The sequence below is a fragment of the Lolium rigidum genome, chromosome 2 (genome assembly GCF_022539505.1).
Source record: "Lolium rigidum isolate FL_2022 chromosome 2, APGP_CSIRO_Lrig_0.1, whole genome shotgun sequence".
NCBI classification, from domain to species: Eukaryota; Viridiplantae; Streptophyta; class Magnoliopsida; order Poales; family Poaceae; genus Lolium; species Lolium rigidum.
In genome coordinates this window covers 16,593,679-16,665,476 of record NC_061509.1, presented here as the reverse complement: position 1 = coordinate 16,665,476, position 71,798 = coordinate 16,593,679, and the positions used below count along the sequence as shown (strand labels likewise).

Genomic DNA, 71,798 nt, shown 5'->3' with positions numbered 1-71,798 from the left:
CCATTCAGTCCTGACAATTTTTTCACGCAAGAGCATCTTCTCTCCGTTGCTGCTTGTTTTAAGGTAATTTTGAGTAATTGAAAGTTTCAGGAGGACTTTCATTAATATTTTAACATGTTTTATATATCTGAGTTAATCACTGTATGTACCTTATGGTCTTGAAATGCCATACATTTTGTGCCATTTTTCTGGATGATTCTTTGATTGTTCTGCTGCAACTCTATATGCAGGAATCTGCATTTTGTCTTCCACGTATCCATAGTATATGGCATGTGATCACAGACATGCTCATCCAGGACGAAGCTTCTCAGAATGATAATAACGCAAGTTCTGGTAAAAAGCACAAAAAAAGTAAGAAAAGCAGTTCCTCTGAGGATTCAAAAAAGAACCTGCGGAATTTCTGTGAGGTCATTATTGAGAGTTCGTTGCTGCTCTCATCTCATGACCGGAAGCATCTGGCATTTAATATTGTTATTGATCTCCTTCCAAGACTGTCGCCATCATCTATACAAGTAATTCTATCCAGCAAAGTTGTTCTTGGTTTGATGGATATTCTGTCAAATTCTTCATCGTGGTTGTACAATGCTGGACAACATTTTCTGAAAGAATTAGTGAGCATAGTAAGTAATGATAATGATCGCTGTGTTGCTGTCATTATCAACTTGCAGAAGTACAGCTGTGGAAGATTTGACAGCCTGACAAAAACAAAAACTGTTAAAGGGTTGATAGCCAAGTTCCACAATGGTCAAGATTGTTTGTATCTTGTGCAGAATTTGATGGCACTCTTTGTGGACGAAGGTTCTGTTACAGATGAACCATCTGACCAAAGTCAGACAACTGATGAGAATTCAGAAGTTGGCTTAATTGAAGATAAGGAACTTATTGGCGAAGGGAATGCCGACCTTCTGAAGAGCTGGGTGGTGAATACAATTCCTTTCGTCTTGAAAAATTTAAGGCTTAAGCCTGATGAACACTCAGATTCTGAAATGGTCAAGTGTATTGAAGAGAAGTTTCAAGTGCAGACTGAGATACTGAAATTCTTTGCAGTCCAAGGTCTATTCTCAGCCTCCTTAGGAAATGAGGTGACATCATTTGAGTTGCAAGAGAAGTTCAAATGGCCAAAGGCAGCTATATCAACGTCACTTCGTAACGAGTGCATTGAAAAACTTCAATCATTACTAGAAGATGCACAAAAGGATGAGGCTTTAGATGTTGGTGGAGATATTAAGTCTAATGACTTGGGCTTCTACTTCATGCGTTTCATTAACACCGTATGCAATATTCCTTCAGTTTCCCTCTTCAGAACCTTGAGCAGCAATGATGATAATGCATTCAAGAAAACACTGGCTACGGAATCTGCACTTTTCCAAGAGGTTCTGTACCTTACTGCTATTCTACTTGGCTAATTCATAGCTTATATGCTTTTTTATGTTTGACCTGATGACAATAGTTTACCTGATGACAATGGTTGTGGATACCATCGGTATGGTGAGAAATATTGGTACAAATGACCAGTATAAGTTTCTGTTAATATCGTCTCTAGATGAGAAGGCTGTCTTTTTACCACTGTAAATGCCCTAATGTCAGAGTTAGGCCATTCAGATAATGTTGATATATACTTTCTTGTTGCTTATGTGAGGGCAGTGAAAAAAATGTAGGGTTATAGGTTGAATTAACAATTCTCTGTACTATCATGGATGATTCATATATTTCCTTGTGGGTTTCTCCTCTGATTTCTGTGGTTCCTTTCTGTTTGACCAGGAAAGAAAAGCCGAGTCTGGATTGGATTCAACTAAAATGCACGTGATACGTTATCTTCTTATTCAGTTGGTGCTGCAACTTCTTCTCCATCCAGAGGAGTATTGGGAGGCTGCAATTGATGTTATTATATGTTGCAAGAAAACATTTCCTTCCATTGCTCAGTGTGACAGTTCCAGTTTGCGAAAGCCTCTTGAGGACAGTGTAGAGGACTCAGATGAGGATGGGTCAGAGGAGCCTAATGAGGATGGGTCATTAGAGTTTATGGATGTACTTGTGCAGACTTTTCTCTCTCTTCTGCCTCATGTATCTGGCCCTGTGTGTTTCACCATTGAACAGGCAAGTATACATGCCCCAAGCATTTGCAAGTTTTGTAATTTTGAGAAATCTGAGACGACGATACTAAGAAATAAACAGAACACAGTTATGCTAATTGTGCAAGCCCTTCTCTCTTCCTGGTTTCCCTAATATATTATTGTTGTTCATAGACATTTTCTGTATTTGTACTAGTGTTAATTGAAACGTAGAAATGTCAGATTTGTACATACTGGCCCCTCACCCTTTTGTGGATATATAATTTTCTTGTCTTATCACTAATGTCTTTCCTCTGAAACAACAGGTTTTCCGTGTGTTCTCGGACGAGATCACAGAAACAGGACTCCTTGATATGTTGAGAGTTGTAAAGATAGATATGAAGGGCTCTCGTCGTCAAACAGATAGCGATGATGATGAAGATGACCCTCGTGTTGGTATCGAAGATGATGATGATGATGAAATGGAAGATGCAGATGTCGGGAATGTTGATGACGCTACAGATGAATTGGATGAGGAAATGGATGATGATTCAGCTGATGAAGTAGATCAGGATCAGGATGGTTCGGAAAAAACAGTTGACAATAAAGCAAAAGATGGAGATGATACAGAAGCTGCCAAAGGTGGGGAAGATTCAGATGATTCAGATGGTATGGACGATGATGCTATGTTCCGTATTGATCCTTACATTGCGAGGATTTTCAAGGAGCGCAACAACCTTCCTGGTAGTGAAACTCAGCAATCTCAACTTATGCGTTTCAAGCTTCGCGTGCTTACTTTACTGGAGATATATCTTCAGAGGAACCCAGGTATTTTTCAACTCTTTTACTGTTCACCCTATGCAGGTAAAATGGCACCCGTAACTCTGTAGGTCGTTAGTATCTGTTTGCCATTCTGATGAAATTTTTAGTATGTTATTGTTATGAATTTAATCAAAATGTCTGACGCCTAGTTCATTGTACCGACATTTTCTTTAGCCTGCACGTTCTAGTTAGAAAGCTATTTGAATACCAAACTATATTTTTGTATGTTTTCTGTTGGAACATATCCTGCAGAAGTTGAACATGGAATGGTTTCAGAAGTTGACGTTTCTTCTATTTTGCTTGTCTTGCTGTTTTCTGTATTAATTGTTGGCTTCTGTGTGATCTACTTATGGTATGTAACTTTTTTTATATTAATTGTTTAACATTCTGGATGACTTTTAAAAAAGTTGGTTTGTGTTTCACATTTTCTCTAGCTTGCACTTTCTAGCTAGAAAGATATCTGACGTCTATTATTATGAAATAAGAAACGATCTTTGCATTTTTTTTTGGAGTATGACCTGAAAAACTTGACCATCCAATGGGAAACAGCATCAGACGTAAACATTTATTTTACGCATCTTACTGTTTTCTTATATTGATTGTTTTCTTCTAGTTTTACTTGTGTTATGCAGCTTTTCTTCTATTTTTCTTGTAACCTTCTATCTCCCAACTCTGCAGGGAAAAACCTGGTCCTGGAGGTGTATGCTTTCTTAATGCAAGCTTTTGTGAAATCACATAGCTCTGATGGCAGTGAGCAGTTCAGGCAACGTATTGGTGGCATATTGCAGAAAAGGATATTCAAAGCAAAAGAGTGTCCAAAAGGCAGTGATGTTGAACTTAGTAGGCTTGAAATTTTGTTACAGAAGGCTCTACATTTGGCATCGCGGTCACGGCACAAGGCAGTTGCTTCCGCAGCCCAAAATGCTACATTTTGGATCCTGAAGATCATCAATTCGAAGAGCTGCTCCAAGCAGGAACTCGCAAGCGTGGTTGAGAAGTTCCATTACATGCTGACTGACTACTTCAACAACAAGAAATCACGGCTGCAGATCTGGTTCGTGAAGGAGGTCGTCCGCAGGAACCCCTGGTTAGGTCGGGAACTATTCGGCTTTGCTCTGCAGAAGGTCGGGAGCGCGAAAGCTGAGTATCGTAGAGTTCAAACATTAGAGTTGGTGGATTGCATATTGAAATCCTGGGTTGGCGATGATGTCTCGAGTGCATCAAAGGTTCTGAAGAAGAATCTGGCTCTGCTGTGCGAGTTGATGCAGGAGATTCTTACGAAGATGCCCGAAAACAAGTCTCGTCGCCAGGAAGTGCGGAGATTTTGCACGCGAGCTTTGCAAACCGTGACGAAGCTCAATTTGAAGGAGAAGTTTCAGAAGAAACTGAGTTCGGAAGCGTACTCCCTGTGCGAGGCACAACTGGGAGCTGCTTTCGTTCCCTTCAAAGAGTGATATATGTGAATCCGTTCCTGAAGCTGTTAAACCCGCTAGAAATGCTTTGAGCTGGACTAATTTTGCTTGTAATCTCAGCTCCATGGTGTAGGTTCAGTTAAGTTAAACCGTATTTTTTTTGCCTTGACAATACCAGGAACAGATAAGAGTAGTTAGCTTGAGTGTACAACGGTTGTATGAATGGCTGCGAATCGTCCAGCGAATATATTTTTTTGCAACGCTTTCTAATAGCAATTTGTCTATTTGTTGCTGTGTCCATGATACTGACACAATAGTACTACTAGAAGTATTCAGTGCTGTGGAAATTGGAGTATGCCTGCTCCCGGTCCTGAAGAAGTGGAAAGCCATATTAATACGTTACGCGATTTCCCATGTTCTTAACAATAATCACATTATTCCTGACATTTATTTTCTGTTTCTTATCAAATGATTAAAATAGGATGGCATACATCGGATAACAAAAACCACTTTACTTCATAACCCTTCTTGAAATCAATCTTTAAGATTATCTCATTCAACTATTCTCGAATGAAGCTCGTGGATTACTACCTCATTGAGGATATTTCTACTTGCATAAATACAAGGAGTCTAATAGTTGCGTAATATTTTGAAGCTGACATTAAGAAGCCGGATTGATCTATATTATGAAATTCTTTATGCTCCATTAACTTTTGGCAACAAAACTACCTCACCAAAATTTAACCGAAATTAGTCTAGCTGTCTACCATGAAGAATGCTGAACAATTCTAGCAAATCCACTTTAATGACATCTTAAAAGTTCTGATAGAACTTAGATAGGAATCTATCCGGTCCCGAGTCTTGTGTTTAGTTTGGAAAATCACATTTTTAACTTCATCCTCAGTATAAGGAGACTTAAGAGTGTTTTCCTGAGTGGAAACTTGAGGAATATCATTTGTTGGGCACTCGTCCATTGGGAGATTACTTTCTTCGGAATTCCCAAACAAATTTTTATAATAATTTGTTACATAAGATTCGAGTTGTTCATGTTCTTCGATCATTCCTTCATCCTGGGTAAGAGTGAATATGTTTCTTCCGATGTCTACCATTCGCAACACCATAGAAGTATCGTGTATTCGAATCCCCTTCCAAATTAAATTGATATTTGGTACCACTTGAGTTCCTCTTCTCACAGGAGACATGCCATCTGCGCGTTGGATCATTTTTTTTTTTTGTTCAATCTCTTGTGTGGACAAAGGGCGCACTTCCATGATAACTTCAAGCCCATCAATGACATTTGATAAACAAAGCTTTTCTCTTTTAAGCTGCCTTAACATGTGCCTTGCCCATCCACAAAGGTATATTTGCACATGGCGCATATTTTATTATTCTACCTTTAGATATAATTTTGACCCGCTAAGGTCATCCCATACTTTTTTTAACCAATTCCAAAAGGCCCTCATGATGCAACTATCCTAGCCCAATTTTGAATTGATGTTCACATAGCGGTCTAGGCGTTCTAGTAGTTAGCAGAATACAACATGATCCAACAAAGTCTCTATACAAGGTAGGGCTCGTACCGTGACTAATGGAAATTTTGATTCCCATTATGTGTCAACTTTGCATATGTCGGCTCTGGATGTCTATTCGCCCACGTGATTGCCTTCCAATCATCGGAACATCTCTTAAGTCTAAATTATCTATGACAACGTTGAATAAGAAAGATCAATAGTTGTTGAATGAATCTACCTTTACTCCTTTTATGTGGGAATTTTAGCAAATTAAAATCCCCTTCTATAAAAATAAGGTACGAATTATATTTCGCTAAATTCACGATTTTTTTTTAGCTTTAAACTCTTCATGGACAACACCATATACGGCGACAAGAATCCGTGTGAAGTTATCAGCTTTGTTGCGAATGTGGAATTCGATATGAAAATCTTCATCCAAACTAGCTAATATATCCTAAGAGCAAGTATAATAAGTCCTAGTCAGCTGACTATAAGGATTAAAATAGTATATTCTTGCTTAGTTGGAGGAGAGAGAGGAGGAGAAAGAAGAAGAGTGGGCTCTTATGCAAGAGCCAGCTCTAGCACGTGCTCCTAGGCACTTTGTGAGAGTGAAATGTGGGCCATATATTAATAAAGTACTACATTTTTATAGCCCACTATTGTATGTGTTGGCTCTAAGTTGGCTATAGATGATATGGCACTTGGCTTATAGCCAGCAGCTGACTACACTATTAGAATTGCTCTAAGTGTCCGATCTAACGCCAAGTAGTAGTCCTCGAGATCTTCCACGTGGAGGATGTAAAATCCAAGCAAAGTCTATACCACTAGATAAGCTATCTAGCAGACTTGCTGAATCACGTCTTCCAATTTTCGAGATAGCCACAAAATCTAATTTAGGATCCCAAACACATTCGGCAATATATAAATGTTTATCCAATTCACGGAGACCTCTCTGTTCGTAAACATGTTGTTCATTGAAAAACATGGTGATTTTAAGACTTTCACCTTCTTCCAAGCGACCCATCCAAAGGGGATCGATTTTCATTACCTTTTGGATAACGAAAATACATGCCAGAGTTTTTTGTTCAAACTAAACGAAAAAAGGAACATAGCTAAGCCTTTCTATCCAAACGACTATATACAAACTTCAGGGCAACTACTGGAGAACAGCAGTCTCACAGTATTGCAAAGCCAGCAGACACCAAACACAAGTTTTTACAACTGCCAAAAGCTGAAAGCCTTTCCCAGGAGGCCAAGAACAAACGACACCAGCAGCAAAAGCATGAAGAGTATCTTTTCATCCGCATCCGAACAGCACTTCTAATCATCCAGATTGCCCGCATCATCGTCTTCTTTGTCTCCATCCACATCCATATCATCATCTTGTCGATTCAGCAGGCGAGGAACATTGCTCGCATCAGTATCTCCACTCCTTCTGTTCACCATCCCAGCAGCCAGAGAAAGGAGAGCATCGGCGCCGCGATTCAGCTGCGTAGCTTCCTCTGTAGAGTGAGCAGCCCAGTATTTCATAAACACCACAGCGTGATATATTAGATCAACATGATTTTTTGGATAAATTTTCTCAAAACAAGCCTTATTACGTGCTTTCCATATAGCCCAGCAAATATCTGCTAGGCCAGCAATTTGAACATTGCGGCTAACATTGGAATGATTTGGCATCCACCAAAAGTATTGTGCAAAGGACCCAGGTCGGTTGTGGGCTTCAACAGCTGTCCCCACCATGCTCCACAGGAATTTTGCTGCAGTACAAGTAAAGAAAAGATGCAGAATAGTTTCATGTGTAAAACAGAACAAACATGATGGACTGCCTGTCCAGTTCCTTTTCAAAAGGTTATCTTTAGTTGCTATGGCATTGTGCCAAATGAGCCATAACCAGATTTTTATTTTTTCAGAGGGATTTTACTCTTCCAGAGATGCTTGAAGGATCTGTCCATGCCATTGCTGCAAAGTTTCTTGTATACACTTTTGACAGAGAATTGACCATTTTTTGTCCATTTCCAGCTGGGTCTGTCATGTGTATCAGTCAGGTTAATCTGCTGCAGAATACTGACAAGGCCACACCATATTTCCATCAACCCAGTAGGTAGCCATCGTCTAAAAGAGAGTCTCCAACCCATATCTGAAGCAGCTGCCACTGTGATTTTCTGCTCATTACATATATCAAACAGTTCTGGAAATTTGTCTTTCAGAGGAGTATGACCACACCAGGCATCACCCCAGAAGCTGGTCCTACAGCCATTTCCAACAATCATCCTCCTTCCACATAAGTAGATCTCTCTGATGTAAAGCATGTCTGACCACAGTGGAGAGTCACCTTTTCTGTGCTTGGTGAAATAGATGCCAGTATTCCCCAGATATTTTTTCCTCATGAAATCTTGCCAAGGTCCTTCATCCCTTTCCAATTTCCACCACCATTTGCACATCAAGCTGATATTAAATTTGTATAGATCTTTCACTCCCAGTCCACCTTTGCACCTGGGTTTGCAAATCCATCTCCACTTGACAAAGTGGTACTTCTTCTTGTTTGCAGCTCCAGCCCAAAAGAAAGTCCTGATTGGCCTTGAAATATTTTCAATATTGGTTCTGTGTAATAATCTCATGGACATCTGATATACAGCAATGTTGGATAAACAGGCATCAATCTTGATTAATCTTCCACCAATAGACAGAGTGCTACCCATCCAACCTCCCATGCTTTTCTTCACCTTATCTTCTATGAATTGCAACTCTGCAACTGACAGTCTCCTGGCACAGACAGGGGTACCCAAGTACTTGATAGGCCATTTGCCCTTCTGACAATTGAATAAATCAACATAATCTTGTAGCTTGTCAGAATCATCAAGCACCATCATGACTTCACTTTTATCAAAATTAATTTTCAGACCAGACATTACTTCAAAAATGTACAAAAGCAGCTTCAAGTTTCTGGCTCCACCAAGGTCATCTTGGATCAGCAAAATGGTGTCATCTGCATATTGCAGAATGGCAATGCCATGTTCCACAAAATTCTCAGCCAAACCTTTAAATAAGACATTTTTCTGTGCATTCTCAATCATTTTGGACAAACCATTAGCTGCCATGTTAAACAAAAAGGGAGCAAAAGGATCCCCTTGTCTAACCCCTTTGAAACTGCCAAAATAAGGGCCCAGCACATCATTGATTTTAACACTGTGTAATATCCCAGGTTTAGAGGCAACAAAATGAGAGAACACCAAAGTGTGCATTGCATTCATGCATAGAAAATCCGGGGGATTTTTGCGCTTTCAAATAAAACTTACCACAGTCACTGAAGTTTCACTTGACTTGCTGGAATTGAAGTAGATCATCAAGTCAAGCGCTATAAACTTCACTGTAATCTTTGCGAAACCCTTATTTTGGGTAGACATAATTTGATCCATAGGTTGGATCAAAAAGGAACTAGAACTATTACACAACACTTAAAAGTTAGCAACTACCTTTGTGTGTAATTTAACTCACTTATAAATAAGGTAAACCACAGGGTCTAAAGTGCATAAAAGCCACACATTCTTATTTAAATCATAACTTATTAAATACATGGAATATCATAAAAGTGAATCCATTTACATTACAAATTATAGTTCAAACTATTTGAATAAAACTAACTAGGAGTATTTTGAAACTCATATGATCATGCCTTGGTGAAATCAAACCCAACTATCCAAAATTGAGAAGTAACCTTCAACCTTAACCTTTTTACCAATATTATAATGTAAATCCAATCAAAGATGGTATGATGACTCATCCACAATAATAAAACCATCCACATGATATTTAGTAGCAAATGCCACATGGGATAATCTCTATGCCACATGGGATGAAAATATCTACATGACTTGCTTTCCAAGCTATGCCACCTCATGCTCAAAGGATTGCTATGGATGAGGGCATGACAACCAAGCACCTTACTCATCTCACCAAAACAAGAGTCACCCACCTAGGTGTCATGATACTAGAGCTTGCCCAAGCCTATGAATAGAGCCACACCCTTCATCCATTTGATCATCAAGTACCATCATACATGGGAACAAACACTTAGAGCCACTCCATGTGAATTAGCTAGAATCAAGATGAAGAAGCTAGGAGGTGGAGGCATACCACAAGATGCAGGTTTATCAGATTTCCTGAAGAACAAGCTACAGAAGATACCAAGGTAGAATTCCTAGGAAATCATATATTTAGAGGATCATATCATCATCTCTTGAGTAGGACCTTAGGCTATTCCAAGACATTGAGAAGTGAGAGAAATATTAAAGAAGGATTAGTGAGGAATGAGTGGATCTTGTCTAATGCATGATCATATCTTGTAGACCTAGATGATAAGTTAAACCATATGATTACTAGATCTCATCTATCACATAAAATAATAAGTATATCACTAGTAGTTAACCCCAGACCAATCCTCATGCCTTGTGTGGAGGAGTAACCCTAGCTAGCCAATAAAACATAATCAAAGCTTATGCTTATATCCAATTCTAGCTTGTGTATTACATGAGTAATCCCAAATAAAACCCTAGACCACATTTGAATCCAAGTACCAATTGGGATCATGAAAAGAACCCTGCCATACCTCATGCCTATTTAATACTTCAATTGGTGAAGCATCACCAAAACCCTAAACCTTTCACCTAGGAATTACTTCACATAAAATATTGAACTCTACCCTTCCATCCTAGTAGACCAAATGAAGTAGTGTTCTATAAATTAAACCATCATTAGCAAATGCATTGCTAATTATAAACATAGGATCCATCTTAATTAGTTCAAGCTAAAGTTTACTACAACCAGATTAGTGATTATAGAATTTTCTTAGCCATCTTATTAAAACCATAGGAATAATTCTTCACATACAATTTTAACACAATTCCAACCTCATTACCAATAATAGGAAACTCTAGCCATAATTAAATTATATGTGAGTAATCACTATGAATAAGCACTAGCACAATAGAATATGTTCACCTTCACATGTTCTCAATTTCAAATCCTTTAAAACAGAATTGATTCCTAAATTTAAAAAGCAATTGAGATGAACCCTAAATCTATAACTATTTTAAATTTTGAGTTGTGTCTCATGAGAACATAAAATTAATCAATTATAAAATGGTTGTTTGAAAACAAAACAATACAGTGAGTAACATTATCAAATTGTTATGATATTCAAATAAGTTAGAATCGGTAAAACAAAACAGAATTCAAATATGAATTCAAACAAGAAAAATAGAAAACAAAACATAAATTTAAAAGAGAAAAGAGAGGGAAAGCTCACCTGGCTTACCTGGCCGTGCAGCCCATCACCACCACGTTGACCAAGCCCAGCACCATCCCACTGAAGAAAACGACCCAAACCACCTTACCGATTCGTCGAGGAAGAAAAGGAGCATCGTCGTCTTCCTCAACGGCGACAGCGCACAGGGGCACCCCGGCCACCTCACCGTGATGGATAGGGACGCCCTGGACTTCGTCAGAAATCTCAGAACCGCGCCCAAATCCTCTCGCGTCCGAGCCTATCTAATTGCGTCCCGATTCGTGCTCATTTGCAGTAACAATGACACCGCCACATCTCGGCCGTCGTCGACGGTGAACTTCCTAATTTGACCTTGCCGAGCTCTATAAATAGGTCAAGAACTTCTCCAGGAAACCCTAGTACCTCGCCGCCCATCCATTCTCTCTCAGTAGCCCTCTATCTCTCGCAATCAACAAAACTCACCGACGGCTGTTCTCCGGCTAGCCGCCGATTTAGACCACCTCAGCATCCGGCACGTGGTCGAGGAGAAGCGCCGTGTCTCAGGGAGCATCCTCGTGGAAGGAATCGAGAAGAGGAGGTCTCAACTGCCGCCAATCGACCGTTCCCTTTGATCGGCATCCCGCCGAAATTCAAAGCTTGTCGTCATCCTCGTCTCCGGCAGACTCCGTCGAGCATCTGGGAAGCATCAAGGTGAGCAGGCGCGTCGAATGAGCTATCCCTTGCTTCCTATAGTGCATCCTAGCGTGAGTTCGTATGTTGGCCGGATTTCGCCGCCGCAGACGAGTTCACCGGAGTAGCTCCGGCGACCTTTTGGTGGAGGCGTTCATACTCGTTTGCTCAGTATCGTGCACTGGTTCGAACGCGATAGTTTAGGTAGTCTCTGGAGGTCTCTAGCCGTCGTTTTGTTGCTCGCCGGAGCATCGCCGACGTTCTCTCCGGCGAGAGCGACGTGTCCTGCCTCGTCAGCGTTGGTTGACTGGTCTTTGCCCGCGTGGCAAATGACCCAGTCAACGGCCCCACCAGTCGATCTCGCGGTATAAGTGAACGGGTAAGTTTAGTGTTTTAGATTTATTTCAAATTCCGAGAAAATCACCGAAACTTTGCAAAATTGTATAAAATCCATTTCAACTCAGAACAATATAAATAATATATAAAAATGTTCACAAAAGTAAACTCTATTCAAATAAAATATAAAATAAAAATGTGTGTCAAAATAAAAATTCACTTATTTCTAATTTTGTTAATTATGCCGTTTCAATTATTTGAAATCCAATTTGAAATCAATAAATTAGATAAGTTTAAAAATTAAATTTAACTATTCAGTAACTAAGTAAAATGTTTAGATTAATTTTATTTATCATATTTGCATTAACTTAATTATTAGTGGTAATTCATAAACCCTAATTTGCAAATTACTATTTTCTATTTTCTTTAAATAGTAATAACTCAAGAAAATATTATAAGTCAATATTATTTTGGTAAATCAAAACTTATTTACTTAAACATATTTAGTTAACAAGTTAATTATTTTAAACCCTAATAACAATTATTAAACCTCGATTCTTAATTAAACCAAAATAGGAGTACTCTAATTATTAAATCTTGTGAAGATTAATAAAATATCAAACCATCACTAATTTTGATTCAAAGTAATTAGTAACCACAACTCTATTACCAAATATCATTTTAGGAGATATACCATAGCTTAGAAACCCTAGTTTCAATTTGAGTAAGACATTGATCCCATTATTTCATGTGATCATCCTAAATTAGTGCAACCACGAAACCCTAGGGGTTTGGCCCATACAATTATATCCACCTCAGCTTTAGATGTAGAACCTTAATAAACAACCAATGAGTGCATACCCATGATCCACTAAATTAAAACTAGGTACAATTCACAGGGAGACTATCATCTCATGTGTTTATTTTTAGTTAACACTTGTATAATCCACTAGTACCACATAATTACAAACCCTAGCTTGCTAGCCTCACATTGACACCATCCATCACCATACCACACCATTAAAATCAACCTCAATCATCAAACCCTAGTAGAACCATAAGGATAAACCCTAGTACCCACCTTGTGTAGCAATTCACATCACATGCTCCTATTCCACTAAACCCTACTTGGGAAATGATAAGCCACTTAGCTTAGAAACCATTAGAGATTACTTAGTAAAGCAATTGTGAAGTTATAGTAAACCCTAACTCATAGCAACACCTTGACCATCATTCTTTGATATGCTAACCATAATCAACCATAGTAATAAACCTGATAATACTTGTTACATATAGACCAATTCTATTTAAGAACCCAACTAGTTCCTATTAAAGAACTAAATGAATCCAATAGTAAACCCTAGAAAGCCATAGCTCCTATGTATAGTAGTTCATATTCTTATTTAACCTGTTCTTCAAAAGTTATTCTTTTGAAGTACAAATGTCAATCAAACCATAGAAGCCATAGTTCTTATTTGAAATACTTCTTATTTCTTAGACAACATGTTCTTCAAAAGTTATTCTTTTGAAGTATAGTATAAGTAATAATCAACCATGTTACTGTAGAACTTAAAAATTGACAATTGTTCTTTACATATTATTCCATCACTATTCTTTATGTGTATGATTGTTATGATGTCTTATATCACTTGGTTATGATGCTAATATAACCAAACCCTAATAAGAACCTTGTTTGAGAACCATTCTAAAAGTACAACCAACCCTAAAGAAATCTTTACAACTCATACATCCTAAATCATCGACGTTAGGTTACGCTCGGGACGATTGCATCTCATACTATGCATTATAGCATTTTTGCCAGTTCTTTAAACATTGTCCTTACCGGACGATGATGGTATTTCAGCATTTGGAGTTCTCACGTATCGAAGCTTTTGCCTGCATAATCTTGCAGTCAAGAAAAGCAAGTTCATCGCTTGCTCATGTCATTTGATTATTTGTATCAAACTATATGCAAAGTACTATACTTATCACTCATGCATTGAAAAGCAAAGTATTATTTTACAATTATGAATATGACTATGTGGTGGGCAATGGAACCATGGTATGTGTTGATATGGTGGAGGTTCCATTGCATGGGTACTACTCATCTAGGACTAAGTACCAATGCCGTCCAGTGATTCTAGCGCCGTACAAATCGCGTTGACCATAAGATCTATAATGGCTCTGGGGAAGTCAGTTGTATCTTTTCCCTTCTGCACGCCAACGGATTGGTAGAGCCGCGGGGTGTTGGAGGCACTGCCGTAGGTTGGGATAGCCTTTTAAATCCCCATCCGTGTGTGATGTCGGGCTCTACGATCTATGATGGATTGTCCAAAGTGCACCGTGAGTAAAGCCGTATTATCGGGAGAAGTCTACTGGGGGTGTACGGGTGGACAAAAGGGTGGGTTTGCAGGGTCGCGGAGAAGGCGGTGATTGGCTTGGATCTTACACCGGCCCCACACCAAGGAAGTGTGGACGAGCATGCATCTCGGATAGGTATCAAGGATAAGGTCTCTTATGGGAAAAGTAACGCACCTCTGCAGAGGATACTGAATTGTGACTGTCACTCCCTGTTCCGGGAAGGGAACTACGAACGCGGCAGGAAAGGAACTCCACGAAGTTCTGTTCAACCTGTGAAGACTGACGGGCATAGTTTTCAGAATAAAATAAACCTTTTGAAGAAATTTTTATGAAAACTTGCATTGGCCTATGACTTTCTGGTCTATGGCTGTAGCTAGTGCATGATACACCTATTTCCTAATATGAACTTGCTGGAGTACGCTCGTACTCATTCTATCCCATTTGAACCCCCTTCTTAGATCAAGGCACCGAAGGAGAAACTACCGTGGAACTCGAAGACAAAGGAGTCAAGCTGCAACAAGAAGAAGAATCCAATCAAAGAAGTCAATGGAGTCAACTTACGCATCAGCTATAATGGAAACCTAGACTAGTAATAGAAGGAAACCTTTCCCTAATCCTAGCACCTAAGTAGCTAGATTTCTATAGCAAGCCAATTAGCTCTTAAGCTTGAGTTAGCAATAAGATAGACTACGAGTCGTTCTTCTGGAGCTTTATTTGAAGTTTTACCTCACTGTAAAGTAGGAGGTTGTGTTGATCTTATGTAAACAGCTTTTGTGTACTTCTATAGACATACCTTGGACTCGCATATGTTTCTGTTGTACCACTGCGAGAGATGTAATATGAGTGGAACGGTGTTTCACTTGTGTTATGTCAACGACTTGTGTACTACACCATGCGGTGGTACTGTTGGGTCATCACAGCTGGTATCAGAGCAAATGCTTTGACCCTAGGATTAAAAGACTTTAAAGGAGACCTATAGGTTTGGTAGTGTCTATAGGCAGTGTTTTAGTTAAGTCAACTATGCTAAACCAACTAATCTTATGACTTGATATGGGTATTCACTTGAGAATAATCCTGACACACTTGAGTCAATCTTTCTTATCTATATTTCTTAAATGAAGTTAAATAGTTATCTTGCTTCATTCCAAATAATTAGAACACCCTTGAAGCTTAAGATAAAGGGTGGTAGTAGACCACAGTGGGTATACAATACATGGTAGTCCAAAGAGAGGATACAACCATAAGGAAGATATCCTATTGGAAGATGTATACCAAGTTATGTTATAGTTAAGTAAGAGTCATTTAAAATGTCAAATGACTGATGTTAAGTAAGGGAGATAAGTTATATAAGGTAGTATATACCTATGATGAGTCAATCATAGGAGGTAAGGAAGAGTGATAGGAATCATATAAGTCTACTTTTCATGGTAAAGTTGGTAATCATATATGATTCAATTGAGAGTCATGATGTGATAGAGTAGAACATCATAAGTACGATAACAGAAGTAGGATAAGGAGTAGGATTTAAGGAATAGTTCGAAAACTTAGGCCTTAAAATCCTAATAACTGTACCAAGTATGTTAGAACCACAGTCCTTAATTTAAAGAAGGCTTATTTAGAGTATATCACATAGAGAAATCCTAGAGTTATAGGTGGTATATTCTAAACAATCATGTGTTTAGAGTAGACATGTTAGAACTAATTGTATTACCGGAAGTAGTCCTCAATAGCACATATATATGGTATACTACTTTGTTAGTACTTCCAAAGAAAACTAGGTTAACTTCAACTATCCCAAGCCATTTTGTTTCAAGTTTGTCTCATTGCCAATGTGCAATTAAGATGAATGTTGAGACAAATAGTAGAAATTCACGTATTGTGCTAAGTATCACAACCTAAACCTATCTTATGTGGTGTTATATACTACACATCTGATCCTGATGTTTAGGGATGTCTTACCCAATTACTATCTTCAGGCAAATAAGGATGTGTATTATAAGCACAAAGCTGGATTTTCTTGGATTTTATTGGATTTTCATTGATTGACTAGATCCATACATGAAGTTTGACTTTGATATGCAAATGCATGTTGCAATATCAAGTTCTTACTTGATGTTATAGGTCTAGAGGGTCAAGGTATTCGTGTAAGGAAGTGATGAATCCTGAAGATTTTGAAGACAAGATGATGGTTCACGTGAAGAAGAAAGTAAAATTGTGGGAAGCAACCACAATACTCTAAAGGAAGGACCAATAAAACTCACTTCTATCCTTAACCAAGGAGTACTTCAACATGGAAGTATCAGGAAGTGAGAAAAGTAGTGAATATGGAGTAGTAGAAGTAGAGCTGTATTAATTCATTCTGGAAGAAGGTAATGCAAGTGAAGTCACTTACAATACTATTTTCATAGTGTCAACAAGTGGTTTTCTTGCAAAACAAACCCTGGAAGAAGGAAAATAGACAAGTGAAGTCGCAACTGGCATAATAAGACCGCAGCTGATATAGGATAATCATGAAGAAAAAGTATGTGAAGTGAGGTATATCTTAACTAAAACTATGTAAGAAGCCACAGCTGGTAGGTAGATATTGCCTAAAACCATAACATAGCCACAACTGGTATTCAATAAGCCACATCTCGTGTTAGATAGTCTGCAGCTGGTAACAAATAGTCCACAGCTTAATCGTTCTTTCACTCTAAAGGAAAGAGGGATTCCGTAGCTGGTATTCCGTAGCTAATAAATATTTAGTCGGAGGATTCACATCGGATACCCACAACTGTGTGGATACACCGCAAAGAATTCTTCGTGAGACTCTAGAAAAGTACAAACTATAAGCTAGACCAAGACTAATCTTTTAACCTTGGAGTTTATGGATTAGAAGAAAGGAAGTTTAAAGTCATTAGTAAACTCCAAGGGGGAGAGGAAGGCTGAATGAGAAGTATTAAGATATAATATTTGGAGTATGATGGACCAAGAAGAAGGTCTGAACTGAGAGGAAGTCCAATCTTATTTTTATAAGGTTGTTGGGATGTATCCATACCAAAGTACTCTCAGGAGGTTGTCAGACCAGAAGCCGAGGTTCATATCTCGAAGAAGTAAGGGTTAGACCCTAACTTAAGTGGGTAATTAATAATTACTCAGAAGCAGAAGAGTTCAAGTAAGTCTAAGATAATGAAGTTGGATGAAGAAGATATCGGAGAACAAACAAAGCCTAGTAGAAAGATTCCTTTCATGGAACCTAAAGAAACCAAAAGGAAGATAACTAGTACAAACTAGAAGCCATGATTGGATGGACTAAATGAGTCTAATCCATTCGTAGGACTAAACAACCAGGACCATGCCTATCGTAAATACCTTACGAAGTACCATTACTTTCGTTAGGGCAGTAAGGGACAACAATACCTTACTTTAAACAAATCCTTTAGACTTATGGTTTGGGCACCGCAGCTGGTACACCGTAGTGCCATATTACACCGTAGCTGGTAGAACCAAGTTTTGGGTACCCAGATAGGAAGCTATTACCACAACCGTTAGTGAAGTCCATTAACACAATAAGATGTCCTAATCCAAGAATCTTTGAAGAGTAAGCCTATAAGCTTAGAGTGTTGGAAGAAATCATAGAATTGAAGAAAGTATCAGTGCCAGACATCAAAAGACTCCAGGAAGGATCTGGACAAGGGATATATCCAATTATATCTAATGAGATCACCATGGAGTTTCAAAGGATTGTGATCTGTTCAAGTCAGCTCCACGTTCCGAAACATGAGAGCGTTCGAACTTCGGGACGAAGTTCAGTTTAAGGGGGAGAGGCTGTAATATCCCAGGTTTAGAGGCAACAAAATGAGAGAACACCAAAGTGTGCATTGCATTCATGCATAGAAAATCCGGGGGATTTTCGCGCTTTCAAATAAAACTTACCACAATCACTGAAGTTTCACTTGACTTGCTGGAATTGAAGTAGATCATCAAGTCAAGCGCTATAAACTTCACTGTGATCTTTGCGAAACCCTTATTTTGGGTAGACATAATTTGATCCATAGGTTGGATCAAAAAGGAACTAGAACTATTACACAACACTTAAAAGTTAGCAACTACCTTTGTGTGTAATTTAATTCACTTATAAATAAGGTAAACCACAGGGTCTAAAGTGCATAAAAGCCACACATTCTTATTTAAATCATAACTTATTAAATACATGGAATATCATAAAAGTAAATCCATTTACATTACAAATTATAGTTCAAACTATTTGAATAAAACTAACTAGGAGTATTTTGAAACTCATATGATCATGCCTTGGTGAAATCAAACCCAACTATCCAAAATTGAGAAGTAACCTTCAACCTTAACCTTTTTACCAATATTATAATGTAAATCCAATCAAAGATGGTATGATGACTGATGCGTGTAGTTGACACGTCCGTTGGGAACCCCAAGAGGAAGGTGTGATGCGCACAGCGGCAAGTTTCCCTCAGTAAGAAACCAAGGTTTAATCGAACCAGTAGGAGTCAAGAAGCACGTTGAAGGTTGATGGCGGCGGGATGTAGTGCGGCGCAACACCGGAGATTCCGGCGCCAACGTGGAACCTGCACAACACAACCAAAGTAATTTGCCCCAACGAAACGGTGAGGTTGTCAATCTCACCGGCTTGTCTGTAACAAAGGGTTAACCGTATTGTGTGGAAGATGATTGTTTGCGAGAGAAAACGGTAAAAACAAGTATTGCAACAGATTTGTATTTCGAGTATTAAAGAATGGACCGGGGTCCACAGTTCACTAGAGGTGTCTCTCCCATAAGATAAAAGCATGTTGGGTGAACAAATTACGGTCGGGCAATTGACAAATAGAGAGGGCATAACAATGCACATACATGACATGATAAGTATAGTGAGATTTAATTGGGCATTACGACAAAGTACATAGACCGCCATCCAACTCGCATCTATGCCTAAAAAGTCCACCTTCGAGTTATCGTCCGAACCCCTTCCGAGTATTAAGTTGCAAAGCAACGAGACAATTGCATTAAGTATGGTGCGTAATGTAATCAACAACTACTTCCTCGGACATAGCGCCAATGTTTTATCCCTAGTGGCAACGAGCACAACACAACCTTAGAACTTTCATCACTCGTCCCGGTGTCAATGCAGGCATGAACCCACTATCGAGCATAAATACTCCCTCTTGGAGTTAAAAGCAAAAACTTGGCCGAGCCTCTACTAGTAACGGAGAGCATGCAAGATCATAAACAACACATATGTAATAACTTGATAATTAACATGACATGGTATTCTCTATCCATCGGATCCCGACAAACACAACATAGAGTATTACGAGATAGATGATCTTGATCATGTTAGGCAGCTCACAAGATCCAACAATGAAGCACAATGAGGAGAAGACAACCATCTAGCTACTGCTATGGACCCATAGTCCGGGGGTGAACTACTCACTCATCACTCCGGAGGCGACCATGGCGGTGTAGAGTCCTCCGGGAGATGAATCCCCTCTCCGGCAAGGTGCCGGAGGAGATCTCCAGAATCCCCCGAGATGGGATCGGCGGCGGCGGCGTCTCAGTAAGGTTTTCCGTATCGTGGTTTTTCGCATCAGGGGTTTCGCGACGGAGGCTTTAAGTAGGCGGAAGGGCAGAGTCGGGGGCCTGACGAGGGGCCCACACCATAGGGCGGCGCGGGCCCCTCCTTGGCCGCGCCGCCATGTGGTGTCGCCACCTCGTGGCCCCACTTCGTATGTTCTTCGGTCTTCTGGAAGCTCCGTGGAAAAATAGGCCCCTGGGTCTTCGTTTCGTCCAATTCCGAGAATATTTCGTTACTAGGATTTCTGAAACCAAAAACAGCAGAAAACGAGACCGGCACTTCGGCATCTTGTTAATAGGTTAGTTCCAGAAAATGCACGAATATGACATAAAGTGTGCATAAAACATGTAGGTATCATCAATAATATGGCATAGAACATAAGAAATTATCGATACGTCGGAGACGTATCAATGACTCATCCACAATAATAAAACCATCCACATGATATTTAGTAGCAAATGCCTCTTGGCTATCTAAAAATAAATCATATGAGAAGATAATCTCTATGCCACATGGGATGAAAATATCTACATGACTTGCTTTCCAAGCTATGCCACCTCATGCTCAAAGGATTGCTATGGATGAGGGCATGACAACCAAGCACCTTACTCATCTCACCAAAACAAGAGTCACCCACCTAGGTGTCATGATACTAGAGCTTGCCCAAGCCTATAAATAGAGCCACACCCTTCATCCATTTGATCATCAAGTACCATCATACATGGGAACAAACACTTAGAGCCACTCCATGTGAATTAGAGAGAATCAAGATGAAGAAGCTAGGAGGTGGAGGCATACCACAAGATGCAGGTTTATCAGATTTCCGAAGAACAAGCTACGGAAGATACCAAGGTAGAATTCCTAGGAAATCATATATTTAGAGGATCATATCATCATCTCTTGAGTAGGACCTTAGGCTATTCCAAGACATTGAGAAGTGAGAGAAATATTAAAGAAGGATTAGTGAGGAATGAGTGGATCTTGTCTAATGCATGATCATATCTTGTAGACCTAGATGATAAGTTAAACCATATGATTACTAGATCTCATCTATCACATAAAATAATAAGTATATCACTAGTAGTTAACCCCAGACCAATCCTCATGCCTTGTGTGGAGGAGTAACCCTAGCTAGCCAATAAAACATAATCAAAGCTTATGCTTATATCCAATTCTAGCTTGTGTATTACATGAGTAATCCCAAATAAAACCCTAGACCACATTTGAATCCAAGTACCAATTGGGATCATGAAAAGAACCCTGCCATACCTCATGCCTATTTAATACTTCAATTGGTGAAGCATCACCAAAACCCTAAACCTTTCACCTAGGAATTACTTCACATAAAATATTGAACTCTACCCTTCCATCCTAGTAGACCAAATGAAGTAGTGTTCTATAAATTAAACCATCATTAGCAAATGCATTGCTAATTATAAACATAGGATCCATCTTAATTAGTTCAAGCTAAAGTTTACTACAACCAGATTAGTGATTATAGAATTTTCTTAGCCATCTTATTAAAACCATAGGAATAATTCTTCACATACAATTTTAACACAATTCCAACCTCATTACCAATAATAGGAAACTCTAGCCATAATTAAATTATATGTGAGTAATCACTATGAATAAGCACTAGCACAATAGAATATGTTCACCTTCACATGTTCTCAATTTCAAATCCTTTAAAACAGAATTGATTCCTAAATTTAAAAAGCAATTGAGATGAACCCTAAATCTATAACTATTTTAAATTTTGAGTTGTGTCTCATGCGAACATAAAATTAATCAATTATAAAATGGTTGTTTGAAAACAAAACAATACAGTGAGTAACATTATCAAATTGTTATGATATTCAAATAAGTTAGAATCGGTAAAACAAAACAGAATTCAAATATGAATTCAAACAAGAAAAATAGAAAACAAAACATAAATTTAAAAGAGAAAAGAGAGGGAAAGCTCACCTGGCTTACCTGGCCGTGCAGCCCATCACCACCACGTCGACCAAGCCCAGCACCAGCCCAGCCCACTAAAGAAAACGACCCAAACCACCTTACCGATTCGTCGAGGAAGAAAAGGAGCATCGTCGTCTTCCTCAACGGCGACAGCGCACAGGGGCACCCCGGCCACCTCACCGTGATGGATAGGGACGCCCTGGACGTCGTCAGAAATCTCAGAACCGCGCCCAAATCCTCTCGCGTCCGAGCCTATCTAATTGCGTCCCGATTCATGCTCATTTGCAGTAACAATGACACCGCCACATCTCGGCCGTCGTCGGCGGTGAACTTCCTAATTTGACCTTGCCGAGCTCTATAAATAGGTCAAGAACTTCTCCAGGAAACCCTAGTACCTCGCCGCCCATCCATTCTCTCTCAGTAGCCCTCTATCTCTCGCAATCAACAAAACTCACCGACGGCTGTTCTCCGGCTAGCCGCCGATTTAGACCACCTCAGCATCCGGCACGTGGTCGAGGAGAAGCGCCGTGTCTCAGGGAGCATCCTCGTGGAAGGAATCGAGAAGAGGAGGTCTCAACTGCCGCCAATCGACCGTTCCCTTTGATCGGCATCCCGCCGAAATTCAAAGCTTGTCGTCATCCTCGTCTCCGGCAGACTCCGTCGAGCATCTGGGAAGCATCAAGGTGAGCAGGCGCGTCGAATGAGCTATCCCTTGCTTCCTATAGTGCATCCTAGCGTGAGTTCGTATGTTGGCCGGATTTCGCCGCCGCAGACGAGTTCACCGGAGTAGCTCCGGCGACCTTTTGGTGGAGGCGTTCATACTCGTTTGCTCGGTATCGTGCACCTGGTTCGAACGCGATAGTTTAGGTAGTCTCTCGGAGGTCTCTAGCCGTCGTTTTGTTGCTCGCCGGAGCATCGCCGACGTTCTCTCCGGCGAGAGCGACGTGTCCTGCCTCGTCAGCGTTGGTTGACTGGTCTTTGCCCGCGTGGCAAATGACCCAGTCAACGGCCCCACCAGTCAGTCTCTGCAGGTATAAGTGAACGGGTAAGTTTAGTGTTTTAGATTTATTTCAAATTCCAGAAAATCACTGAAACTTTGCAAAATTGTATAAAATCCATTTCAACTCAGAACAATATAAATAATATATCAAAATGTTCACAAAAATAAACTCTATTCAAATAAAATATAAAATAAAAATGTGTGTCAAAATAAAAATTCACTTATTTCTAATTTTGTTAATTATGCCTTTTCAATTATTTGAAATCCAATTTGAAATCAATAAATTAGATAAGTTTAAAAATTAAATTTAACTATTCAGTAACTAAGTAAAATGTTTAGATTAATTTTATTTATCATATTTGCATTAACTTAATTATTAGTGGTAATTCATAAACCCTAATTTGCAAATTACTATTTTCTATTTTCTTTAAATAGTAATAACTCAAGAAAATATTATAAGTCAATATTATTTTGGTAAATCAAAACTTATTTACTTAAACATATTTAGTTAACAAGTTAATTATTTTAAACCCTAATAACAATTATTAAACCCTGATTCTTAATTAAACCAAAATAGGAGTACTCTAATTATTAAATCTTGTGAAGATTAATAAAATATCAAACCATCACTAATTTTGATTCAAAGTAATTAGTAACCACAACTCTATTACCAAATATCATTTTAGGAGATATACCATAGCTTAGAAACCCTAGTTTCAATTTGAGTAAGACATTGATCCCATTATTTCATGTGATCATCCTAAATTAGTGCAACCCTGAAACCCTAGGGGTTTGGCCCATACAATTATATCCACCTCAGCTTTAGGTGTAGAAACTTAATAAACAACCAATGAGTGCATACCCATGATCCACTAAATTAAAACTAGGTACAATTCACAGGAGACTATCATCTCATGTGTTTATTTTTAGTTAACACTTGTATAATCCACTAGTACCACATAATTACAAACCCTAGCTTGCTAGCCTCACATTGACACCATCCATCACCATACCACACCATTAAAATCAACCTCAATCATCAAACCCTAGTAGAACCATAAGGATAAACCCTAGTACCCACCTTGTGTAGCAATTCACATCACATGCTCCTATTCCACTAAACCCTACTTGGGAAATGATAAGCCACTTAGCTTAGAAACCATTAGAGATTACTTAGTAAAGCAATTGTGAAGTTATAGTAAACCCTAACTCATAGCAACACCTTGACCATCATTCTTTGATATGCTAACCATAATCAACCATAGTAATAAACCTGATAATACTTGTTACATATAGACCAATTCTATTTAAGAACCCAACTAGTTCCTATTAAAGAACTAAATGAATCCAATAGTAAACCCTAGAAAGCCATAGCTCCTATGTATAGTAGTTCATATTCTTATTTAACCTCGTTCTTCAAAAGTTATTCTTTTGAAGTACAAATGTCAATCAAACCATAGAAGCCATAGTTCTTATTTGAAATACTTCTTATTTCTTAGACAACATGTTCTTCAAAAGTTATTCTTTTGAAGTATAGTATAAGTAATAATCAACCATGTTCTGTAGAACTTAAAATTGACAATTGTTCTTTACATATTATTCCACCACTATTCTTTATGTGTATGACTGTTATGATGTCTTATATCACTTGGTTATGATGCTAATATAACCAAACCCTAATAAGAACCTTGTTTGAGAACCATTCTAAAAGTACAACCAACCCTAAAGAAATCTTTACAACTCATACATCCTAAATCATCGACGTTAGGTTACGCTCGGGACGATTGCATCTCATACTATGCATTATAGCATTTTTGCCAGTTCTTTAAACATTGTCCTTACCGGACGATGATGGTATTTCAGCATTTGGAGTTCTCACGTATCGAAGCTTTTGCCCGCATAATCTTGCGGTCAAGAAAAGCAAGTTCATCGCTTGCTCATGTCATTTGATTATTTGTATCAAACTATATGCAAAGTACTATACTTATCACTCATGCATTGAAAAGCAAAGTATTATTTTACAATTATGAATATGACTATGTGGTGGGCAATGGAACCATGGTATGTGTTGATATGGTGGAGGTTCCATTGCATGGGTACTACTCATCTAGGACTAAGTACCAATGCCGTCCGATGATTCTAGCGCAGTACATATCGCGTTGACCATAAGATCTATAATGGTTCTGGGAAGTCAGCTGTATCTTTTCCCTTCTGCACGCCAACGGATTGGTAGAGCCGCGGGGTGTTGGAGGCACTGCCGTAGGTTGGGATAGCCTTTTAAATCCCCATCCGTGTGTGATGTCGGGCTCTACGATCTATGATGGATTGTCCAAAGTGCACCGTGAGTAAAGCCGTATTATCGGGAGAAGTCTACTGGGGGTGTACGGGTGGACAAAAGGGTGGGTTTGCAGTGGTCGCGGAGAAGGCAGTGATTGGCTTGGATCTTACACCTGGCCCCACACCAAGGAAGTGTGGACGAGCATGCATCTCGGATAGGTATCAAGGATAAGGTCTCTTATGGGAAAAGTAACGCACCTCTGCAAAGGATACTGAATTGTGACTATCACTCCCTGTTCCGGGAAGGGAACTACGAACGCGGCAGGAAAGGAACTCCACGAAGTTCCGTTCAACTCCGTGAAGACCGACGGGCATAGTTTTCGAATAAAATAAACCTTTTGAAGAAATTTTTATGAAAACTTGCATTGACCTATGACTTTCCGGTCTATGGCTGTAGCTAGTGCATGATACACCTATTTCCTAATATGAACTTGCCGAGTACGCTCGTACTCATTCTATCCCATTTGAACCCCCTTCTTAGATCAAGGCACCGAAGGAGAAACTACCGTGGAACTCGAAGACAAAGGAGTCAACTGCAACAAGAAGAAGAATCCAATCAAAGAAGTCAATGGAGTCAACTTCTGCATCAGCTATAATGGAAACCTAGACTAGTAATAGAAGGAAACCTTTCCCTAATCCTAGCACCTAAGTAGCTAGATTTCTATAGCAAGCCAATTAGCTCTTAAGCTTGAGTTAGCAATAAGATAGACTACGAGTCGTTCTTCTGGAGCTTTATTTGAAGTTTTACCTCACTGTAAAGTAGGAGGTTGTGTTGATCTTATGTAAACAGCTTTTGTGTACTTCTATAGACATACCTTGGACTCACATATGTTTCTGTTGTACCACTCTGAGAGATGTAATATGAGTGGAACGGTGTTTCACTTGTGTTATGTCAACGACTTGTGTACTACACCATGCAGTGGTACGCTGGGTCATCACACACTGAGGGTCCCTTTAGAGATTGCTTCCTCAATCCAGATAATCCACTTGTCACTGAAACCTTTTTGTCTGCAACAGTCCAGTAAGAAATTCCAATTTACTTTGTCATATGCTTTCTCAAAATCAATTTTCAGCACTACCCCCTGTGTTTTCTTGCATTTGGATTCTCTAAGAATTTCCTGTAACAACATCACTCCATCTGTGATATATCTTCCTCTAATAAAAGCATTCTGACAAGGATGGATAAGCTTCCCCATTATTGGTTCTGCTCTGGCAGTCATGGTTTTGGTGAAAATCTTAAACAACACTTGCAGCAAGCAAATAGGTCTATATTTCTGAATGATATCTGCATCCTCTCCTTTTGGGATAAGAGTAATAATCCCATAATTAATTCTCTCCAAGCCAAAAGCATGCTTATGAAAATCATTGAACATCTGCAACAAATCTGATTTAATAATACCCCAGCAATGTTGATAGAATTCTACAGGAATTCCATCAGGGCCAGCAGCTTTGTTTTTTTCCATTTGGCAAATAGAATCATAAATCTCTTGTTCAGAGAAACTTCTATCAAGGCTAATTCTATCCTCTTCACTCAAATTTTCATTTTCATCCCAAATATCATCTCTCAATCTGACCCCAGTATCATGGACTGGTCCAAATAAATTTTTATAAAAATTGGTAGCATGTTCTAAGAGAGCAGGGGTCCCTTGTATATTTTCAGAACCTTTTTTCAAGGAAAACATTGTCCTTTTTCTTTTATTGCCATTTGCAATTCTGTGAAAGTAACTGGTGTTATTGTCTCCATTCAGCAACCACTGTTCCTTTGATCTTTGTTGCCAAAAAGCCTCTTCTTTTTCCAACAACTGCAGGAGTTCCTCCTGAATATGTATCTTCCTACAAGCTTGTTCAAAAGAAAGATTGTCTTGCTCCTCCAACTCTTCCAAGGTGGCTAGTTCCAAATGCAGATCATGATTTTTTTCTTATCTCTTCCTCTAATATTTGCACCCCAACCTTTCAACTCACTTTTGATTTTCTTTAGTTTTATCTGCACCTTTTCCAAGGAATTACAAGCTCTGACTGGCTGTCTCCAACTTCTTTCCACTCTAAACATGAAATCTTCCTCTTTCAGCCAACTTTTCTCAAATCTGAAAGCTTTTTTCTTCAATTCTCTACCCTCCATGGTATCCACAATAATGGGATTGTGATCAGAGACATCTCTGGATATTTTATGAACAGTTGCCAAGGGGAAAATGTCTTCCCAATCTGAAGTCATCAGAAATCTATCAAGCTTTTCCAGAGTAGGATTGATCTGATTATTTGACCAGGTGTATTGGCCTCCAGACATATCAATCTCCCTAAGATCATGAGCATTAATAATTGCATTAAACAAACTAGACCATTTATTCCTTCTCATCCCTTTATTTTTCTCAAAGGAGAATCTCAGAATATTAAAATCACCTCCAATCAACATGGGCTTACTTTGATTACTGCAAACACCAGCCAATTCAGACAGGAACATCTCTTTATCATCCTCCTGTGCAGCCCCATATACAAACACTAAATCCCACTTACTCTGGATTTTCAAATCCTGCAGAGTCACCTTGATGAAAAACCTACCCATAACAGTATCAAGCACATCAAATCTGCTTTTACTGAAGCCACCAAGAATACCACCAGTTCTACCCACAGAAGGAATCCACCTCCATGAAAATTGATTCACAGGATCAATTTTCCTGAAGAAGGCCTGAGAATAGTCTTTCTTAATAGTTTCCTGCAAGCCAATAAAATCTAACTGCTGCTCTCTAATAAAATCAGCCAAGAAAACACTCATCCCTTTCTTCCCCACACCTCTGCAATTCATACTGGCACCAATCATAGATATTTTGGATTTTTTCTTCTAACTCTGGGTCCAGTCACTATGCCACACGCAGGGTGACTATCAGTGACTTTCCCCTGGGCAGCACCAAAACCAGACTGTGCCCCCAAAGACCTTGTCTTGTATCTATTACTCTCCATAGATCTTTGAATTTTTTTTGCAGATTTCAGCTTTTTCCTGGTCCTCCTGGATACAACAGGAGTAAATTCTTCCTCCTCCTCATCTTCTTCACCAAAACCCAGCAACAACACCTGATTGGGCTCACCAGTCTGCATATCTTTTTGTTCATTTTGCAACACTTGTGATTTGCATTTCAGATTATGTCTAGCTATCTCAAGATCTTTTATGTGATTGATATTTTCAAGTGTAAAGGTACTAGGATCAACACCCATTTCAAGAGCTCTAGAGCAAATATCTTCATCATCTAAAATAGCAAAGGAATTGAAAGAATCAAGATTTGTACCTGAGGTATCCCTTGTCTGATGTGTCCTGGTGCCATCCACCACCCTGGATGTGGCCTGAGGATGCCCAGCATTTCTTGAGCTTGCCCTTGTAGGTTGCATAGGATTCATAATATTGGACTCCATGCTCCTACCTTCACCACCAGAAGTTACCTGCACATCTTCTTGAGTTAATCCTTCCTGCATATCCTCCTGGAAATTTTCAGCTTCAGGCTGAGGGCCCTCCATAGGGATGACTACAGCTGTGTGTTCATGCTCCAAGGATGGGGCACCTAGCGCAAGGATTGCCCCCTGAATGTACCCACCAACATTTTCCTCCTCCTGCAGCTCTTCTTCATTGTCAGTACCATCATAATCAACCATATCAATCAAACCATCATCAGCATTTTCCTGGACAGTCTGTACTTGCTCTTCTACAATTGGTTCCATCATTTTCTGATACTTTTTCTGATGGGTGAACTGTTTGTCACTCCCACTCTTAACCAATTTACTTAGGAAGTCTTTAAAACTGGCATCATTGGACATTGATGGTAAGCCAGTCTCTTCACACAATCTTTCTGGAGCCAGGGCAGCAACAACACTTCTATGAACTTCCAACAAGGGAATCTGACTGTTGTTATGTGCACTATTCTCCATGATTCTGATCTCAGTAGAGGAGGATCCAGAATTAACAGTAGGGACCCCATGTGGATCCGTAATATTTTGAATTCTTGTAGCAAAAGAGTCAGAGACAGTATCAGACAAACTAGAGGCACTTACCACCACCTCTTTACCCTTTTGAGGACCACCTTGAAGAGCATTTTGGTTAGAACTCTGAGTATGTCCACCTCTGGTTTCATTCTCTCTTGTCTCAGTATTTTCAGTCCCACCCCTTGCAGTATTTGCATTACCATCATTATTGGTCCTCTGTCTTTTTGGGGAGTTCTGCAGTGTATCATCATTTGTATTCTCCACAGCAGAAGCATAATATGTTGCAGGATTTGTGTTAGGATCAATCACTTCCCTAGTAAACTGAAACTCATAAAATCCCTTCTTGATAGAGCCAATTCTGGAACTTGGTACAAGTGCAGGATCCTGACAGCCAATTTTGGCTCTGATGTAAGCAAAGTTCCTGAGATGATTCATATCCAGAGCCAAAGGCAACCCAGCCATACTTGCAACATAATAAGCAGTGGACTTATTTCTGTACTTCATAGGAATTCCCTTTTATTCTAAACCAAGCCTCTTCCATCACAGCAAACGGTTCAATGTCTCCAGCCCATTTCTCAATCTTGATGATTGTATCAGGAACAGTTTTCATGAAGAATTTGCCAAAATGGGACAATTCTTCAATGCACTTGGCATTGGGGAATCTAGTAATATACTGGTTTTCAGCAGCAACCTTGACATAAAACCTCCATTTGTAACCCATGGAATCAGACCACACCTGAAATTCATGCTCCATGTCTCTGAAGGTGGCTTCACCCCTAACCACAGTTATCTGTGCATAATTCAACAATTCAAGAGATTGTACTTCTGCTTCCACATCAGGAATTACATAGAAACCTTGACCAAAGTCTGGACTACCATAATAAGGTGCTTTGTACTCCCAAGGATCCCTATCCTGACAGATGCTAACATGATGATTTTTTCCACAGTTCAAACATCCAACAGCAAACTCAGCCCTACAATTCTGGAAAGGGAGAGTAGCAGGAACAGCACTTCTATTACCTGTCGCCACCGATGGCAGTACAGAGGACCCCATCGGCGCAACAGTAATAGTATTTGGCACATCAGTGGAACTAGGAGCAGATCTACCAGAACTAGGACCAGGAGGATCAACATGCCTAGTTGGGATTGCTGTACTTACCATTGTGGTCTGATGTGGAACTGAGGAAGATGGCGCAGTGGCGAAGGAGTTCGAAGAAGAATCAGCACGTGTTCCTGCCATCTCTTGCCTGTGAGCCCAACGATCTCTGTTGGAATTGGTCTGATCTTCCTTGCGTTGTCTCTCTGCAAGTGCCCGATCTCTCGCCGTCTTCTCCGTGATGTGCAGGGTCTCCGCACGACGGCGGTCTTCCTCCAGACGCTGATCTTCACTGCGGCGACGATCTTCCGATTGGCTTCTCTGATCTGATTCTCTGTACCGCTCCTCATCCCGCCTCCGATCCTCCTCTCTTCTTCTATCTTCTTCCCACCTTCTCTCATCTTCACACCTCCGCTCATCTTCACGCCTCTCTTCTGCGGATCTGAATCTGTTGTTGTAGGGGGCTCTCTGATACCCCCGCGGCGGAGATCTACGGAAAGGACGGCGATCCATTCCACCCGCCAGGACTTGAGCAAAAGATCTGCGATCTCCCGATCTCACTCCCTGCCAGATTTTCGGGGACGAGATCGGCGGAACCGAAGATCTGGGAGGTTGTGAATCTCTCACGAAGACAACGCCACACACCTCCCTCGATCTAGGGTTTGAGAATGGATTGTGTGCGGAGAGCCTCTGGATGCCTTGGTCTATGGACTGCGGCAATGGGCTATTGTGAACAGTATTGGGCTGCAGCCCCAAACCCAACTGCTGAACAGACCTTCCCGCCATGGATCTGGGCTGTGGTGATTGTCCAATATCAACAGAAGAAAGCGTCTCCTCCACATGTACGCAGGACAGTGAAGGAAGCGCATCTGGAAACTGCGCCACCGCTGTAACCCGACGAACAATCACCTCAGGACCAACCACAATCAACAGATTCTCAGATTTCAGGTGAACTCCATTGCTGATCCATCTCGAACAAGCAATTTTCCCAAATTCAACCTCAGAATCATCTAAAAGCTCGAGATGATCATCTCCCGAAGTCTGGACGAAGCCTCCGCGACGAGCACCGTACCTGATGAAGATGGCTTTCCACTTCCTCCGCGCGGCCTGCCTGGAGGTACGAGGTGTGCGGTGGAGATCGCCGGCGGTCAGCGATCGATGCCAGAATTCGCCGGTGGTCGACGGCCGTCGCCAGAAATCGCCAGCGTGTCGCCTACGGAACGTGTCCATCCTATGCACACAATTACTAACCCTGCATGGGCGTTTTAAAGGACGCCAAGAGACAGACCATGTTAGCATTAAGCACGACAACACCAGCACGGCGTCGTGGACGTAACCTCCGTATAGGACTAGAGTTCGTATACGAGTAGGTTCGGATGTATATCTCCGGTTAGGGTTAGAATTCTACATGGAGTAGGACTAGCTGATTACCTGCGTGTATAAAAGCTGAGGCCTGCCTTGTAATCTGTAACCAGAACCGTGAGTTGAATCAATACAAAGAAACCAAGGTGCGATATGCACCTGTGGCTATAGATCGTTTTGATTGTGTGTTACGTGAGTACTAGACTAGAAGTGCTAGCTGATCTTAAACAGATCGATCAAGGCAGAGCTTGAGCTAGCTGAGTCTGTGCGTCACGGCGGAAGTACGTGCGTACGTGCGTGACGTCTCGTCGGAAATCGCTTCGTCGTCTACGTCGGAAAGTACTCGACGTACAGGGGCTGTGTTTGGTATCAGATCGGCGAGAGTACTGCCGGGTCTGGGCCAACAATTGGTATCAGAGCCTCGTGGAGGATCTCCTAGTAACGGGAGGTCATGACGAAGGAAGTGGGCGAGTCTTCCGGCGCCGCGGCGCCGGTGTCGACGCAGTATCCGCAGTACATCCGCGACAACTACACGGTGTGGGCGACCACGATGATGTGGGCGCTCGAGTCCAACGAAATCTGGGAGGCTGTTGATCCCGGCGGCGACGAGTTCAAGAAGGGCGCGTCGATGTACCGCAAGGACCGACAGGCACTCACGGCCATCTGCTCGGTGATGCCGATGGACGTGAGGCAGCACCTAATCTCGAAGACATCTGCAAAGGAAGCGTGGGAGACGATCAAGACGCTGAATCTTGGTCATGCGCGCGTCCGCGAGGCGACCCTACAAACCTTGCAGAAGAAGTACGAGAATCTGGAGATGGGAGAAGATGAGACGGTGGACGCCTTCGCTTCGAGGGTCGCTACATTGGTCAATGGGATTCGCGCGCTCGACGAGAAGCTCGAGGAGATCTCGATCGTAAGGCGTTTCCTTCGCGCGGCGTCGCCGCGTTACTTGTCCGTTGTTTCGGCGATTGAGCAGTGCGTTGATCTCAAGACTCTCACGATGGATGATCTAGTTGGACGGTTCAAGGCTCATGATGAGCGGATGAAGATCACCTATGGTGATGTGGTACCGGATGAGCACGTTATGCTTACCCGTGCCCAGTGGCAGGCGGTGGCCGCCAAAGAGAAAGGCGATAAGGCATATTTCAGAAGAAGTGATAAAGAAGCTTCTCGCCCAGCGAAAAAGTACTTCGCAGGGGAGGACGAGGACGATGCTTCACCGAGGAGGAAGTTTGACATCAAGAAAGTAAGATGTCATAACTGCGGCAAGCTCGGTCACTTCAAGGTTGATTGCCGGAAACCACCAAAGCCGAAGGAAAGGGCTCTCATCGAAGGAGATGATGGACCGATGATGCTGATGCTCGAAGTATGCGAGCAGAAGGACGAGGAGGAGCTACCTCCTTCATCAACGGCTACGGAGATTGTGATGGATCACGGTCTACCGTATGTGGATCACGTGGAAGAGCTATGCGATGAAGGTGTCGTCGAGAAGCAACGGAGTGCCCCGTTTTCACGTGAAACCACGGATGAGGCAAGTGAAGCTTTGGAGCTCGTTAATGGCGACATATGCGGTCCAATTTCACCCGCAACCCCGTCCGGCAATGAGTACTTCATGCTTGTGGTGGATGATCTTAGCCAATACATGTGGATTGTGTTGCTGAATAGTAAAGATCAAGGTCTACAAGCATTTGCGAAGATCAAGGAAGCTGGAGGAGTCGAAGCAAGGGCGAAGAGAAAGTCCCTACGCATAGATCGGGGTGGTGAATTGAAGCATAAAGTGGTGGCCATGGCACGGAGCATGATGGAGAGCAAAGGCTTGCCAGGAAAGTTCTGGGGTGAGGCAGTCAACACGGCTGTCTACTTGCTGAACAGGACACCAACTAGGAGTATGGTTGGTGGGAGTCCGTACGAAGCATGGTACGGACGAAAGCCCTCGGTTGATCATCTTCGCACCTTTGGGTGTGTGGCGCATGTCAAGACGGTGTCCAGCCATAAAAGGAAATTGGCGGATCGGAGTACTCCAATGATCATGACTGGTTATGAAGAAGGCTCGAAAGCATACCGTTTGTGCAATCCCTCGACAAATAAGGTGATTGTTGTGTGCGACGTAGTCTTCGAGGAAGACTTGTCATGGATTTGGGACTCCATGGAGCCGGAAGAGATATTTACTGTTGCGAGCAGTGATCTTGAGCATGCAGATGATCAAAGGAAGGAAACTCGTGAAGACGTTGACACGAGCACCGACTATGGCGTAGGTGGCACACACGCAGCGCAAGCAACTCCATACGTGGACGTCGCGACTAGGCACGCTGGTGCGTGTGGAGCTGGTTATGGCGATGGAGCAGTCCAGTGTTGTCCAAGGAGCCTCGCAGCGAGCAGCAGCTCTAGCGATTGGCCAGGAAGCAGTCTGTCTCGACCGGAAGGAGCTATGCATGAGAGCCTGGCTTGGACTAGGACTGCTGCGCCTGGAAACCACGTCCAGGTTAAAGACCTTCAGAGAGGTCCAGCTGGAGGAAGGTTAGAGGGAGGTGGCCCATCAAGCAGGCATAGCAGCGTTCATGTATTGATGCCAGAAGGTCTAGGAAAAGGATTTCCACGTAAGGAGCTTGGGCCAAAGGAGTGCCCAGAGGGCAAGTCTCATGTGACGTGAGTCTTGATCGAGGAGCGCTGGTACCCGGACGAGATGCTGGCACTGATAGCCAGGTTTTGGCAGGAAGTTCAGCGACAGCAGAAGTTGGTCCAGGAAGCTCTCCAGCAGCGGTCGAAACTGCTGGGTCTTCAGAAGATGGTGCGGGAAGCATCGTGTCAGCTCCGACGTCTCCTCCATTGGTACATGAAGAAAGAAGACTGTCACTTACTCCGGAAAAATACCGAAGTGTATTGGAGTTACATTCACCGGAGACCTTTCGCACAACCCGCGTGCGAGGAAGAGGAGGAAGTCGGTGGTTACTCACCGAGGAGCCGACAAAGTTCGAGGACGCAAACACGGAGGAGTGTTGGCGTCGTGCTAAGGATAAGGAGGAGATTGCAAAGTTCAAGCTACATATGAAGGAGCTATTCAAGGAAAGAATACTCGAGAATTGTAGCATGGAAGATTGTAATCCAACTCAAGTTCCGATGGAACCTCAGCGAGCAAAAGAAGGATTCGCAATTGAAGAAACAAGCGCGGTGTCGGGCGCAGAAGAGTATGTCGTGCTATCTTCGACTGCACTGAAGACGAGACGACTACGACCGACAAGAGCACGCATGCGACGCGTGTTGGACTACTATCCGAAGAAGGAACTTCGGACGGTGAATAATCCGGTGAAGATGATACGCAAAAAGAAATGTTTGTTCATCAAGGTACCGGTGAAGACTGAAGACGCGGACAAGGAGAACTGTCGGCGTGAAGCCATGAAGAAGCCGACGAAGGTAAAGTTGGTGGCATGGGTTCCACGAGGAGCGGCGAAAGCAATGCCGAGGAAGACGCCCGCGGGAAGCAGCTGGCGCATTTGGGACCCAGGTCGAAGTGGAGTGCACGTCGTGCTTAGGGGGTGATTGTTAGCATTAAGCACGACAACACCAGCACGGCGTCGTGGACGTAACCTCCGTATAGGACTAGAGTTCGTATACGAGTAGGTTCGGATGTATATCTCCGGTTAGGGTTAGAATTCTACATGGAGTAGGACTAGCTGATTACCTGCGTGTATAAAAGCTGAGGCCTGCCTTGTACTCTGTAACCAGAACCGTGAGTTGAATCAATACAAAGAAACCAAGGTGCGATATGCACCTGTGGCTATAGATCGTTTTGATTGTGTGTGTACTAGACTAGAAGTGCTAGCTGATCTTAAACAGATCGATCAAGGCAGAGCTTGAGCTAGCTGAGTCTGTGCGTCACGGCGGAAGTACGTGCGTACGGCGTGACGTCTCGTCGGAAATCGCTTCGTCGTCTACGTCGGAAAGTACTCGACGTACAGGGGCTGTGTTTGGTATCAGATCGGCGAGAGTACTGCCGGGTCTGGGCCAACAGACCATGCATTGATTTCATGCGTGTGCATGTGAGAAGATTCAAGACTTTCACCTTTTTGCGTAGCTTTTGGTTGTATTTTTTAGTCGAAGAGGCTTTGCATTTTCGGTTAGATGCTTTCAGATCATACAAAGAACTGAGTATTTGCTCATCCAAATCCACCTTCATATCTCACTAACAAGATGCTAGAGGAGCTGGCCGCTACCATGCCACACAAGAGCGAGTTGACGGGCAACATCCACCGCACCACCAGCGCCGCTGCCCGGTGACCGATGCCGACAAGAAGCCGCCAGTAGAATGTAGTGCAGCATATTATCACGGCCAGATTTTTGCTTGATGTGCAAATACTTTTCTGTCAGCAACTCAGCATTACCACCGCATTAATGTTTGTAATAAGCATCGACAATTTGTGCCAGCAACCTTGCATGGACTACTTCCAGCAGAGACGAAGCTTAGCCGTCTCTTGTTGCGTGCGACGCATTATCCTAGTCACTCATCACATGATCCAATAAGCCGCCTCCAAGCAGATCCTACTCACAGCCACTCCTAGCCACAAAGTCCACAACTATCTCATTTCCTTGCTGTCACTGCGCCAAGTATTCCGAGAAAAAGAGATATCTGCAGCACCAATGACATCGAAGCTCAAGATTTTTCTCCCTATCTATCTTTATCTTGCCTGCTCATACAATAAATCGATCTCATGTGGCACCGGCTCGGCTCCCTTAAATACCGCCACCATGTATTCTCTCAAACCATCTACACATTCGCACCTCACTTGGACAACACAAAAGCCGTGTATTTTCCAGAAGGGGAGATGCTTGGAGCGAGCGCCGGTTCCTCACCCTTGCAAGTAAGGTGGCAATCCACGAGGGAGTACAAGTCTTGAAGCAGGGTTTGATCTGTAGAGTCGGAACGGGTGAGACTATCGATGCTTGGAATGAAATTGGATTCCTCGTGATGGTGGACTTCGTCCTATGGCGTCCTAGCCAGGGAACCGCCATGACCGTTTCAGCTTTCATCGACACACCAACGGCCACCTGGAATGAAGAGAAGCTCCATCAATACCCACTATCGATCGACGTTGAGATTATCTTGCATGTTCGTTTGAGCGGCAGATGGTCATCGGACATCTAGGCGTGGCACTACGATCGCAGAGGTTTTTTCTCTGTGAGGTCAGCTTACCATAGGAGTCAGGCAGGGAATTTTGTACTCTGAGTTAGATCGGAGACAGGCCTGGCTAGAGGGGCGAGCGGCCCGGCCCAGACAGATGAAAATAGACGCATTGGTGTTCAAAATGAGTCAGGCAGGGAATTTTGTACTCTGAGTAGTGCATGTGGCTTCTTTTCTTAAATACAAGATCATGTGTGTGGATATCAGGGCCGGCCTTGACATGGCAGGGGCCGATGCAAGATCAAAAAAGAAAGACCCTTAGGGCATCTCCAACCGAGCGATCCAACCCGCGCCCGCGCGTCCGGATGGGTCGAAACGGACAAAACCGCGGCCCAGCGCGCGGACCCATCCCTAAAACGGATGGCCGCGGCATCCGGGACGACCCAAACCCGGCCCAAATCTTGGACGAGTTTGCGTGGCCGCGGACGCGAAAGGCTGGTCGCTCGCGTCCTCCCCTTGTCCGCCCTCGGCCCGCCCGTCTCGCCTCCGAAAACAGAAACACTCCACTGTACTCCCAAAACCTAGAGATGGCCGACGAAGCGACTGCCGCCGCCACCGCCACCACCGCCACCATCGGAGAGGAGGCACCCGCGGCCGTTGCCGCTCCTGCCGTGGAGGCCGAGCTCCCCCCCCGGGCCGCCGACAAAGAAGGCGAAGGCCGACCTCACCCGGGAGCAGAGGAAGCTCGAGAGCAAGAAGAGGGTTGACCGCCGCAGGGCGCTCGACCAACGGAAGAGGGAAATCGCTGCCGCGGAGGAGCGGCAGCGGGCGGCGGAGCAGCTTCTCCAACTCAAGACGGAGGCGAAGAGCACTGTCCTTCAAGAGCAGCAGGCGCAGACCATGCTCTTTTACGGCCACGCAGCGCTCGGCCAGCACATGATCATCCCCGGGACCGGCGCGGCCTCGGGGGGGAGCTCGGCCTCCTCCGTGACCCGGCCCCTTCTTCCAAGGTCAACTGCCCCACCGACTGCCCCGTTTGGGCACGAAATGGGGGCGCATGGGCGGCACGCGTACCAGTCACGGGATGGGTCACCGAAGGTGGGCGAGTCCATGACGGGACCGTCACCTTCGTCCATTGACCTGAACCGTGCGCCGGCGAACTCCAAAGGCCCCAAGAACCTGGGAGCAGCTGCGATGTCCGGTGCACGCAACCTGTTCGACGATTTATCGGCCGCGCGCGTGCAGTCACCGTCCACCGTGCAGGCCCCTCCGTCTTTCGCGCAGACAATGCCGACGACCCTGCCATATCCTTCGACACAGCAGGCTCCCCAGCCACCTCCCATTGACACACAGGAGGGCACAACTGCCTGTCCCGGCAGCATAAACATCGAGGAGGAGCCGTTGTTCGGTGAGGGCCTCACACAAGCCGCAGCTGCACAAGCTCGAGGTCGCCGGTAAGCAAACGAACCGCCAACTACACGGAGAAGGAGGACAAGGTGCTCGTCGATGGATGGTTGACCATCGGGCAAGATGCGTTGACGGGTGTCGAGCGTAAGGGGACCGCATTCCGGCGCCGGATCTATGAATACTTCCATGAACATCGCAAATATGGACAGGAGCCATTTGAGAGCGACCGCAGCGAAATATCGCTCCAAAAGAGGTGGGGAGCAATTCAAACGGAATGCAACAAGTTCCAGGCGGCATATGATCACGCGAAGCGGATCCCCGTTAGTGGCATGGGTGTGAAGGACTTGGTATGATTCTTAACCTCAACTTATTCATCCGATGTTTGCACATCTATTTATCGTTGTTGTCTCGCTTTGCTCTAGGTGTGGCGAGCTTTGGAATTCTACAAAGTCAACAATGGAGAGAAGACCTTTGCCTTCCCTCATTGTTGGAAGGAACTCCAAGGCACCCCCAAGTTCCAGGAGGGGTACGAGGGGTACATGGCGACCTTGATCGGCAACAATCCCGCCAAAGATGCCACGGTCATTGACCTTGATGGTGGGCAGCCTTGCGGTAGCTCCGCTTCTCGTGCAAGTCGTCCACGCGGCCACAAGTCAACCAAAGCCGACATGAAGCGTGATGCTTCGTCCATGCTATTGTATGGCACTTTGAAGGAGATGCATGTGGACAGAGAGGTGTCCACGGACAAGAGGGATGAGAGGAGGCGCCGGGAGAAAGAAGAGGACGAGGAAGAAATTCTTTGATGTCCAGCAGAAGAAGCTTGAGATTGAAGAGGTCAAGGCCAAGACCAAAGCTAAAGAACTTGAGCTCAAAGAGAGAGAACTTGAGCTCATAGCAATGGCAAGGGCCAAAGAGGTGGAGCTGAAGGCGAAGGAAGTTGAGCTCAAACGCCAAGCCGAGGACAACCTCATCATGAATGCCGACTTGACCAACATGAGCGAGGCAAAGAGAGCTTGGTTCGAGAAGAGACGAAGGAGATCCTCGAGCGCCCAAATTGAGTTAGACAATCTCAATTGTAATTTTTATATTTTTCTCAAACTATGGCACATTTTATTTGATTTATCATGGTACATTTGATAATATTTTATGGTATTTGATAATATTTTATGTTTATTATATATTATTCTATGTTTACGAGATATTATTCTATATTTGTTAGACATTGTTTAAGGATCTGTGGCCAGAGGACCTATTTTCCAAAGAAATAGGCCAAATGGCCAAATGGCCAAATGGGTGGCCGCTGCGTTGGGCGCAGCGTGCGACCCAAACGGACGCGCGGACGCGGGGCTCCGTCCGCGCGTCCGCTCGGGCACGCAAACGGCCCAAAACGGACGGCCCAGCGCGTCCGTTTGGGTCGCTCGGTTGGAGATGCCCTTACTGCTGAGCTGCCGCAACCACAAGCCTGAGCTGCCGAATCCAGCTGGCCCTACCTTTTGTTCCTTTCAAGCCTCTGGGTTCGGGGAATGAGGAAGAATGGGTAGAGAACATATCAGATCGGACGAAAAATATAGGAGAGGATTATACTAACCTTGCAAAATCAGGACAAAATTCTTTTGATCAATGAATCATGACCTCCTCATCCATTAATTTCGCCAAAACGGCTAGAAATCTAGAAGGAAGAGCATGGAATTCCAGCGGCGATAGGGGAACGGAAAAGAAATGAAAAATAGGGGTAGAGAGAAGTCCATGCGATGAACGATAGAACGAGGAGTCAATGCGGACGGTGTTTTGGTTCTGATTTCATTAGTTACCTGGGTGGGGGGGGCCTATCAATCGGGAGACCCCGTGCGGCCGCACCAGATGCACCGGCTCAGCGCCGGCCATGGTGGATATTAGGATCTTTTCTTAAATACAAGAATATGTGCGTGGATATTAGGAGACATGCTAGTAAGATCTTACGAAAAAATAATTGGTTTGCGATGACCTTTGCTGAAAAAACAAAAGTTTTTTTTTCAACATAGGGGGCCCGGGCTCTGCATCAATTAACGCATGCGACGTTTTATATATTACCAAATTATCAAATAATTATAATTATTACAACTTTATATATTACCAAATTATAAACAAGTATAATTATTACAACTTATATAATTCATGGATCACTCAAAGTGTGAACGTAGATACGCCACTTAAAAAAAAGCAAGAAAACTTTTCAGGCGCATCTTTATGTGAGACGGCTTTAAAAACAAAAGTTGGAGCTAGAATATTATTCTTACGATTTGAAAAAGTGGGTTGCGATTAAACATTCTACAACTACTGGGTGGGACCGAGTAAGACCACAATAGGAATATCATAGCTAGTATCATGCACTACATGCATGCAAAAAACTTAGACTAGTAACATATGCCATATTATTAGTCTAGGTTATCACCTTTATAGTGGGTAGTAACTTCTATGTGGTGTCATGCATTGTGTCATTTATTATGTTGTAGACTCATTTTGTCTTGGGATGTGTGATGTTATGGTAACATAGCTAGTTACCACCTCACTCACTTTCTTCATTTATTCGTGTCACCAAAATACCTTGAGATGTGTGATGTTACTAGCTATGTTACTCTCACTATGAGCAGTCTAATAGTAGTATGTCACATCAATTAATGATGAAAGAGATGATAGTGGTAAGCTAGATACCGTATCATAGCTCATAGCACGTAGAACTAGAAAAATTAATACTAAATAAATCTTGTACTACACACTTTTGTATTGAGATTCTATACTAGTATCATAGTAGTATCATATGCATGATACTACTATATGATATTTTCCATTGTAACTAGTCTAAGCGCTATAAACAAAACCAATGAAATTGATCATGTATCTCTTAACATCTTACACTTGGCAAGATCTGGAAATTCGGTTTCTCCTATAAGCCGTAAATCCGTAAGACTTTGTATGCCATGCTTATTCCTCTGTGTCACCAGACTACTACATATCACCCATAAAAAAATCACTTCGCATTTTTCTCTTCATCCAACTCCTTCATTATTCGCTGTGATTCACCTAGCAGATCATGCATCCCAGGCGCATTCAAGATGTCTGGATCGTGCTGAATAATGTGCATGAGGCTCCTCAAGCATCTCTCGTACTGCTGCCTGAGGTATTTAGACACCACATTTCGTGTATAAGGCTGCAACAGTAAATATAGCGTTTATTTAAAATGGCTACGTTAGTTGCTGTTGAGCACACATCCAATTGAGCGGAACGGCTGATGCCTCGAGTGCTTTTGTACAAATACAGAAAAGATGGGGAAGATCTGACACATACCTCGTTGTAAAGTGAAATACACTTGCGCAGAGCTTGTTCAGCATGTTCATAATCAGACTGAAACGAAGAGATCACAGTCAGCTAAGATACCAGAGGCAAATTAGATGTGAATAACACAATACAGGGGTAAGTTGATCAAGTATGTCAAAAGTAATACTATCCATGTCTATTTGACAGTTTAAAGTCCTGAATTTGTAACATCCAACCATGATGCAAATGTTTGCCATAAATATGCAGTAGAGAAATAACCTCAGTGTTGTTAAGTTTAATGTCAATCAGTAAAACTAAAAGTCCAAATTGATGGGAAAAAAAAGTGGGCAATCCACATATAGTGTAATACCCCCTCTCACGTGTGAATCAATGAGGCCTACACGTGAATAGAATCTCACGTGTGAATCAATGAGGCCTACACATGGACAAAAACAAGGCAAGAGCAATTTCTGTTAATTTGCAAAAGCCGAGACTTAAACCCAAGACCTCGGCCAGAACCAAAAGTTCGAACCAGTGGAAAGGTGGTGGCAATCCACATACAGTGCAAGTGTATAACACCCCATCTCACACGTTGACTCCATGAGGCCTAGACGTGAACAGAATCTCACATATGGCTCGTAAGGCAATAAGGCCTATACGTGGACACAAAGAGGGCAAGCGCAATTTTTATTAAATTGCAAAATGCGAGACTTGAACCCAAGACCTCTGCTCTGATGCCATGTTAAGTTTCATACACCAATCAGTATAACCAAAAGTCCGAACTGGCAGAAAGAAGGTAGGCAATCCACATAGGCCATAACAACTGGATTCATTACAATTAGTGCCTAAATTAAAAAGAAAAGTTGATCAATATATAAGACTCAATAGCATTTACCTACTGAAACAAACAGAGCAATGAGTCTCATCCCACCCCTTGCAAACAAATTCTAGATAATCATTTGTTTTGATCCATCAAGGATGAGTAATAAATGAAGACATTCATAATATTTGAGTCAACATGCATTACTAAAATAAATGCTACATGAAGCAAGTGTACATAAGTAGTCAAGTTGATAAAATGTAATTCATGATTTAGTAAACTCAAATATGCATCAGTGTTGCATCGGACCTTTTCAAAATTATTTTTAAGATGGATGCGCAATGTGGTATTTCGAACACCTATGAGATGTTTATCTGGCCATATGAATAGCTGACACGTGTGCGATACGCGTACAGCATCAATTTTGAAGTATCCATGCTTCAAATGTTCCAGAGGAAGCCTTAGCAAGAGTACCAACTTCTAGAGCAGAATTGTTGCATTAGAAGCAAACAAATAAATTGTGTAAGATATTATCAGATCACTGCCAGATGCGCAAATGAAGTATTGGAAAAATACCCCTGGCTCTTGCTTTCTCTTTCTTGTAGCTTCAAGAAGTCCGACAACTTCAAGTGCTTGCAACTGCAATAACAGTATTATCAATTAAAAAAAGCATGGTATTCATGCATCTACCTGGTTAAGAAGATGACCCCACAAGGTAAAGGCAAGCTGATGATAAAATGGAAATTTTATGGTAGTAACTTTGATCAACTTGAAAACTTAAAGCACAAATGGTTAATTAAAATGCAATCCATGCAACCCTGAGAGTTGTGAATAGAACTAATTCTAAGTCAATGAAGTGAAAACTAAATAAACACAAAAGCAGGAGTAAATAGTGTAAGAATGGCAATAGGAAGGGTTCAGAATCATGAAGCAAATAATAAGGGGGCGAGTAATAAGTAGAAACATACAAGTACAGCTGTTGCCCCAATCTTCTCTCTTTCAATACCAATTGTGCTTTTCAGTTTTTTCTGATTCTCCCTCAAAGGATTCAATATTCCTTCTGTTATCCTATCATGATGAAATAAGACTTCAGTAAGATTCAAGCATTCGATATGTTAAGTAGTATTCCAGCATCATACAAGGGGTAACTCAAGTATATAACAGCAATGAATGCGAGCCCAAACAAACACGAGAAATTAGATACCACCGTTTTCCTATTTAAAAATTTTAGTCGAAATTTCACCAATGTAACTGTTCATATAATCACATTTTATGGGTAACTTATTAAATGTGACAACAGCAAGTTTAGTGGTGAAATCATAGATAACAATATAAGAAGAATACCTTTCAAAGGATCATCTTCAAATATGAGAAAATCCTTCAAGAATTCACTACATTATGAGTCTATGACATAATGAAAAAAAATCACCTTTTGGCATGCTGATTGGGTTTATGGATAAAAAAAGTGTAAGAAAATGGAGCTAGAAGACAATACCTTATTGAATCACTGACAAGTTGTTTTGCCTTGACAAGGTGAGATCTAGACAGGTCATTGCTCACCTTGATGTCACTAACAATTTTAAGCAAAGTTAGCCTTGCCAACTGTACCAATATACCTGCTACCTGTAGCAACGAGACCAACATACGGTAATCAAACACTGACAAAATGCGACTGTTTCGAAAAAAAAAGATCTTCAAAACACTATATGGGGGTATCAGTTCCAGGGTTCTAGCCCACGGTAGGGTTCTAGCCCACACGAGCCAAGTCATCCTAGAAAGGCTATATTGGTCAAAGCAGGCATCCTATATACATATATATCTCACTCAATAAAGGGATCTTAAGATGCATATGATTTTAAGAGTTTCCTTGTAAGAAAGCTTGTGATATACTACCAAGGGTGATCACTTAAGATAACTGGTCACGATGCTTTTATTTGGTAGCACAAGATGTCTTATATTATAATCGAAAATCATCAAAAGCCAAATACAAGGTGATGGCAAACCTCAAAATGATTTTCAGAGAGAATCTTTCTTCTGACTGCGAGGCATCTAAACATCATAACCATTGAAACCTGCGAGTAAGAAAACTTCAAAAATGACCAAGGAACCTATTGAGTAAGCTTTTTACCTTTCCAATAGTTCTTCCGATTCCTTCAACTCTCCGATGGTTTGAAGAGTAACACTTAAGGTTTCAGCTGCCATTGTAGTATCCAAGGAATCCCATCCCTATCAAACAGTTCCACAGATACATTTCAGTAGATTTCGTAGGGGTGGGCTTTGGTCACGAGTGTGTGTCACTGTCACCTTTTCCTTTTCTTGCTCATTAATAAGCTTTTATTTTGTTTCATATATGTTCTATCAGAAATATTATGGGCTGCTAGTTGGACAAGAAACTCATGGAAATGTGATGGCGACAATATTTCATAGAATTTGTACTATCTGAAATGTTAGTGAGTTGGTTCGTTATCATTTCTATGGTATATTGTGGTAGAATTTCTACTAGTCGAAATGTCAATGATCACCAAAATTTGCGATTAAGAATTCTATTCAACTAAATTTCCCTCTAGCTGACCGGTCCAACTTTTCTTCTAGCTTATGTTAATACCATCGAGTATACGAGCTGAAATGAGGCATCGCTGCACCCGTGCATTCAACATGTAATATGGTGACATGTGCTTCAATATAGTCATTTATTGAAGTAGTTTACTTGCTTGCTAACTTCTATACAGTGGAACTTATGGAATGAGTGACACATTGTCCCTACAACTTGTACTCCACACAACCTTGAATTAACAAACGAGTAAACAAGAGTTGTGTTTAGGACAAAGATAATACAGAACTCAGCCCCGGTTTAACAACCATATTATGTTCATGATCAATTTCATATGACGGACACTGAAGAAAGAGCATAGGAATAAAGCTATAGGTCATACCTTCGAAAGCTCCAGATTATGTAATATCTTCCTTTGCAAAATTTCAGCTTCAACCAGTCGCTTTGACCTCACCAAGTCCTACAGAAAAAAGGCATATTAAACACGACCAAAAAAAATGCATGCAAGGATAAAAGTAAAATCGCAAACTATGATCACAGAATAGAACTGGACACTAAACTCATGTTTGGACATAAACCCAACAAAGCTGACCCCTCCTTCCTGCGCCTCCGCTCCAAGGTGAAGACTACAGTGTGGTTTTGCTCGCCATGTTACATTGTTGTCGCATTGTATTTTTTATTTTTAACATGGAACTTTGCGCAACATGTCATGTGTTGGAATACCAAAAGGCGACGTATTTCTTTTATAAACATCCACACAGTAGAAACTCCTATGCATGAGTTTGGAAAGCCTACTGGTTTATTGAGAGCTGGGATATCTCTGACAGTAGGTGCTTACCAAAGAGAGAAACCTCATCCTGTGTATGCAATTGGGTGATTCGCCAAGTCCAGCTTCCTAAGTTAATCCTCATTAAACCTTTTCATACACACAAAAAAATACAGATTAAAATCTACTCTGAAATGGTAACATACCTCCAGTATCCTAATTGATTCTCGGATAAGAGCTTCTGCATCATTTCCTTTTCTTTGTTGACGTAATACCTACAAATAGGAAAAGAAAGGTTTAGCCTTTTCTGACTGATCACAATTTACAGAGCTGGAAAAAAACATTTCTGTATAACTAGTTGCAATTTGCAAATGATTCCATCTATTTAGGAAAAAGCGAACCAGCAAAATGAATGAAATCATCAAGAAAACACAATTTGGAGTGAGCTCAAGAAGGGTATTATATGAAAGAGGTTCATGCAAAGATGTAATACAGTTACATGCAGCAGAACATGCACAATAGTATGAGCTTCGTGGCGATATAAAATTTTGCTTCACAGAGATAGCCTTTGCTGTCAGAGAGCTTGAAAAGGCATTTCACGGATAAATAATTGCAATTGATTCCACTTATTTAGGAGAAGGGAACCGCCAAAATGAGGGAAATGCTCAAGAAAACACAGTTTAGAATGAGCTCAAGGAGAGTATAAGTGCTCAATGCAAGGATGAAATGAAGCTCTATGCAACAAGCCTTGCATGAAATCTATAAATCATGAACTATGGTACATGCAGCATACAGGTAAAGCCATTGAGTTGATTGCATAGTTGATCAACATCATCAAAGCCAGGTTTTCTCCAGTACTCTGAGAAGGCATTCTATTCTCATGTTTCTCAAGACAAGTTTTTATTTCACAAGTTTAACTAGCAAAATAATATTTGGAGAAGGAAAGACCTGGATGGGGGGAGTGCACACCAACAAAGGGAGAAAATGCTGAAATAATTGTTCCTGCTATTCTCTCATAGAGTAGAATGCTCTGAGTTAGGCTACACTGCTACTCCGTCCGTACCAAGGCATAAGGCGTAAAAATATTGGCTCGTTGATTAAGGGCGATCAGGAGAGGCAAAAGCTTCCAATTTTGCCCCTGCATGCACACACTTAATCCCTCCTTAATTCTCTCTCGTACATTGCGCAGTCTCCTCGTATCGCGCTACCACGAGTCTCTCTTACCGATGGTGCTCTCTCTGCATGCATGTGCCCTCCCCTTGTTCATGCATGTGCTCTCCATCTAGGAAAGGCAGGCCGGGCGTGTTCTCATCTTGTTCCTGCATGTGCTCTCTTCATCCATGCCGGGAAGGACAAGTAGGCCTCCGCGTTTTCCCAGCACTAGGAGGACGCCAAGCTCGCCAAGGACTGTGGGAAAAGCCGCCGCACTCGCCACTGATGCCGACGCCTGCCACACCCTCCACCATCCTCCGCGTGCACGACATGAGTAGCCATGAGCGCCGCCGCAAAAGCCATGAACGCAGCCGCTAACGCCAGGGCCGCCGCCGCAGCCCGAACGAACTCTCCCTCGCGTTCCATCCTCCTCTGTGCGCCCTTCTCTTTACCCTTCGGTGCGAGGACGTTGCATGCCACATCCTGATCCAGCAGAACAACATGGCTGACGATCAAATCTTGATTGGGTACCATGGCTTCATCACGAGAAAGAAAAGGGCGGACGGGGGAGAAAATATTTGAGATCGATCGCTGCGGCAGTCCATGGTCTCGCACTGCATCGAGGATTTGAGATCAATCGTTGCGGCAGAATTAACTTCATGCCTGGAAGACGAAGCAAAACGCCGTCCCAATGCCGCGCTATTTTCTAGGACGAACGAAACGAGAGGGAGGGGTATTATTGGGAAGTTAGCGATACTTAGCCATCTGCGCCTTATGCTTTGGTGAAAAGTTGAAAAAAAAAATTACGCCTTAAGCCTCGGGACGGAGGGAGTAATTTCCAATGCATGGAGCGGAGTAGAATTTTCATTGTCTCTTACCGCATGAAACATAATAATGGAGGTGCAGAAGCATTGGGACACAGTGGTGCCAAATGGAGACATCTGATAAAACTTTTTCTGGGGCCGGACAGTTGTCGGTAATGGTGGAGGCAGCTGCAAGCTGTAGCAACTGGGACTATGTGGATCGAATAACTGTATGAGGCAATCAACTTGCAAAAAAGGAAACACATAGAGTTTCTGTTTGGCTTAAACCTGAAGTTCGACGGGTTGTAATGCGTGTTTAGACTTTGAAATCTAATCGAACTTCTGTATATGGCTCATTAAAGTAATTCCAAACTGTATTGCACAACTTCTTGGTAATGGCCTATCGGCTGACATATCGGGCGACTCTCTTGTGACACATTCACTCAAATCAAACACTGTACTGCAAAATCACTGAAGACTGTAATGAGTCGTGACTGTCTTTTGGATGTTGATTAATATCCGTGGAGTTTACATAATACTAGTTCGAAACAATGTCAGGATGTCAAAATATGCTTAGAGAACACACATTCCCCTCAAAAACAGCTCAGTGACTAGTTAAACTAGCTGTGTGTGTGCTGTATGTCTTAGAGCCTAGGAAATAAATACATAGCGTATGTTCGGTTGGTGTCCAAAACAATCCTTACCGAAAAATTTGGTCTTTGTTTAGATGGTTGTAAAACTTTTAGCAAGCCCATGTGAATTCTACTTCAGCCTTATTGCCAACGCTTGCCTCATGGTCAAGCAAATCCTTAGTCATAATTTGGCGCCCAAATATTTGGTATGGTGAACTTGTACTCAAACTAGACATACACATACCAGAGAACAGTCTCCATCACTTATTTGCGTGTCGGCCTACTTTAGCTAGGTGTGTGCTCGTTGTATCTAGTTTTCACTTAAATAACAGGGAAATTATATTCTTCTTAATGAAATACACTGCTCCTGTCCTTCGAGAGAGATGTCTGTGAAAAAATGAGATAATATAGAACATTAACTTATACAACAATAGTATAGTTGTACCTTGGCAAGAAGGTACATTGTATTTGCATAATCTGGGTGACCAAGCCCCATAACACGTCCTTCTATCTGCATGGCAAGTTAAAATTGATGGCTAGAACCACAAAACATAGATTACCTTGCCCCAAAAAATCAGTCAAGTAGATTATTTCTGAACAAAAGCTAGAACATATAATTTCTAATTAGATCAGTAACTGATATGTATCACTAACAAAAATGTCTGATGATTAAAGAAAATAAATAAAGCTAAAGTAAGAAGAGTAGTACACAAGAGGGAAAAGGATACAACAATAGCCCTTGGATGAAATATTAACAGTATTCACATGGAACAATAGCTAAAGTTTTTATTCATACACAGGATCAACTGATGATTGGTCATCCTATAGTGAAGTAAAAAAAAAATCTTGTACAAATCATCAAATATAAATAAATGCACATATTTCCCTATTTTCCAATGCTTTGTCGAAACAATATGTTTCTCTGGTGGCTTGTCGTTTGGTCTGCTTATGTGCCATGTGTCAAACACCAAACAATTATGTATGCATGGCCAGATAAAATAGGTGACACGTATGATTATACTGTTTACTCAAATCTTGTAATATTGATTATAATGGGTGACATAGGTGACACAAGACACATATGAGATTCAGATAACGAATGTCAAACATGCAAAAAAAAAAGGAGGCCAGAGAATTAACATTCATTACCTTCAAAGCACGCTGCAAAGACAAAAGAAAATAATATAAGCAAGTTTAAACTAAAAAAACATGCATAAACAATAGAAAAATTATGCAATAACTATATTGGGAATTATAATGGGCCTAAACATGTTTTTGTCTTTCACGGTTCAATTGGAAGATATTATTTCACAAGCACTTTCTTAAGTCTTGATGTTGCACATGGCTAGAAGGAGCACAACTCAAACAAGTAGAGAAACTTAAATTACTGAACAGTAACAGCAAGATAGAAGATGGCAGTATGACACCATGCTAATGCTTTCATCCGACACTAATGAGTATCCACATGAAAGCTTTTGCAGTGTCAAGGATGCTATGTCTCTTTAAAAAACTCTTTTATCATTTATAACAATATTATGTTTCTTTGAGAAATATTTTGATTTCCTATCTTCAATTTTCCTGGCTCAGGAAAGTTAGGATGAGATGCTGCACGTCATTCAGCTGTGGAAAGATTACTGAAAATTGGCTCCATCATTGCTCCCAGCAGGATGCAAGAACTACATATAAAGGTAAGCCACAAAACATGGCACTGCTCTGATATATTCATTCCTCACAAATTACTAACTGCGAGTTGTTAAATTTTCTTCCTAGAACAGTAGGGAAGAGCCCTACTGAGCTACTCCCTCCATCCCAAAATGTAAGGCGCCCTTGATTTTCCTTAGGGCATCTCCAACCGCGCGACCCAAACGGACGCGCTGGGCCGTCCGTTTTGGGCCGTTTGGGTGGCCGAGCGGACACGCGGACAGCGGCCCGCGTCCGCGTGTCCGTTTGGGTCGCACGCTGCGCCCAACGCGCGGACGCAGCGCATAATCGGAGAAATAACAAAACAAAAGAAAAAATGCAAATTTAAACGAAATTTGATTAAACATATGCCCTATTTTGGGCAAATTTGTACATAGCCCTATTTTGGGCAAATAACTAACAAAAGAAGCCCCTATATGGGCTTTAAAATTTAAATTTAAAAACCCTCTATTAGGGTTTGGTCGGTGGCGCGGTGGCCGCCGGTGCGCCGCCTAGCCCCTGTGGGCGTCGTCGGCATCGTCGGCGTCGTGGACGACATCCCCGGGCGGCGAGGCACTGTTGTGGCTCGACCGCGCCGACGACTCCAACCACGGAGACCACAGGGCCTCCTCCCAGGCTGAGTGGGGGTCCGGAGCCACCCGAGGTAGCGGCGGCGCACGGAGCAGCGCCTCCTCCCTGAGGCGCTGCTCCCTCTCCTGCCAGGCGCGGCGCCTGGCCTTCTGGCGCCGCTCCTCCTCCGCGCGGCGCCGAGATTCCTGACGCCGCTGCTCCTCGCGCCGCTGCTCCTCCGCGCGGCGCGTGGCCTCCTCCCGCCGCGCCGCTTCCTCCTCCTCCCGTCGCGCCTGGCGGGCCTGGGCGTAGAGCTCCCAGCCCTCGGCTTCCTCCACCGCCTGCCGGGCGGCTTCCTCCATCTCGGAGGTGCGAATGGCCGCATGGAGGTGCGGCCATTCGCGTCCTCCTCCGCCGCCGAGATGAGCAGCGCGGCGCGGAGGTCGGGGTCCTCCTCCGAGGACTCGGGCTTGGGCTCGAGCAGCAGCGGCGGCGGTTGCGACAATGCCGCGCCGCCGCGGGCGGCCTCTCCGATGTGGAGGCCGCGTCGGTTTCCTCCGGCTGGCCGCAGCGCCGGCGGACGACGGCGGCTGCTGCTCGCCTCGTCGTCATTGGCTCCGGAAGCGAACCGTCGCTTCGGGGCCATGGCGGCGGTTTCGCCGCGGGAGTGGAGCGGGGACCGGAGTGGAGGGCCGGATCCCCTCCGGTCCCCATTTAATAGCCTCCCGGGTCACCGACGGTGGGCCCAAGGGAGACGAGGCGACCGGCGCCCGGACGCGAACGGACGGCGCGTGCCATCCGCGGCCACGCAAACCTAGCCCGGATTTGGGCCGGGTTTGCGTCGTTCCGGACGCCGCGGCCGTCCGCTTTTGCGGTGCGTCCCCGCGTTGGGCCGGGATTTTGTCCAGCTCGACCCATCCGGACGCGCGGGCGCGGGATGGGTCGCCCCGTTGGAGATGCCCTTAGTCACCAAATTACAACTTTGAGTATGATTTGTACTTATAATATGTCCATAGCGGTATTCTAAAGAGCATGGAAAATACTAGGAGGGGCAGAGGACGACCAAAGTTGACATGGGCGGAGGCGGTAAAAAGAGACTTGAGGGATTGAATGTACCTATAGATTTGGCTCTTGATAGGACTGTATTGAAATCAGCGATCCATGTGCCGGAATCTTAGTTTACTCGTTGCTTTTTTCCTTTTTTTTTTCTCTCTCCTTGTTTTGTTGTCCTTATGTTTCTGTTGGGTTTCATATCTAGCCTACCTCAACTTGCTTGGGAAAACGGCTTTTATGTTGTTGTATTAGTGGTCAAAGTTGTGCATTAAAGACAGTGCAAAATAAAGTGTGGCTTTACATTTTGGGCCGGGGGGAGTATAACATGATATTTCATTTAAAAGCTTGTCAAACTTTATGGCATAACACTTACGATAAGCATAATAGCTGAACTTCAAAAGATTCATGAGTTAACAGCGGGTACCTCATAACATGTCTGAGCTTGATCAAACCTGCGCTGAATATGATAGTACTGCCCAAGATTACGCAAAGCTGTTCCGACCCTACAAGAGGCATGTAAAGTATCTTATTTGCAAGAGAAAAAATTAAGGCAGTTCTCCAACACAGGGAATTTAGACATCATATGCATCAACTAGTGCTATCAATCAGGCAAGCACAGAGGGGGGTGCACGCCGTTCTTCCGCTCAACAACAATAGTATATAACGACCAGGCAGGGATGCATAACAGGTATCAGTCCGTTCCAAATTATGTTCTAGCCTTTTCTGAATCGTATGTGTCTAGACGCATTTCATTGTGTTTGTTCACTCGTTTCAATCTGTATGTAGTCCACATTGACATATCCAAAATATCTTACAATTTGGAATGGAGGGAGTAGCTTTTTGCTGTTGAGATAGAACACAATATAGTTTAAAACACAAAGTACCGTATATCATCAGGTCCAAATGATTGCTCCAGGATTTCAACTGCTTCCATATATAATGGCTCCGCTTTCTCATACTCTTTTCTTAACCTATAAAACTCCGCCTGCAAAACTAAGGATAATATTAGGAACAGGGAACAAAAAGGAATGTTGTTTCGCGCAAGACTAGTACCCCTTCCATTCCATAATTCTTGTCATGGTTTTAGTTCAAATTACCACGACAAGAATTATGGAAAGGGGGACGTATTAACTATTAAGGGTCGGTTTACAGAAGCCTACCACTAACAGGACCTGGTCTGCCTATTTAAATTTGTAGAAAAAAACCATTTGAATGCCAGTGTGTCAAATGCAACCCGTGCAACTTAATGTACTGGGATAATACAGTGGTATATGAGGATTTGGTACGCGGTACAAACAACTAGGGTCTTTTTAAGTTGTTTGGTTGAAGAAGCTTAAGTGGTTACGGGTTTAATGGGCATCACATGATAGCAGGCCAGATTAGACTTTACGTGCAGATTTTTAACGTATGGAATCTAAAATACAGTGCAGAATCTACTTTTGATACACCCAAGCATTTTAAAATGTAAAGCATAAAAACTAAAAAAAACAAGAGTTCTTACTTGACTTATCAGAACATTTGATTTAATTGGTAGCATTAAGTTGTCAGTACCACATGCAGTTTAACTGTTACAAAATAGAAATAGATATGCATATAATGGACTTAATGGTATGATACTAAATGCAGGTAAGTTTACCAGGTAAATGAACAAGGATATGTAAGGGTCTGTTTAGTTCAATGTATAACCTTGTGAAACTTCACCACTTATTGGCAAACTTGCATAGGTTAGACCAACAAAATCTGCAATCACTTTAGCATTGCTTTAAGAGAATCTGCCACACTTTTTGAGTCTGCGACGTGCATGACCGGAAAAGGGAACAATGCCTATTATGCGACTATAAACGGAACCCATACCTAACACGGTCAAACAGAATGTTACTTCAATCTTCAGTTCTTAGTCAATAGTAACACTTACCAAGTTGTTCAGAGCTGATGCAACATGTGGATCTCTCAGTCCAAATCCTTCTTTAGCTTCTTGCAGAGCTGCCTTGAACAACTTCTCAGCTTCAGCTAATTTTCCCTAGGAAATGAATTTAATTGGATATAATAGGCTAATGACAACTGCATTTCAAAGGACAAACAAAGAGTAGAGGACTCTAGGAGTAACTAAAGAGACATCCTCCTTTCCTCCTCTAATACAGTCATACTCCAAGCAGCATTAAGGTGTTCCTAAAAAAAAAATGCACATGGCATATTTCGCAAGCTGGTCCTAAGTAATCGATGTTGTTCATTGGATTGTTCCGGAATGACTTCGTTAGGATTGAAGAATGGCTAGTTCTTCCTGAATAGACTCGATTCTCCCGTCGAGAGTTTCGCAAACACTCATACTTAATGCAAATGTTCAATAGTTGCATGATTTCGAAACTGAAGCAAGTCTTGGATCATGTACTTATGGGAAGTTCATAAACAGCTTTCGAGCAATAGCAATCCGAAACATCATGACAAATTACCAGCTAGTTTCAGTATATCAACATCAAAACAACACATATCTTATGATAGGCTAAATTCCAGTTCCACATGGTCTAATGAGGAAACTGAAGGACTGACCCTCATAGTAAGAGTTGTAACAGGTAACACAAAACCTGTGGACCAAACAGGTTATATGAAAATTGTCAGCATAAGAGGACTAAGAACTATAGTTGTTCTCTCTAGGCTATCAATGTATCCAGATGATTGTGGTCTAGTTTTGCATCATTTTTGGGAAAACATGTAGAAAAGAGAATTATGTTCGAACGGAGAGGGAGAAACTATAATGTAGTACTAACTTTTTCTCAGAAAGATAGTGCGAAAATGTGGTTCAGATGAAGCTAAGGATAATGAGGTACTTGCTTTCAGGAAATAATCTCGGGCATTATCGGTGCACATTCTCCATTTGATCGTGTGCTCATTTGAGATCACTGAACCATCTTCAATACGGCGTAGACCAGCAGCATTTGCATCAGCTTGCTCACTTGAATCTGCTGGAGCGACCGAATCATCTTGAGCCAATAGAGCGTTGCTGCTCAGGCCAATAAAAACAGCTGAAACAAAGAATAAAGTTAGGGTTGTCATGGTATCAAATATGAAATCTATTTCCTTAAATTAGAAAGTAGAAAGGACAAAAGTCTGATAGGGATTAGACAATTAGTAGAAGTGAATTTCAACCAGAGAAAGATCAAGAGTCCTTTGTATCAATTAGATTGTTCCTCAATCTAGTAACAAGCTAACCTGCTCTCAACTTTTGTTTTTCCACCTCACCCAAATGTTGGGTTGGCATACGGCACACCCTTAGTAGCAAGTGGCATGCACTATTTTAGATGCTCTTAGCCCTGCATCTACCTTGTAGTACCAAAATATTCTATACAATATAATATTAAGCAACAGCCAAGCTGCACACAATGCATGAAAAGGGGAGTGGCACATATGCAGAGATGTTACCTGCTTGCCCAATCAGTATAGCGCCGAACTTTGAACCCTTATTACCGAAGCTGCCATCACTGGAACCTGAGGGAATAGAAAATCAAGCATTTCGTTAAGATGGTCATTGACCAGCAGTGGCGCCACTCTTAGTTGCAAACTTGCAATAGAAACAATAGCAGCAGGACAGATTTGGAATTAGAACTCAATTCATAATAATAACAGGTTTACCATCGAATCTGCTACCATGGATGAATTAATGCTGCATATTCCGTCACAGTGGGAGACCCAATCTACAGGCAGGTTGAATGTCGCACCGCGCATTCGAGCCCGACGGCCCCCCATCCCCTAATCTACTGTTAGGTCGCGGCGATCCTCGCCTCTCATCGAAACAATCGAAGGCAACAACATCGTCGCAATCTCTCACTACATCCACTTAATAATGATTCAACACAGGGCGCTTCGCGCAATCCAGCAGGCCAAGCCCGCGCCTCGCTGCTAAACCGAACTCTCCAGACCATCGCGGGCGCGCGTGGGGATCATGCGAGGGGGGCGCGGGGGATACAGGCATGGGGAAGCGCGCACCTGAGCCTGAGGTGGAGGCGGCCGCGGCGGGGAGCAGGCTGAAGCTCCTGGAAGACGGCGCGGCGGCGGGGCGACCTGCCGGGACGTGGCGGGCGCTGCGCAGGAGCGAGAGCAGCTGCCGCCGCGAGGACATGGACATGTTCCTGTTCCTGTTCCTAGCTTGGACTAAAAGTCAGTCTGGGGGTTAAGTTCGTAGTTTCAGGTTTTATCTGGCTGTGAATAAAATTCCTCTGCTCACGCTGTTCGTGATGGGGCAACACAAACTGTTGTGTTGCTACTTCCAGTTGAGAATTCCATTTCCAAACAGTGTTGGCAATCATTCGGTTCAGAATTGTGCAACTATAGTTTGCAGAGATTCACCAATTTCTTACGACCGCTCAAGAACCATGAATATTCACATATTCTGTTTTTCCCTTCTGTTGCTATAATGAAAGTCATGTTTTAGGAAAATACTACTGCTCCCATCATACAAGAATGGCACTAAAATTCTTCTTTGTGCCAAAATCGAATCTTTGAACATATATGTATATCTGATTGCATCTTACAAAATGTATGTAAACTGTGTCGTGTAGCAGAAATCCAATAAATACATAACAAAACTGTTGCTCCCCTGAGCTTCTTCAGAGCAAGCCATACGGGGCTACTCGAGCAAATCATTCATTCCCAGTGATCATCTCATCATATTTTTTGGGAAACACTGCATGCTTATAAGCAAACAGAATACAACGCAATACACACACGCAGGATCCTAACAGAACATACTTGGGAAGCAAAGGCTGAACTGCTCCCGGTACCTAAGTAGAAAATCAAGGGCGTAATTGAACGGTCGTAAGAAAATCAAGGGCGTAGTTGAATATTCATTTGCTAACAGCATAGAATTCCGTACAAGGATAATATTCATTTGCTAACAGCATAGAATTCCGTACATACAGGATGCGGAAACCTATTGCTAAGATGGGATCTTACATAGACACCAACTTGCCTACGATAAAATCCACTGCAAAATACCAAACATGGTACGGAAACATAGCATATGTACATCTGAATATTTCCTTACTGCAGCCTAAGAAACTCAAAAGGCTGGCATGCTACAATGGTAGGCATCGCTTTTAAGCAAGCACTGGTCTGCAATTATCTAATTCTGAAGTAAACAGAGCTCAGCTGCTGCTATGAAATTTCTCACAAGCCATGAACTTCTAGTATGTCCATATGTGGTGTATAATGCAGGAAGAACCAGATCACGTACACATCCATCGAGTGCCAGTGTCAACAGACAGTATCTAATCGTGGCTGCTGGTACAAGAAGATGCTTAGACAGACTAGAGATACAGATGGGCGTTACAGGCCAACCTTGGGGCCTCATTATCTTCTCTGACCTACAAAGTGGCATGTGGTCTAGCGCCTGCTTACTTACAGGGTGTGCATACATTACTGTTTCTACACACGGGGGGGGGGGCCTCGCACAGACCAGAGTAAAGATCCTGATACAAAATTGTGTGCGTGCCGAGTGTTTGGCATCAGTAGTTCCTCAAGGAACATCACACTGCGTTCCTCATTATTTGTTTTTAACGGGCCTCGTTATTTCGGCTAATCTTAACGAATATCAGGAGGGGCACTGTGAACTACTGCATATACAGCGCAACAGAAATCGGGTTGGGTCTGAGACCCATCTGCATCAACTACGACCAACATTTCGCGCCAATTCACTGTGGCTGCTGGTACAAGAAGATGGTTGGACAGACTAGAGGTACAGATGCACATTACAGGCCGAGCTTGGGGCCTCATTATCTTATCCGACCTACAAAGTGTCATGTGGTCTAGCGCCTGCTTCGATAGAGGGTGTATGTACATTACTGTTTCTACACACGGAGGTCTTGCACAGTGCACAGACCAGACGCCGAGTGTTTGGCGTCATGAATTCCTTAAAGAACAACACACTGGCACTAAAACAACAGAAACACAGCCATCGGCAGAAACTACGACCAACTCATTGAAGATCCGCGAAGAACAGCCTAGGCAGACTATATGGAAGTCGGAGCGAGAGACTGGATGTACCGTAGTGGGGACGGGCCTGGTCGTCTGCGGCGCTCCGCTCCACCTCGAAGAACTCCTCGAGGGGGTTCTGCGCCTTCCTGACCACCGACGTCGAAGCGGCGGCGCCCCCTTCGGCCGCGGCTGCCGCGGAGGAGAAGAGCCGCCTCCCGAGCGCCCTCGACAGGGAAAGCATCGCGGCGGCGGCGACGACCTGCAGCACAGCGGATCAGGGGGGCGGGGTCTCGGATTCGAGGGGAGGGCAGGGCAGTGAGGTACCGGCGGCGGCGGCGGCGGCGGCGGCGAGTGATCCGGGGAGGGGATGGGAACGGGGGAGAAGGGTTTAGATGCGAAAGGGTTTTGGGCCGGATTTGGGCGACGAAATGTGTTCTATGGAGATATGAGAGCCTTACTGTCTGGGCCCGTTCCTCATTATTTGTTTTTTTTTCTTATTAAGAAGACCAACGAAAGGTTCTAAGTTGGATTTGGTCTCTCGAAATCACTTAGATAGTCTGGTGATGCATCCTCTTTCTCTATGAGAAGATAAGATGAATTTTATTGTCAAATACTCCCCTCCGTCTCGGTTTAACACACTCCGTCTTAGTTTAACAGTTTAAGATAAATTTTGACCAATGATTTGATTAACAAAATATAAATCGTATGTCTATAAAATCTATATTATTAGATTCACGTGCAAAAAAGCTTTGCAATAATATAATTTTTGTGACATATATTTTATTATTTATTAACTAAAATAATTGTCAAAACAATTTATTAAACTACATATGTGCCTGTTAAACCGAGAGGGAGTAAAACTTTTTTCTATGAGCTTTCATGTACACCCGCCAAGGTTTTAAATAGCACGCTATTTCATTTAGCGAGGACCTTCTCTAAATGCTATGCACGTTATAGCGCGCTATAGCGTTTTGCAAAAAGACATGCAAATGTTAAGGATTTTGGCAACTAAAATCTTGTCCAACAGACAAATTGCATAACCAGATCGTTCAAAGTAGATTCCAAGGAGTAGATTAAAGACAAGATTTTTTAACTCATACTAACATTATGATTTCGAGCCAAGGAGGCAACAACAAAGGTGAAAGCACTCATTTAGAATCGGAAGAACTACACATCAACAGTTCAATACATTCAATGCATCTACGCATCTACAAATCAGGATGAGGAGGCATAGCGTTTGGAGAAGGTCCTCGCTAGTACGTATACAGGCTTTAGGTATTTAGCATTGTTGGGGAAATTGGACATTTGGGCGGATGGGTTGGCATGCAGTTTTGGACCTTTGTTTTTTGCAGCTAAACGTTTTAGCGCCGCTACATCGTGTTATGTGTTTTAGCGCGATTTAGCACGATTTAGCGTGTTATTTCGTGTTTAGCACTATAGCGAGCATTTTCTGTCAAATATAGCGTGGAGGGTCCAAATTCGCTATTGCGTGCTAAAACCGGTGAAATTGCGCTGGAATTCGTAATACACACACATGCTATCTTCTCTTCCTCTTCGGAAGTTTATATGTGACTGCAGGTTAAAACATATGCTCATTGAGAAGCCATGAAAATCCACAAGGAAAAAAAAATCTGTCAAAATTTCACACAGCCAAGCCATCGTCTTTTCTACGCCAGCTCTCGCGTAGTGATTATCAGGGAACTACAAGCGTGTATAGGGGGGCTGTTGCCCCTATCCCTACCCCCGCCCCCCCCCCCCCCCGCCGCTGCCTCCGAATTCGCTTGCACCTCCGCCTCCAAACTCGCCTCTGCCGCTGTAGCCTCTTCTTCGCTGTGTTCATCTTCTTCGTTGTTGCGCCTTCTTGAGCTTCTAGCGATGAACGAGATTTCTCGTGAGCCGCCAGGTCCGTACTTCACCTTATCAAGTGCACGGGAGTTCTGCTGCCTTTCCAGTGCAGCTACCCTATCTCCAAGGGGCCGAGCTTCCTCGCCGCCAAGGGAGACACTGTTCAAGAACGCATCAGCATGGCGATCATCCTTGACTTCGTACAACCTGAAAGGTGGAAAGCAATTAGCACATTTCTGAAGCGTCACCAGAATAGCATATTCAGCAACTCAGAGTATAACACGCATGTCCGCACAAGCAAAACAGGAAATGCTAACGTCAAATATGCAGTTCACCCCAACCAAAATAACAAATCTCACCTTATACGCTTTGAATTATGCATGTCATTGTCACTGTCAGACTCATCAGAAGAACCAGCGTCTTGTTCCTCTTCGTCCTCACTGACACTATCAAAATGTTCCTCAACTAGAGGAGGATCCACTGTAGCCACTTGAGGATGGAGTACTTGGTATTCTCTTGAGGTTACATCGACTTTGTAGGCCTGCCAATAAGACCAATGAGATTAGAAAGTCAGACAGGAGACATGGTTTTGAAAAAGAATTTGAACATGTGATATTGTCATGGTTTTGAAAATGAACGTGTGGATTAGAGAAATTTAATTCAAAAAACAAGTTGGAAACTGTAATGCGTACCTTATTTTTAAACATTTCATCGAAACGCGGATCTGTCAATAGTGACTTGGTCAATTCTAATCTTCTTTTCTTCTTCCTGGTGCTAGATTTATCAACATTATCCACATCAGCATCCATTTCCTCTTCCTCTGCAAGTATATTGTCAAACATTTGCCGGTTAACCTTTGGTATTTTGACAACTTGCTGCATGAGAGAAAAAAAGACACTCATTAGAGGAAGAATCACACAGATTGGCAGATGTAATAGAGATAAGGAACAGATGAGCAAATGTACCGTTGTACGAGATTTCCTTTGCGCATCTAGTTTATTTTTCTTCATCTCTTTTTGAAGAGTCTCATAATCCATAATATCAAGTTTAGCCCGTTGCTGAAAACAAATACATATATTAGTAAAGAGCATGTATGAAGTGTTCATTTGTTCAACCCAACCGACACACAGATAGATATAAGAAGACCAAATTCATGTTAAACTATATCATAACATACCTAATACATAGAAATTACATTAAAAACAAACTAACATTTGTACAAAATATAAGTGTCTTCCGGTTGAAAATTCAGGTGGGTAGTTGACCTCAACCCTTACTGAACTACTCAAATAAATTGCAGCAGCAGAAATGATGAACAGAAAAGAAATTACCTTCTTATATAGATCGTAGCGTATAACATATCCATGTAAATGTGCTCTGACAGGATCACTGTTTTTGTACTCGGAGAGACCCAATCGTTCCATCTCTTCTTCAGTCAAAAACTTGTAACCGTCATATAATGTGTTTTCTTGTTTCTCTTCCATCTCCTCCTGTTTGAGGAATCAACAAAAAGAAATGTTAAGGTAAGGATTTACTGGACTAGTTAAAAAACCAATTGGGGAAAAATCACTCACAGTTAGGTTATCAAGATGTGAGCACCACTTTGGAGCAGGGCCAAGTGCAGGAATAAAGTGGGCAGGTATCTGGCTGTTGTCCAGGGCTAATAGCATTAAACCACTATTCGGGAAGATGCAAACATCATTGATAGAACCATTATCAGGTTCGATGCTAGTCATGTTATTTCCCTAAAAAGGAAATAGTATACCAGGTCATCAATCTAACCAATAAGTCAAAGGCGTCCATGAAAAAATGAGTCAACACTTCTCAAATAAGGACGAAAATGAACTCACTGTATTAGGATCCCAAACCCGTACTATATGCTTATCAGCAGTTATCAATTTAGGTTCAGTAGAATTAAGTGACTGGTGCCATTTGATATTTAAAATTGGGCTGCCATACCTGTAAAAACAAAAATAACGGTTACATGCTTAGTGAAAATTACAATATCTAACAGAAGACATATCAGCTATTTTTATTAAAGTTAGAATTTAGTCAACCTTGATCTCCCTCTATCTAAAGCTTACTCTATGTGGAGTTGCAAAATTCAGATAAACGCAGAAAACAGTTTTAAAAGGCATAGACGTGTATTTATATTAGCTCCATGTGGACCAAATATCAGGTACCAAAAACAGTTTTAAAAGACAAGTGACCAAATATAAGGTGTCAAAAATAACTCCAAGAAAAGAAACTTGATTGCACATAGAGGATGACATGCGGGTCCCATTTAGCAGCAGTGGTATCGCCGTTTGAGAGGCGGCAAGGGATCGAAAGAAAAAGGCAAGTGATCAAATATCAGGTGCAAAAAATAACTCCAAGAAAAGAAGGTTGATTGTACATAGAGGATGACATGCGAGTCCCATTTTGCAGCAGCGGTATCACCATTTCAGAGGCGGCACGGGATCAAAATAAAAAGGAAAGTGATAACTCCAAGAAAAGAAGGTTGATTGTACATAGAGGATGACATGCGGGTCCCATTTAGCAGCAGTGTATCACCGTTTGAGAGGCGGCACGAGATCGAAAGAAAAAGGCAAATGACCAAATATCATGTGCAAAAATAACTCCAAGAAAAGAAACTTGATTGCACATAGAGGATGCATGCGGGTCCCATTTTGCAGCAGCGGTCTCAATGTTTCCAATGCGGCACGGGATCAAAAGAAAAAGGAAGTAGCCAGAAATTATGGGGTCAAAAAATCCAAGAAAAGAAAGAATCTTCGTTCATAGAGAATGACATGCGGGACGCATGATCCTGCATCGTAAACGGCTCGATCAGAGAGCGTTGAACGAGATGGCGCGATCGAGAAAAAACAATGCTGGAGAGGCTGCCATCTGGGCCCTACATCCCTGGGTGGTACGGATTAGCGTTGACTCGGCCGGCACACCCGAGAATTCATGATGAACCGCGTCCCGGGCCACCATACGCGACGTTTTCGACGTTTTCGTCGAGCTAGGTGGCCTCAAAAATGAGAAAAAAAAAGTTTTGACATGCACCACGGAGAGAGCAAAAATCGTCGGCCATGGTGCATCAGCAACCAAAACGCGACTTCAACTTCGTCGGCTATGACAACTTTTTTTGCAGTGGTTGCTAGTAGATGCTTTGGCAAAGTATATGCTTGTAATTCCAAGAGGGAGTATTTATGCTCGATAGTGGGTGCATGCTCTAGTAATCTGGAAAAGTGACAATAACTTCTAAGGTTGTAGATGTGTTATTGCTACTAGGGAGAAAACAAAAATGGTTTGTCTGAGGATAATTCTATTGTTTACTTTACACACATTGCTTAAATGCGATAATTAATCTGTTGCTTGCAACTTAATACTGGAAGGGTTCAGATGATAAGCGGAAGGTGGATTATTAGTCATGGACGCAATTGGATTACGGTCTATGTATTATGTTGTAATGCCCAAATGAATCTCATAGTAATCATCTTGTCATGTATGGTCTTTATTCTGTCAATTGCCAGTTGTAATTTGTTCACTCAGCATGTTATTTATCTTTATGGAGAGACACCTCTAGTGAACTGTGGACCTGGTCCTTTTTTTTACACTAATAAAATAATCTTGTTCTATTTACTTACTGCAAACACAGTTCTCTTTAATTCCACTGCACACAAACATCTCTTTCCATACTATACGATTAATCCTTTGTTTTCAGCAAAATCGGTGAGATTGACAACCTCACTGTAAGTTGGGGCAAAGTATTTTGGTTGTGTTGTGTGCAGGTTCCACGTTGTTGCTGACGCCGGTAGTGCGTCCTGCCACAAGTCAGCTAGCAACACCTTCAGAAGTCACTCCTTTCTCCCATTGGTCGATTAAACCTTGGTTTCTGACTGAGGGAAAATTTGCTAATGTGCTCATCATACCTTCCTCTTGGGGTTCCCCAACGGTGTGCAATTCGCGCTCATCAGAAGCACCGACCTCTGAATGCGAGAGAGTTATTCAATCTGAGACACTCAAGCCTTAGAGTCACCATTGAGAGGGTCTTTGCTGCATTGAAGAATGGGTTCAAGGTCTTTGACCAGATTCCGTTCCACACGTTTGACACTCAAGTAAAGCTGATCCATTCTTACTGCATTCTTCACAACTGGATCATAGGTTGGGGCGAGGATGAGTTCTTCGAAGAGGTTGTCACTTTTGATGAAGTAGAGACCGGTCATGGCGTGGACGCAGGCGACAATAATGCTTGTAAGGTGAAGAGGCAAGAGTGAGCAGATGCAATGTGGGAAGTCAGATGCAACACCACCATATGAGAAGAAATGAAGCAGAAGAAGTGAAGAAGAATAAGTGAAGAAGAAGAAGAAGTGAAGAAGAAGAAGAAGAAGAAGAAGAAGAAGAAGAAGAAGAAGAAGAAGAAGAAGAAGAAGAAGAAGAAGAAGAAGAAGAAGAAGAAGAAGAAGAAGAAGAAGAAGAAGAAGTGAAGAAGAAGAACCCCCTATGATCCCCTGTTTCTTGAACCCCTATTCGATCCCCGTATGTCAAACGACCCCGTTATGATAAACTGCCATTCGTAGTAGCTAGGGAGCATCGTGTTATGAACTATCATTCGTACTAGCAAGGGTTGATTTCGTGAACTACTAGCTTCGTAAGTTTGCAACTATCATGAACTGTGATTTCTGTGTGATGGGAGGTGAGAGCATGATAAGGCTACCCGTTGTAGATAAGAGGTAACCTTAGGCATGCCTGGATGGTACCAAACAGGCCTAATATCATCACCATCGAGATTTTGGGTTGGCTGCAGGCAAAAAAACAGAAAGGCCTTTTCGGCCCAGCCGATGCAGCCCGACCTACCAAACAATGGACGCGCAAGTGTGCTTGCACCACTGCGCTAGTGAGCCAGGAATCGGGCACATGCTACCAAACGCGCCGTAAGTCCTTATCCGCATGCAAGATGGGCGCAGACATACCAGCTGTGTTATGCTCGACGGGATATTCTTGCAGCGACGAGAAGGAGCGACAGGTCAGGAATGACATGAGTATAGTATGACCGGGACTGGATCTAGACGAGGTAGCCAACTAATTAAATTAGGATAATTAGTAATTAAGGCAAAATATGAGAGTGCCCTTTTAAGACTAGTAGTTTGTCTGAGATTTTTGGTTTGTTTTATTTCTCCTGTATTATTTGATGGCATACTTGCTAGTATTTTTCTAGGAGCATTTGATTCAAAACTGAATACAACGGTAGTAGCTATCTGTCGGCGCCAGTTGTTCCTGCCCTCTGCATCGCAGAGATGCATATGGACTTTACTTATAGTTTCAGCAACATGGAAAAGTCACAATATATGGATATTAGGTGCAACTGGTTGAAGACGGTTGCTCGGGACATATAGCTCCAGTGCAACTAGCAGTTTGATGCAGAATCACTCTATGTTATCCTTTCTTTTTAGATGGTCAATAATGCAACTCACTCTTTTGTCTAACCCCGCAAAAGAAGTGGGCGTCAATAATGCAACTCACGCTTTTGTCAATAAAATATGAGGGTTTTCCACATATCATGACGACCGGTTAGGAGTCACTACATCGGTGACCTAAAATCAACTCTGCGGTGAGGACATGCTGCATGTTCCCAGGATTTGTTTTGACAAATCTTACATTTTTTAAGAACAATTAGAACCGCTCTTTCTCTCTCCCCCCGGCTAGGGTGGAAACCCTAGCTGCCGCCACCATCTGCCTCATCATCGCCGTCTATGACCGGGAATTGATGGGTTCCTGCCTCCTCTGCTAGCCACTATGGCGGCGGGAGGGGTGTGGAGACATTGGACCTACGCTCAGCGTTGTGGAAGGGTCCCTAAAGTTAGTGTTTGGTCAATCGACGTCGTAATTATGGTGACTATGGCGGCGTCGTGTAGGACAAGAATAAGGTATACCCGCCTCCTTGTCCACCTCGTCGGTGCCAAACTCGTCGGTGGCTTTGAGGAGAGTTGGGATTCGTCTGGTCGCCGCTTCCATGGAGTGGTGGATCTCGTCCAGTCTACGTCTGCTATAGGTTTGGTGCTAGAGGATTCAGATCAATTCAATGGTTCAATGACGACGACTTCGACTTTGAGGCGCTGGTCTGTAGAGGCACGCGCACGAACACTTCCGACTGCCATCAACAACATCAGGTCAACTCTGCTAAGGGAGCTGACGTGGACGGCTCGCTCTGAGCGGCAATAGTGGTCTCTAGGTGGTCCAAGGACCTCGATGTAATTTTTATTATGTTCAGGATGATTTGTACTTGCTGTAAACTCATGAAATAGATTCAGACCTTTTCCTGCAAAAAAAAATCAAAATCTTTTAGATGAGACCATTTTGTGAGAAAATATCCAAAAGGTAAAGAAAGCACGTGAACATTGCTGTGGTATCATTTACCACATGGCCCACGCCGTCTCCCATTTTTTCCTCCAAAAGCAAAATGCGTTGCCACTCCCAGAAAAAGGAGCCCCCATTAATAGCGGAAGAAGATCGAGAAACGACGCCATCCCGACCGTCCACGCGGTAACGGCACCATATCGGACGGCCCAGATCACGCCACGTCGTCCCCTCCACGTCGCGCGGGCCCTCCTGGCGTCCTGCCGTCACCTTCCTTTCCCCTCTCCCCTTTATTGCCCCCCTCCCTTCCCGAGACCCCCGACGGACGGAAGCGAGCGCGACGCCGCCGACGACGACCAGCGCGCGCGCGACCTAGGGTTTCGCGCATTCCTCCGCTCCCGGCAGCCTCCCTTCCCCGTCGGCCCCCCGAGGTACGGCCGCCTCCCTCCCCGTCCGGTGCGTCCTCTCCGATTCGTGCTTCGTTCGCGGGCCCGCCGAGGCCGCCAATCTCGCCGCGCGCGCGCGCGCGCGCGGTCGTAGCTGGATTGCTGGGTGCTGCGCTCGATTTCCTGATGCCGTTTCCGATGCTCTGGTGGGGTTCGTGGTTACGGATTTGGTGCGAGCCCCCGGGATCATGGGATTGTTCGCTTGTGCTAGAGTTTTTTTGTGGGGGGGGTCGAGGACTCGAGATTGGTTATCGGGGGGCGCTTATGCTTCATGGTTGCCAGTTCGAGTCTCAGTAGCCGGTGGTTTAGTAATCAACGTTTGGGCATGCTTCCCAGCGACTTAGCCTTGCTGAAACGAAGGCGTGGTGGGTCGAGATGGCATCACCAAGTAGATTCGGTTCCTCTAGTTGCGTTTGACATGTGCAAGGATAATATACTCGTTTATCTTCGTGCTGGAGTCTGGCTGGGCACTTGTTCCTTGGCAATGTGTGTGGTAACTGAGATAAAGTTGTTGCTTCCTGGTTGAAGTTGGGTCTGCCTTGCATGGAGCTTGTAGACAGTAGGGATAATGAAATCTGGTTTGTTATGCATAACTAAGATTTTCTAGCATGCTATTCCTGCGGTCCTGCCCTGCTTTTAGTAGGCATTCATTCGTCCTTTAGCTATTGATCATTTCTCTTCTGTGTCCAAGGAATGCAAAGTACTCCAGTGCTATGTCAATTTACTGTGTGGGATCATTTTAATTCTGTGCTAGTGCACCTAGTTGCTCCCAGCTACGGTTCATTTCAAATTTCTCCGCACTTTGGTGTCCTGTATTGTGGCAGCTGGCAAACTACTGTATGTTGGTCTTTTAAATTCTGTGGGTTATAACTTGCATGGAAATCAACAGCTATACTGATGGAATAATGGAGGGATGGGTTTCATCTACTTTTTCCTTAAGAATGCACCTAGTTGCTGCTAGCTACACTTCATTTTATTGTCTCCATAGCCAGAATTGTCTAAGCATGGCATGCAACTAATAACTTTGCTCTCATTAAGTAATTGCAATCTGATCTAGCAGTATGGGATCATATTTGGTTGGTGCATCGGATGTGATATATGCTCAATACTGTGGACTGTATTGTGGCAATTGGCAATCTACTGCATCTTGATCTTTAATTATGTGGGTTATAACTTGCATGAAAATCAACAGCTATACTGGTGGAATATTGCGGAGAAGGGTTTCATCTATTATCAGTAATGCATTACTGAAAAAATGTAGTATAGAATACGATGAAAGATGAGCCATGAGTTGATGATTGCTCGTACTTACTCGAAAGGCGTTCGCGCGTCAAGCCATTTTCTCGCTTGGAATGATTTTTCATCGATTTTCATCGAGAAGTTTTTTCCTGGAAGTTTCCGGAGTCCGGTTAACACATTTTTTAGTACGAGATGTCTTGGAATCAGTCCCGTTAAGGACATGTTTTGTTGTTCATATGTCAAGGGCTAAAGAGTAAAGAAAGAAGTGACTTCTTACTACTTATATTTCCTTGTTTATTTTGACAGGTCTGCTGAATCACGAACAATGGAGCGGTCTTCTCAGTTGAATCCACATGCCACTCCTTTCGTGCCGTCTTTTTTTGCAAAAAGCTTGAAAGCAAACAAGGACCCTGAGAAGCAAGTAGATGGAACTGAAAAGAATGTGACTGCTAACAAGTCTGCTGGGTATGAGCTCCCAGACTCCCTTTCTTTTGATGACTATGCTGAAAGCCTAGGAAAGGTCAACATCTCCGCCGAGTCTTCATCAAAAGGAGAAGCTGCTGAGGCAAGTCGTGCCGATAATCATCTCGCTGCGGTGGAATCTCTCTCGCTGATGTTTCCAGATGTGTCTGCTGACTCCATTCTTGAAGTACTGAAGGCCAATGAATTTGATACAGATCTCACTATCGATATGCTTTTCGACTTGGTACGTGGGGCTCTCTTATCCGTTTCATTGACTATTTATGTCGTCTCCCTATGCATGAGATTCAGTTACTAGTTTTCTGTGCAAAACTTGTAGCTAGCTAAATGAAATACCATGACCCTTTTTTTTAGTATAGCAAAGCACACCCATTGCCATATGAAGTTGAAACCATTTCTCATTGCTGACAATCTTTGTTGTTGAACTCCCCTTTCAGTGTGAAGCTGACGATAATGGTCACTCTGCTGAAGCATCAGGAAACCACCAGCAGCAGCTGCACCACCACCACCCCCCTTCATCGACATAGGCGGAACGGGAACTCTCCAGCTACATCTGATTTCAATCCTCTTCACCATGAGACTGGATGTAGTGGAGTACAATTTCTTGCTGCTGTAAAGAATTCACTCCGAAGTGTTCGATTAGTGCCAAAGGCAACAAGTACTGTGATTTGGGGTTTTAAATTCCGGATGGATGTTTATTGGAGCCTGCCTTATTGCGATGCGTAGTTTCACCGGTTGTACAGCTCTCTTGGGTGTAGCCGTTTAGAGTTTGGAATTGGACAACCTTGTGCCGCAGGCTGCGCTTGTTTCATGAACCTATCCGTTGCTGGAATGCTGGACATGTACTGCTTGTTCTCCTGGGATCTGATTGTGGAGACGAAATCGTTCACCTTATTTTGTTGTGCTGAGGATTTACATGGGTGCAGAATCTACCTGGTTCCAGTTGGTTGTATGGAGAAATGGAACGTTTTAGCATGTTTTGAATGCCGTGTTGCGCTAATTCTACAAGATTAGTACCAGCAGTTTCTTTTACTCTCTGTTTGTTTGTGAAATAGCAATATCTTTTACTGTTATGCCTTTACGAATTGAACTACCGCAATTTCTCCTGAAATACTATCAATTAGCAGTGTAGCACATTGTTTTCCAATATGATGGCCTCAGATTCCCTTAACCCTTACAACACATGGAATGCATCGCTGCAACTTTTAGATTGTACTTTACTCTGTTTGTGTGAGGGGGGAGGAGAGAACATATGCATAAGCGAAATAATGATTCAAACAAGATCATAGAACATTGCTCTGCATTTTAATCCTTGTTTTTTTTTGTGTGTGTTCTTTTATGTCCACATAATTAGATTTCTGATTGATTCCGATCAGGTAGCATTAGCAATAACCAGAAGAGCAAAATGATGGTGTCTGTTCAAGTTTTACTTTGGATTGTGCGTCCTGAAAATGGAAGAGCTGCCTGTACAATTCCCATCTAGTCACCTTTGAGTGCAGTCTAAGAGCATCTCTAGCAGAGCCCGTAAACACGTGAACTGAAAACTGAGAGTTTAGTTCACCGAACTAGTGTTTACGGGTCGGAAAAACCTTGTCACAGAGCAGAATCCGTAAAACAGGAACTGGAAAACTGAATTTGTCGCCGGGAAATTGCTCGATGATCATGTATATAGATGGATTTGGTGCTCCGATTGAGCATCAAAAGTTACATAATTCGATAAATTAATCCTAAATTACTTATACACCGGCGGGCGCTACTAATTTGAACCAAAATGCGGCCTAAATAATGGCCTATGCGCGCGGCGGTGCCGGTGGTGGCGGAGCGTCTCGGCGTCAGACGGCGTCGACGCTGGCGTCGAGGAGCTTCACTCCTCCTCGGCGTCAAGCTCGGCTATCTTGAGCTTGACGCGGCGGGCGCGCTCCTCCCGGCGGGCCGCCTCGTACTCGCGCACTTGGCGGACAGCGTCCGTCTCCTCCCGACGAAAGCGAGCGCGGGCCTCCGCCGCGGAGATGGCCTTCGTATGCGCGAGCACGGTGTCCTCCTCGTCGGTGGGTGACCGTGCGGGGACGAGCTCGTCGTCGTCGGAGGGCGCCGGCGTACCTCGCCAGCTTCCCTGGGGGCGTTCCGCGTCGGTGCGGAACACGGGGGGAAGCGGCGGCGAGTCCCCGCCGCCCAATCCGGCGCCGCGACCTACTGAGCCGCCACGGGAGGCCATCGCGCCGGTTAGGAGGGTGGAAGGGTGGCTGCGGCCTGCTCGATTGCTCGCCGGAATACGGGGGAGGCGGCGGCAAAGGGAGTGGAAGCGGCGGAGGGGAGTAGGGTTTGGAAACCGAACTCCCCTCTGCGGCCCCTTTTAATACGGGGCGGCCACGCAGTTTCTCAGGGGAGGGGGGGGGGGGGCGACCTCGTTATACGGGTTCAGGCTCCGTTCTAGTCCAAACCTGTATAACCGCAGGAGTTTCCGCCTTTTTTATGGGCTCAAGATTGAGAAACCAGAGTGATGGGCTGGGAGCTCATCGCAAAAAAGATATCCTACAAGGGCCTTCCCGCATAACATCCAAAAAAACAAAACGTCAAAAAATAAACAAAATAAATCCGTGGCTGCAACCTCACACGCACAACTGCGTGCGAGCTCTTCTTCTCGTCGCCTCCCTCTCTCTCCTCCCCACACACCACTCCGATTCGACTCCGGCCGCCGCCTCCGTTCGATCTCAGGGGTTCCAGTCCCGAGCAGTGGGCATTCTCCGCGAGGTTCGTTCCAGGTCCGCGTGATTTCCCCCCTCCCCAAAATGTGGTGCGAATTCGTGATTGCGCGCGCTAGCTAGCTCCCCGTGTTTCGATTTCCGCATGCGTCTGCTCTTCTGTTCGGGGCCGGGATTGATCCGTCAGAGGCGCAGCTCTAGTCTAGAGGTTCCCTTCAGTCAGAGTTTCCCCTGAAATCGACTAGTGAGCTAGCCAGCAGTATCTGTTTCTGTGGCGATGTTTTCCGTCAGTAGTAGGGTAAGGAGCGTTGTTTCTATCTAGTTTTCGTCAGTCCGTGAGTCTGACCACGCTGTCCTCGAATGCTCTGTGAGTATGATTACCGTCAGACGAGTTGCCGGCAGATGGAGAAATATACTTCTATGTTCACAGTTTTGAACTTTTGATTGGATGCTACTGAATTTCATTGGTAACATGATGTAGTATCGTTTTCTTATTCTTCAGGAATTGCAATGGAATGCTTGACTGCCAGTTTCGCCGCAAGGTAGTACATGCGCTTGGTTGCGCACCCATCTTTTGTGCACAAGATATTGTATCGAATTCAGAAGAAAAATTCGACCCCATATATATATATGGTTTCATTTTCTCTTTCGGGCTAATCATGACATGATATGGTGATTTTTTTGTTTCTGCAAGGAATGTGGGCAGGGAGTATAACTCCGTATGCCAAAGCAAGTCTGCCCGTGAGAAGCAATGGATTCCCGGAAGGGTTCTCTGCTATTTCACAGCTTACGCAAACTCTAGCCAGTGCCACAAAGTCACTACCGTGGCGTATCCCGTGACCCCAGTTGCGGGAAGACGTTCGTGCTGGAGATCTTTTGCAGCAAGTTTGGATTTAGGGAATGGGCCTGCACCCTCAAACTCGACATCGTCTTCACCAGGACAGACTCGTGAGCAGCCGACGTCTGACGAGGTATTGGTCGAACTCGGTATTATATAGATTCACCTGTGCAACAGTTTATCACTCTGAGCACCTATTAATGGAATCAGCGGTTTGTCTGCGTTTCACATTCTGTTTACTGAAATGGAGCTAGAATTGTTATTATATGCCTGTCAAATGTTTAAGCCCTTAAATAATTCTGAAAAGAGAAACACAATCGTGCTTGTACACATGGG

The 71,798-nt window shown here is 43.1% G+C and overlaps 5 protein-coding genes across 5 annotated transcripts in view; 3 read left to right on the top strand and 2 right to left on the bottom strand.

The window, feature by feature from the left end:
• The window catches only part of LOC124691340 (rDNA transcriptional regulator pol5-like), a 6,089-nt gene extending 1,504 nt beyond the window's left edge, over positions 1–4,585 (top strand). The window contains exons 4-8 of the mRNA XM_047224626.1: positions 1–63; positions 231–1,373; positions 1,762–2,097; positions 2,378–2,879; positions 3,552–4,585. The exon at positions 1–63 is cut by the window's left edge and continues 165 nt beyond it. Coding sequence (XP_047080582.1) covers positions 1–63; positions 231–1,373; positions 1,762–2,097; positions 2,378–2,879; positions 3,552–4,327 — 2,820 coding nt within the window. The 3' untranslated portion in view covers positions 4,328–4,585. The remainder of the gene's footprint in view (positions 64–230; positions 1,374–1,761; positions 2,098–2,377; positions 2,880–3,551) is intronic.
• Positions 4,586–41,128: 36,543 nt separating this feature from the next.
• Positions 41,129–55,723, bottom strand: LOC124689267 (kinesin light chain 3-like). Its single transcript, XM_047222822.1, has 19 exons — positions 55,585–55,723; positions 55,021–55,086; positions 54,433–54,623; positions 53,519–53,623; positions 52,488–52,588; positions 52,028–52,106; positions 49,450–49,461; positions 48,746–48,811; positions 45,920–45,988; positions 45,786–45,842; positions 45,330–45,407; positions 44,525–44,622; positions 44,400–44,445; positions 43,892–44,019; positions 43,365–43,464; positions 42,973–43,035; positions 42,706–42,876; positions 41,607–41,663; positions 41,129–41,469 (listed from the first exon to the last, which is right to left on the bottom strand). The coding sequence occupies exons 1-19, from the start codon at positions 55,721–55,723 to the stop codon at positions 41,290–41,292; spliced, it is 1,806 nt and encodes a 601-aa protein (XP_047078778.1). The 3' UTR covers positions 41,129–41,289.
• A 1,848-nt stretch (positions 55,724–57,571) lies between these two features.
• On the bottom strand, positions 57,572–65,822 carry LOC124689266 (nucleolar protein 10-like). Its single transcript, XM_047222821.1, has 10 exons — positions 65,818–65,822; positions 65,714–65,719; positions 61,266–61,374; positions 60,990–61,160; positions 60,747–60,905; positions 60,381–60,473; positions 60,108–60,290; positions 59,775–59,956; positions 59,358–59,622; positions 57,572–57,829 (listed from the first exon to the last, which is right to left on the bottom strand). Exons 1-10 carry the CDS (start codon positions 65,820–65,822, stop codon positions 57,572–57,574), a joined length of 1,431 nt encoding a protein of 476 aa, XP_047078777.1.
• Positions 65,823–66,101: 279 nt separating this feature from the next.
• Positions 66,102–68,816, top strand: LOC124686017. Its single transcript, XM_047220027.1, has 3 exons — positions 66,102–66,188; positions 67,749–68,148; positions 68,360–68,816. Exons 2-3 carry the CDS (start codon positions 67,768–67,770, stop codon positions 68,447–68,449), a joined length of 471 nt encoding a protein of 156 aa, XP_047075983.1. The 5' UTR covers positions 66,102–66,188; positions 67,749–67,767; the 3' UTR covers positions 68,450–68,816.
• Positions 68,817–71,134: 2,318 nt separating this feature from the next.
• LOC124689265 (protein PTST, chloroplastic-like) overlaps positions 71,135–71,798 on the top strand; it is a 3,890-nt gene continuing 3,226 nt past the window's right edge. Inside the window, exons 1-2 of the mRNA XM_047222820.1 lie at positions 71,135–71,166; positions 71,319–71,595. Of these exons, the coding sequence (XP_047078776.1) occupies positions 71,135–71,166; positions 71,319–71,595 (309 nt within the window). The remainder of the gene's footprint in view (positions 71,167–71,318; positions 71,596–71,798) is intronic.

Bases quoted from the DNA above. Each gene is read 5' to 3' on its own strand.
- LOC124689267 (XM_047222822.1), bottom strand. From the start codon at position 55,723: ATGTCCATGTCCTCGCGGCGGCAGCTGCTCTCGCTCCTGCGCAGCGCC. The intron at 54,624-55,020 runs GTAACATCTCTG...TCTTTGTTTCAG, and splicing joins TATACTGATTGGGCAAGCAG to CTGTTTTTATTGGCCTGAGC. The intron at 44,446-44,524 runs GTAAAAAGCTTA...TATGATGTTTAG, and splicing joins TCGGAAGAACTATTGGAAAG to ATGCCTCGCAGTCAGAAGAA.
- LOC124689266 (XM_047222821.1), bottom strand. The intron at 60,906-60,989 runs GTGAGTGATTTT...TTCCTCAAACAG, and splicing joins CACATCTTGATAACCTAACT to GAGGAGATGGAAGAGAAACA. The intron at 59,957-60,107 runs GTACGCATTACA...TCTTATTGGCAG, and splicing joins ATGAAATGTTTAAAAATAAG to GCCTACAAAGTCGATGTAAC.
- LOC124686017 (XM_047220027.1), top strand. From the start codon at position 67,768: ATGGAGCGGTCTTCTCAGTTGAATCCACATGCCACTCCTTTCGTGCCG. The intron at 68,149-68,359 runs GTACGTGGGGCT...CTCCCCTTTCAG, and splicing joins TCGATATGCTTTTCGACTTG to TGTGAAGCTGACGATAATGG.